General features: G+C 35.7%; 2 protein-coding genes and 1 long non-coding RNA gene across 12 annotated transcripts; 2 read left to right on the forward strand and 1 right to left on the reverse strand.

Annotated features, from left to right (window-relative positions):
• The first annotated feature begins 36,909 nt into the window (after positions 1 to 36,909).
• Positions 36,910 to 39,695, forward strand: LOC113315174 (binding partner of ACD11 1-like). The gene is made up of 5 exons (XM_026563474.1): positions 36,910 to 37,062; positions 37,166 to 37,329; positions 38,069 to 38,144; positions 38,252 to 38,368; positions 39,042 to 39,695. The coding sequence occupies exons 2-5, from the start codon at positions 37,214 to 37,216 to the stop codon at positions 39,471 to 39,473; spliced, it is 741 nt and encodes a 246-aa protein (XP_026419259.1). The 5' UTR covers positions 36,910 to 37,062; positions 37,166 to 37,213; the 3' UTR covers positions 39,474 to 39,695.
• Positions 39,696 to 40,747: 1,052 nt separating this feature from the next.
• On the reverse strand, positions 40,748 to 43,435 carry LOC113318618 (uncharacterized protein At5g39865-like). The gene has a single exon (XM_026566807.1). It carries the CDS (start codon positions 42,394 to 42,396, stop codon positions 41,059 to 41,061), a length of 1,338 nt encoding a protein of 445 aa, XP_026422592.1. The 5' UTR covers positions 42,397 to 43,435; the 3' UTR covers positions 40,748 to 41,058.
• Positions 43,436 to 48,970: 5,535 nt separating this feature from the next.
• On the forward strand, positions 48,971 to 55,516 carry LOC113317858. Of its 10 annotated transcripts, none has more exons than XR_003344054.1 (12): positions 48,972 to 49,157; positions 49,342 to 49,366; positions 49,639 to 49,695; positions 50,651 to 50,749; positions 50,835 to 51,276; positions 51,379 to 51,501; positions 51,580 to 51,878; positions 52,332 to 52,418; positions 52,990 to 53,128; positions 53,287 to 53,514; positions 53,640 to 53,749; positions 54,577 to 54,907. It is a non-coding gene; the product is annotated as an uncharacterized LOC113317858 (long non-coding RNA). The 10 variants fall into 10 exon arrangements; XR_003344055.1 differs by having other exon boundaries at positions 50,651 to 50,745; XR_003344062.1 differs by having other exon boundaries at positions 48,973 to 49,157; positions 51,205 to 51,276.
• The last annotated feature ends 16,573 nt before the right edge of the window (positions 55,517 to 72,089 follow it).

The raw sequence follows: 72,089 nt of genomic DNA on the forward strand, positions 1-72,089 counted from the left end.
ACTCAAACTATTATTATGAACCTTTCATCATATTTTTTTGGGCTATATGTACACTATATACCATCTTAAAGTTGAGTTTCTGGAAGTGAGAAGAACCAAATTTAGGTTCCTCGGAAATTTCCACAATTAAGAAATCAAAATTAAAGAATTTATTCAAGTGCTGGTACGTCTATGACGTAAATTCCTGGCTTATCATCATCGTTTGACTTGTGAAAATCAAACCTTTTTAAGAAATTAAAATTTTGAATCTACTGAATATCATTTCCTTTTAAAACAGATCTTTTAAAAAAAAAAACAATCCCATATGTTTAGTGGTGAAGTGGCCGAAATCAATGATCCACCATCCACGTACACTCATAAAATATCCCTGTATCTCGTATTTTTACTACCTTCCTTTCTCTCCTCTTATATATAACACACCATCTCAATCCATAATCTCAAAATCAAAGAACAAAGTAATCATAAGTGATTTTCTTGCGACCACACAATGGCAATCAATTCATCATCATCATGTGCAATGACCAAATATTTGGAAAAGTAAGTATACTATCACATGTTTTTTTTTTCTTTTTCTTATCAATGATTTGATTTGTTCCGTACATGGTAAGGAATTTGATTTGTTGTACTAATATATACTAGCTAAGTGGATTGTATTTAATTCGGGTTTTTTTTTTTTGATTGGTTATTGGTTCCATATTTGTTGTATTTAATTACGACTGACTCACTGCTTGGTTTTTTACTGATCAATCTTCTTCAGTAATACTCCATATATTGTGTTCCTTAATTTTGTTCGATTGGTAATTTTATTAGTTCAAGTTTGTGCTTTTGAGTTTTAATACATGATTAATTGTATTGTTGCTTGAGATTGTGGCATATGTGTGAATCGATTTAATCCGATTAATATAATTATTGGGCAGGTAAATATTGCATGTCATTGTGTGTCTGTCTTTGATATCATTATTTCAAGTCAAAAATAATTACTAATTATGTTATTTACCCGAAATCAATGACTGAATGCGAGAAGCTTGTGTCTCCAGTCCAAGGAAAAGCACCTGATATTGCTTCTGAACAAGAGACTGGCCATAATGAAGAGGAATCCCAAGAGGTTCTTGTCAGGAAGAGAAATGTCCGATTGAAGATAATGATTCAAGAACAGCAATATTTCATGTTAAGAAATGACTCCATAAGACGAGACAGAGAAATGATGATGAGAAAACTTGAATCTAAGTCTTCTCAGGATGATCACGTCAAATCCGATGTAGCAGCAGCAGCTAGTGGCATTAAGGCTTTGAGTTCGGAATAATCTCTTTAATTCCCCTAGATATTCATAGCAGCGCTCCCTGAATAATCTCTTTAATTTCTCTTTTAGGTACCTTTTGTGTTTTCTCGTGATTGATCAACACGTAATTGTGCTCTTTATTTTTTGTTTCCTGGTTTTCCAATAACATAAGCAGTTCCAAAATGTGAAGTCTTTGTTACACCTGCAAGAGTCGTGATGGCTATTAGGGTTCTGTAGTGTACTGGTAAAACCTGATGCCGCTCAAATAAAATGTTATTGATGATGTGCAATGATTTGGAGAAAATTAAATTTAATCTTCTTTTGTTGTGATGATCTGTTCGTCTAGTCACTCCGTTGATCTGATTAAGAGATGATGTCCTATGGCTATACATATGTCTTAGTAAATTTTGGACCGGAAGTACAAGCCTTCAGGCCATCATGGCCCAAACTTACGGAACTAGTCTTGGGAATTTTGGGAACTTCCAATGAACAAGTTGTAAAAAAAATTCTATAGGTTTAAGGTCTGTGCAATAGTCGGATAGCAATGAGGATACAAAAATTATATTGGCGAATGCACTCTATTTCAAAGGATGTTGGTATAGAAGAAATCAATTTAATAAGTTCCAAAAATGGTGAAGATTTCTTCTCTTCAGTTCAACAATGGTGAAGTTAACGATCTATTCAAAAAGGTGCAAGTTCATAGCTTGGATATGGTAATTTCTGAGTTGTCAAATAAACAGTCAACTAAAAATATTATCATTAATGCTGATTGGCAAAAGTTATTGCAATCTGTTTCGCGACCTCTTGATTCTCGGCGTCGTGACTTGTTCAAAAAACTTTCTGATATTGACTAAGGAAAGACAGCCGTGAGTGGCGCTGAAGAATCTAATTCAAATTCAAATTCTACCGCTTCTTTTAATGGAAAGTTTGAAGGTTTTGGCTCGGCTTCGGCTTCAAGTAACAGTACTTCGTCTTTTTCAGGACCAAATAATTTGGGGGTAATTCCATTTGTAGAAGCTGGCTCCAATCAGACGCTTAATATTGCTGCTGACTCGGATAATTCAAACTCTGACTCAGTGAATTCAAATTTAAATTTGAATCAACAATCCCCAACAACATTATTACCAACTTATTTTCTAGATGAATACGATGTTAACGAGCACTTGAAAGAAGCAGTTTTCATTCCTAAGAAAGATACTTTGGAGGAGATTAAAGACCTCAGACCAATCAGTTCAGTGCATGGTGCTTATAAGATTATCTCTAAAATTTTGGCTCAGAGATTCAAGTAATGTCTTCCTGATATTATTTCTTCAAGCCAAACAACTTTTATTAGGAAAAGACAAATTCTTGATGTTGTGTTGATAGCTAATGAGCTAATTGATTCAAGAATCAGAAGTGGCAAACCTGGTATCTTGTATAAAATTTATTTTGAGAAAGCCTTTGACCATGTCAATTAGGATTTTCTTGATGAGATTTTCATTTTAATAGGATTTGAAGATAAATGGACGTGCTAGATTAGAAGATGTGTTGAATATGCAAGGTTTTCTGTCTTGATTAATGGCAGTGTTGCTGGTTATTTCAAGAGTAAAAAAGGAATAAGACAAGGAGATCCAATTTCTCCATTTTTGTTTCTGGTGGGTGAAGCTTTGAACTTTATGATTAAGCAGGCTCAAGATCAAGGTATTCTCTCTGGTTTTGATCAGGTCAAGTCAGATAGTGTATTGGTCAGCCACTTACAGTTTGCTGATGATACTTTGAATTTTCTAGATGCAGATGTAGAGCAAGTTAAAAATCTTAGATTGGTTTTTCTTTCCTTTGAACTGCTTACAGGTATGAAGATTAACTTTGCTAAACGTCAAATTTATGGTGGTTGTTTTGATGGTGATTTATCAATTTTTTCTTCTATTCTTGGTTGCTATAATGGTGTTCTTCCTACTACTTATTTGGGTCTTCCTTTGGGTGATAGAAGTGGTGGCATTGCTAAGTGGAATAAAGTTATTGAAAGACTTTTATCTAAGCTTGTTGGTTCGAAAAAAGTGCTTCTTTCAAAAGCAGGGAAAATCACTTTTATCAACAGTGTTCTCTCTAGTCTGCTTGTCTACTATATGTCCATTTTTGAGATGCCTTTATATGTTGTGAAAAAACTTGAAAAGATAATGAGGAATTTTCTTTGGAATGGTAAGAAAGATAAAAGGAAGATTCATCCATTTAAATTGGCTGTTTTAAGTAGAAGAAAGAAATTTGGTGGCTTAGGCATTAAAAATCTTCAAAAATTTAATCAAGGTGTCTTGTCCAAATGGTCTTGGAGATATGTTGTAGAAGACAATGCTCTCTAGAAATGCATTACAACTGAAAAATATGGTGTTGGAGAAGTTTCTGGGATCTCAAAATTTCCTAAATGTTCTTATGGCACTTCTGTCTGGAAAACTATTATGAAATGCAACTCTACTTTCATCAGGTATGTGAAGTTTAAAGTTAATAACGGTTCTAAAACTAGATTTTGGATTGATAATTGGATGTATGATCATCCCATCAAAACTTGTTATCCAAACTTGTTTGCTTTAACTAGAGGCAAAACCTTATCTGTTGCTGAAATGGGTGTTGTTACTAGCAATTCTATTTCCTGCAATTTCAATCTGCCTAGAAGAACTAATGTTGTTGCAGGGGTGGAATTAAACTTGCTCAGTTCTGATCTAGCTTCTTTCAGTTTTAACAAAAGTCTTGAGGATGAGTTACAATGGTCTCTGACTAAAGACAATCAATTTTCTGTCAAGTCTTTATATGATGTTATTTCTTTGGACAATGAAGCTGATAATGTCAATCCTATCTTCAATCACATTTGGAAGTTGAGGTGCCCTCCAAAAATCAGTTTCTTTCTTTGGTTAATTTCCCATGACATGTTATCAACAAGAGATTTTCTCATTAGAAGGAGAGTAGATGTGCCAGCTACTTGTCTGTTTTGTGATGAGAATGAATTTGTTTCTCATTTATTTCTGCATCGTTCTTTTTCCAGATCTGTTTGGGTTGAGATTTTGAGTAAACATCATTGGTTCTTCTCTATGCCTGCTGATACTTCTTCTGTTCTTCATGCCTGGAATCTTCTGTAACATAATAAGGTTAGTATTGTTGTCTGGAACATGATTCCTGCAGCCATTCTTTGGAGTATTTGGAAAGAGCGCAATGGGAGAGTATTCACTGATAAAAGTCACAATCATATATTTGCAGCTAACAAAGTTGTTTATTGCTTAAATTTGAAGTTGTTAACTCCTCAAATGTCATGAGAGATTGGTGTAATATTTACTTTCATCCTAACTGAGTGTGGTAGTCTGTTAGCCACTTAGTTCCTTTGTTTTTTTCCTTCTTTGTACTTTGTTTAGGGTTGGTATAATATTTATACCCTCTCTTTTTTGATCACTATATCATCTTCTTAACCGATCAAAAAAAAAAATTGATAAGTCCCTAACCAAGAAATCCAACTTCTATCTATTGGATGATGGGGAGAAAACAGTACAAGTTCCCTTCATATGGTCCACAGGAAACAATATATTATGATAGTTTCAAACTACTTAAGCTCCCATTACAAATGTGACCATGGTCTTTTTTCTATGTATATAATATTACCTCAGCAACGAAATGTTATAGCAAAGGAAAGTCGGATCTAGCTAGCTTTCTGCAAAAATCGTAGAAATTTCCTCATAGTTTATTGAAAAAGGTTAACAATGCAGCTATTACACTGATGATGATAACAGTGCAGGTCAAAGACTTCCAATTTTGGTGCTCGGAATACCCACCATGCTTTAGGTCTTTAAGAGATTACCAACGGGTGTGAGCTGTGAAGCTTACTGAACTTACTTTCACTTAAATACCAACATCGAGAAGGAGGAATATCATAAAAGCTTGAAACTGGATCATGATAATTATCTATGACCTATTAACATGCTAATAAGTAAGAATCGAACAGAATAACTCTCCCTAGCCACTAAGTGTAAGCTTACACATTAGCCAAAACTAATAGTTCATTTTGCTTTTCGTTTTTTGTTTTTCTTGCTTTAACAACCAAAATTGGGAAAGATTATAAGAAAGCACAACAGTGTGACTTACAGAACAAGCAAGTACCAACGAAGCAAGAAAACCCCAAAGACGGGAACCCACAAACAAACAACCCTTAAACAAAGGCAAGACACGGCTACAACATAAATCAAAAGGAAACAAGCTATACAAACTCCACAAAACTTTTAGTTGTGTTGATGAGGAGATTCTAATCTCACTAAGAAAGCAGACCTGATATTATAGGCCTCACCCTTGATTGCCAGATTACTCCTCTCTTTTTTTCTGCTTGTCAGCATAAAAGTTCACCTCTCTAAAACTGTGAACAAACTATGAGTGTCCAAAGGCATACAGATTCTGGGTCTCCTGAAACTAGAGTAAGCACCAAACTGATAACATTGTGTAAATGATGAATTCATTTGGAGAAGTTCGGATAACTCGGTATAGAAAAGATATGCATGACTGCATTTATATACTCTGTTAAGATTTCTATCATGATAGAACAATAACAGAAGAAACACATGTGTGAAACACACGAGTACAAATAACAGATAACAGAAGACAGTGGATCAACTCACAAGCCAACGCAAACAAAACACCAATGTAAACCATATCACCTATGAAGACAATGGGATTAATGCTGGATCCATGGAGATATTTTCCTCCTAAGAGATTACCGATGCAGATATTATACCGATGATAATAATAATAATGCAGGTGAAAGCCTCTCAATTTTGGTACTCAGAATACCCACCATGCTTTATGAGATTACCTAATGATGTGAAGCATATGAATATCACTTCCAAAATCCAAATTAAACTTACCATTTTCGGACAGTTGCTTCGTCCACTAATCGCTGCCATATTCACTGCTATTTGTCTACTCAATTCCCTGTGACTTCATTATTTCTGCCTTTTCTTCTCCTAATTCTTTCAAGGATTATATGCAGAAGTAGGCCTGGTTTGGACCCTCACTTTCATTTATAGGCCACTTTTTTTATTTCTTGCAAAACTAGGCAAGTTAAACGGATTCCATCCACTTTAACCATCTCGGTCAATTTATCGCCAAAATATCATATAGGGAGATCTCATACATGTGGTAAGATTACTGAAATGTTCTTCACACGTGTGTGTCAGTCACACTAGATAAGATGTCCACGTGTTGCTATCTGAGAGCCTAATCTAACTAAGATGACATCTCGAGGATTAATTGAACGGCCATGATAGTGACGACATGAGTATCTGAAACCAGTCGAGATAAACTCGATCTCATTCATTCTTCTTCTTATCTTCTTCTTCTTTGTTTTCTTCTCCTTCCGTTTTCTTTCTTCTGCAATATTACTAGAGATAAATTCTTAGGTTTATTGAGTTGCTGATAGATGATGGGGTTGAGGAATTGAATAACAAGAGGGTGATTGTCCAATAGATGATGGGGTTGAGGAATTGAAGAAATTAGGGTTTACTAGAGAAGTCAGGGAAGGTGGAATCGAGGGTTTAGAAGGCTAATTGGAGGTGGGTTTGTCACTAATTAAGAGAAGGTTGAAGTTTTTATTAGAAGCTGGAAGTCGGGGTTTTGAATTTGAAGATGAGAATGATGTTCTTCCCCAAATTGGGAATTAGGGTTTCTGGATTTCAATTTGGGTTTGTGTGGAATTGATGATGATATTGAGTTGGTGATAACTGAAGAACGAAGGGGTTGATGTTGCGCTGATTATGCAAACTTGTACTGATGAAAAATCAAAATGAAATGGTAATTTGGGGTTTCTTTGATTTACACCCGACGACTTATGTGAATTTGGTTAAGAGTTGATGAATCTTATTTGGTTGTATGTGCTGGTCCTGCAAGCAAGGAACCAATGAAATGTATGAGATGAGTATTATGATTGGGATTTGAATAGTGCTTAGCTAGACACAGTTTTGGATCTGTGCAACAGGGTTGTCGAAGATTGGCAGGTGAACCTGTTATTAGATTGGCAGGACGAAGATGATGGTGATAACGCTGTTGAAATCAGAAACGAAGATTGGATCTGAGACAGAGTTTTAAGGGAATTGAATCTGGAGAATCGAAGATAAGGTGGTGTTGTAACTGCTTCATGGGTTCAAGGATTTGTATTGCAGGCTTAAAAGATGGTTGCAATGGAACTATGGGATTTGTATTTGGCAGAAAAGGGTGAAACTGGTGTTGATGAAGGAATATAGGCTTGCAGTGGCTTTGTTGCACAAGTATGGCTGGAAGAAGATTTGTTGCCGTTTGAAACAAAGATGGTTGAAATGGTTTGGTTAGATTGCAGCTGTGGGCTGAGTTGTTGCCATGATTAGATGTATGTCTAGGATACAGGGCTAGTACAGCAGGTGTTTTTGTTGAAGTTGGTTTGCAGTGGAGATTATGTTATTGTTGAAGCTGGTTTGCAGGTGTTTTTTTGGCTGTGGCAGAGTGCAGTTGGAAATGGTTGTGAAAGAAGTACAGTTAAGAGCATAACAAGGAGTTGTTGCTGCTAAAGTTAGCAGCTTTGTGCGATTAACTGGTGGTAATGAGAGGGCTCTCAACTGTAGAATCAGGTGGAGAGCAAGAGAAGTTGGTGGAAGCTGAGCTGCAAATGGTTTATGGAAATCTAAAATGGCAGCTCAGCTTAGTTGAATTTCTGGTGTAAATCTGAAATTGGGTTTTACATGGATTGATTTTGAATTGAAGGAGATTGGGCCAACTAATGGAACTGTGATTGGTGATATGTACAAATTTTTCCCGTGACATGATTCCCACGTAATCAGTCCACATGGCATATCCGAGCCCACGTAAGCAATCCACATGGCATATCCGAGCCCACGTGTACAGTTTTCATGTTGATTTAACTGAGTTAAATCAATGATATAACATTAAATCAGTGATACAAAGGACTTTTAGGTCTTTTTAGTTACACCTAACGGTGCTAACTTTCCATCCATCACTTTTGGTCAAAACTTGCCTAGTCTAGCAATAAATAAAAAAAGTGGCCTAGATTTGAAAAGCACCAAAAAAACAGGCCTATTTTTGTAAAAAGCCCTTCTTTCAACAAAACTACAGTATGCTTGTGTCGAAATACTTGACGATATATTGCCTTAAAATATTCAAAGTTTTCCCAGGTCGAAGATGATGAGTAAAACGATTTCGAATTCCTCCATAAAGGCGAACAGTTCACTTTGCTCAAGACTAGTCACTTTACTCCAACCTCATGTCTGGTGTTCTTCCTGTTCTTTCATTTCAAGATCATCAGTTCATCACTCTTCTTCATTAACAGTCATACATCATCAAAGTTACGCCCTTCAAAGGTTTGGAAAACAGCATAGTATAAAATCCCACCAGAAACCCCTAACACAATATATTCATCACTATCATCATCATCATCGGATTCATCACTATCATCATCATCGGATTCATCACTATCATCATCATTCTCCGTAAGCATAGGAGGCGGTGAAATATGGTGGCGAAACATTTTTTGGGCCAAATCAAACACCAGAACCATTCCTCCTACATAATTCCTCCAACGAAGACATCCATTCAGAAACATACCATGCATTTGCCTAGAAAATTGGGAAAATGCCCCAATATGGGGTGCAATGTTGGAATTTATGCCCCAATGTTAAAAACAGTTGGAAAAATGCCCCATTCTGTTAACTTTGCCATCCAGTTAAGTCACATGTGTGAGCCCACACACGTGAAAAAAATGACAAATACACCCTTTAAAATTCAAGGTTCAGGGTCCAAAACCCAGGTTTAAGGGTTTCGGGGTCAAGGTTTGGAATTTTGAACTGTAGACCCTGAATTCTAAAGGGTGTATTTTTCTTTTCTTTTTTCACGTGTGTGGGCTCACATATGTGACTTAACTGAATTTTTGACGAAACGCGGCATTTTTCGAAACTTTTAATTGTTGGGGCAGATTTCCAACGTTGCACCCCGTATTGGGGCATTTTCCCAATATTTTCAATCGAAAACCAAGATCAAACTTCCCAACATGTCTCCATCCTTCACCACTTCCAACAGTGTACACCTCGACCTCTTTGGATTTCCGTATGGATTTCCCTGCTTTCCGAACCTTGTAAATCCTAACAACTTTGTATTCATTAGTCGAAGTAAGGTAACCAGATCCACAAGCCTCATGAAAATGTCTAATCGGTTTTGAAATTTTTGACTTAGATTCTGGAAATGTAACAAAATCTGGAAGAAAAACGTATTCTTTTGTCACCGGGTTAAAAATAAAAGCAGTTCCTCTAGCATCATACATATCAGGTTGAGTTTCATACATACAAATCAAACCATTGAACGAGCCAATAACAATGTAAGCTTCACAATTGGTTTTGAAATTGATATTTTCGTAAATGGGTTTTGCATAATTCCAATCCTCATTATCATTAAATTCAAAATAAGAAAGAATGCTTATTACGATCACCATTATCATGATCCGTTTTCAGATAAACATATATTAACTTACTTGATTAGATCCAATCTGGATGATTGAGACGAGCTAAGTGAATTTTGGGAAATGACGGTTGTTGAATGAGATTCTTCCATGTTTTGCAGACTAACTTACATTCTAATACTGACTCAGTGGTTAAACGAGTTAGGAATTCTGAAATGATCTCTGCTGGAAAAATCTTGTTGATATTCTTCTTCATCAATCGAATGAATAATTTTTTGTAGAGAGAATGAATTTTTAGGGTTTAAAGAAGATGTAGGGGTTTTTCTTTTCGCACTTTATACAAAACCATTTCTAGGTGTTATTTCGGAATGGTAAGAATGGGAGGATATAGCGAAGTTTCAGCGGCATTATGGTGGTGGCACGGGCACCGATGATTTTGGAAAAATATTACTATAAATTACTGGTTAATCCATCATAGAGAAACCGTTTACTGTGTAGTCCACCCACCAATTAGTTTTACTCGCTCGTCCAAAAACATGTTTTTGGACGAACAAATTTATCCCCAGGTCCAGAGAACGTGCGAACCACTTAAGGTGTATTTTATAAATTTCCAAAACGCCCAAAACTCCTCTTTTCTATTAATTTCTGGATCTAAGCTTTGGCGGAGATTTTTATTCCTTTCTCTCGAATGAATTTCAGTGATGGAGTAGAAGAGGAGAAGCAAGTGATAGTGAAGAAGAAGAAGAAGGTCCGATAATGAATCGGGCGAAAAAGGTATAGATTCATCAATTTTGGGTTTTTTCTGAACTTTTTGGTCTTCCTATTCATCTGGAATTCAATATTAAATGTTAGAAGAAGAAGGTTGTTTATTCAAACAATACGATTTAGTCGATTAAAATGACGATTACTGTGATTTCTGATTTTGGATTTCAACTTTTTGTTAATTTTTCCTATTTTAGGTTTTAATTTCTCAATGTTTTTTAGTTTCATTTCTTAGTTACTAAAAAAATTCTGTTTTTTACAATCGGTGATGAATGTAAATATGTTGGTGAGGATATAATGCTTGCTTATAAGATTAATTATCACTTTTAGAAAAAATGTACCAGGGTTGAGAAAAAATGTACCACGTTTATGCTAGTCATTCGTTTAATTCATGTTTGATAATGGAAGGAAGTGAGCTAATGGTTAACTGCTTGGGAGGGTTATGCAAGAATTAGTATGCAAGGTTTCCCACCATCCATTGAAGGTGTATCAGTATATATTTTGTTTGTATTGTTTTAATTTATGTTTTTTTTTTGCATGAACAAATGATTTATCATCATTTATTAGGTTTTCACTCCTTATTTTCTCCGTACATGTGTTTATGTACTACAATATATTGTTTGGGTTTTGAAATCAGCTTCGGTAAACAAAATACGGTACGTGCCTGGTCATCCCGTCGTGATCCAAGGATAATTGTATTTGATAGAGTATATATTTTGTTATTTCAATTGAGTACACATATTGTTTTTATCAGTAGATGTGTATATGTATTGTGATTTCGTAGTGTTTTTGTGTGATAAAAATAATGGATTTGATGAAAAATGAGGCAAAAATTGGTTTCACATTGATTGTGGATGTATTCTCTTTGTAACCGCTAATTTCCAATGTTTTCTCTATCAGGGTTGAGAAAAAATATACCTCGTTTATGCTAGTCATTCGTTCAATTCATGTTTGATAATGGAAGGAAGTGAGCCAATGGTTAACAACTTGGAAGGGTTATGCAAGGCTTAGTATGCAAGGTTTCCCACCATCCCTTGAAGGTGAATCAGTACATATTTGTTTTGTACTATTTTAATCTATGTTTTTCGCATCCTCAAATGATTTATCAATATCTATTAGGTTTTCGATGCTTATTTTGTTCGGTACATGTGTACATGTACTGCAATATACTATAGATATCTTAGGTACTTATCATTATGTATTGTAATGAAAGTTTGTACTTACATTTACCTTCTTCTTATGGTTAAGTGAGATATGGCATTATGTACTGGGGTTTCACTCAGTACAAATTAATATGTACTAGCTCTAACATGTAGACTTGTGCTAGAGATTGCAATTTTTTGTATAAATATGTACAACAAAGAAACAACAGTTGGCAGGAGAAATACTGGGGTTAAGTCTTGACTTTTTGTATTTTTTTTTCCGTATTTGGTAGTTGGCAATTTTGCGGCAAGAATCAGATAAAATGAAGTAAGGTTATGGTGGAGACTGAGAAAAAGCTCAAATTCAACAAGAAATGGCCGTCGGAGATCTAGAAGACAAGTCACTGAGGTTACCAGACTTGCAAGCATCAAGGATGAAAGAGAGACTGGAAGAATTATATCATCAACTTGATGAATTTGACACTCAGTACATATTGATATACATTATGATTTCGCTCAGTACATATGCACATGTATTGGGTTTTCACCAAGATTATATAAATATGTACTAAAGTTTGTTGAGTTATAGGAAGATATGTATTGCTAGTATTTCTGGCAGGATTTTCTTTGCGCCAGGTTTTACAGTATATGAAGATATGTATTGTTAGTATTTAAGGCTGCATACTCTTTTTCTTGGTCTATTCTGCTTAGTTGATACTACTAGTATGTAGCAGTATTATAACAAGCGTTGCTTTTTCTTGGTCTATTATGCTTAGTTGATACTACTAGTATGTAGAAATACTATAACAAGCGTTGCGACATATTTAGTTTTATTGTTGCATGTCATTTTTATAATAAAAATTTATGAGTTTCAGTTTCAGTTTTCTTATATGCGCCAGATTTTACAATACATGCAGATATGTACTAACAGTACATATCAATATGTACTGTCAGTTCTGATCATAAAGCATTTCATAATGTACAAAACTAATATTCATATTGTCAGGATGTCGAATCACAACAGTACTGTACGAGAGACAACATTATCTATCATAGAATCATAACTCTACATACAATATTAACCGTCAGTTTCCACTCCCATACTGCTACGAGACAATTTATCAGTCCATACCCAACCACAATTCCCTTACAAACACTATGTACATGCTAATATCTCCATATCCACCAGCGTCATTGCATACAAAGTTAAAACCATCACCAAACCAATCACATATCTAGATCCTCATTCGGTCATCTCCCACCACAATATCAACCAACGCGTCCCAATTCACATCCTCTTGCACCATATCCATGATCACGAACGAAACTAGTTTCGCGGGTGCTTCGATAATCTTTTTTATATTCTTCACATTACCTGAATAATCAACAAGGTTATTTTTGTCTGTACAAATAGATATATGTTGTAAGATAAAGAGCACATATCACGTTTTACTATTGGATAGTAACATTTTGTACTGCCAAAAACAAATTGTTGGTATTCAAGGATCAGAAACCTAGTACATATCAATATGTACTGTAGGATCATATTCAAGCATAAACTAGGGCTAAGGGTCTATGCGATACATAATTATATGTACTGCATCAACGAATCACTTTTGGATATGTACATATTGATATATAATGATGCTTATGGGGAGCATAAAAGAGATTTTAGTACAACAAAAACATATTGATATTCACTGATGCTTACGGAGAACTAAAAAAAGTTTTACATAGTACAATAGAACGTATTGACAAATGCATACACAAAACAACAAGAAAAACAACACATATTCATATGTACAAACACAGTACAACAATACATATTGATATGTATTGATGCTTATAGAGAGCATAAAGAGGGTTTCACATAATACAACAACACATATTCATATGTACAAAGTAACACATTACAACAATACATATTGATATGTATTTATGCTTATAGAGCATAAAGAGGGTTTTACATAATACAACAATATGTATTCATATGTACTGCATCGTACACACAAAAGTAATCCAAGTATTCAACATTACATATTAATAAGTACTACCAATATGTAATATGTACTATTAGATCATGCACATAACACTAATCTAACTATCCAAAAGTACATCTTTGATATGTAGTGTTCCTTTTAGAAGCGAAATTAGAAGTGAAATTTAGATTTGTACCTTTTTTTGGTAAAATTGCTTTCTTCCATTTTGTTGATGAATGAGTAACAATGTTTTCTCTGTATTTGTTTTTGATGGTGGAGGAGTAATAATTTTTCTCTTCCTTTTTTGTTGTTGGTGAAGGAGTAACAAGAAAACGAATAACAAAATCAGATCCAAAACGAATTTCCATAAAAAAAAAAACTAGGGAAATCTTGTTTGATTCCATCGAATCTAGGGTTTTCCCGTTGATTTTCTTCTGCTTCGATGATGATTGATTTGGGTTTTGTGATCTAGATTTTCAGATAAAAATCAAAATTGTGCCCTAGATTTTCAGTTTTTAGTAAAATAAAGAAGATGAAATCAAAATCGGGAAAAATAAAGAAGCTGGAACTCAAAATCGTACCATAGATTTTCAGATTTGAGTGAAAACAAAAGAAGATGAAATTGATTTCTGCCGCCGGACTGTAGAAGATGAAAGTAAAGAAGATGATTAAAGTTTTACACTGACTGTTCTCATGGGTAGCTTTGTAATTTTACGCTTTTTGAAACTTTGTTGGACCAGCCAGCAAATGTTTTATCCCGCTGGACTACACATTAACCCGGATCGGGTTTTGTGGACTAAACAACAAATCTCTCAAAATATTATGCAACTTCAATTTTTGTCCTCCTAAGATTTTATGTTGCTTTTCTTCTTCTTTTTTTGTCTACTTTTTTTCAGTACAAAATTACAAGAATATAATTTTGCAGTTACTGATTTGACTCATTCCAGGAGGATGAAGCAAAGGTGTGAATGGGAAAAATGGGAGAACTGGTTGGATTTGTATTGGGTTTGGTACAATATAGGACGGGCCTTAGAGTTGATTGCATCATGAAGAGACAGGAGACCAAAAACCATTAGCTGAAAAGTGTGATGCATGGTGAAAAAAAAATCCGTGGCTACACCTTCAAAGTGAACAGGTTATCTAGATCATATGGATCAAGAATTTTTTTTTATAGAAAAACTTAGGCCGCGAGTGCCTAAGAGGAATACATGCTATAGTATAGTGGTAAGTGAAATGCCACTACTCCTAGGAATAGAATTCTTATAGGCTATAACCAGATCAAAGGAGTTCAGGTTTTATAGTCTGTGAATAACTTTGACACCAACTAGAACAAAAGATATGACATTGATATTACTATCATTGTTAAAGATAACTTGACAGGTTTAGAGTTTATGTATCAAGCTGATCAGCTAGAAATGGTATAGCCAACTTGATCGATTTCCATTCCAACAATATTGCGATTTAGGAAAAATGAGTGTAGTTGCAGGAAATCCTACAACCGAGTAATATTATTCAACAAATCTTAGATATAATAGAAAATTTCTAAATTCTTTTATTAAAGTATGAGCAAATGTAAACACAATGTGAGAAAATCCTAACTTGGAGAAAAAAACAACTTTCTCTCTCCTAAATTCCTCTCACGAACTCTCAAAAAAGGTCTCTCTCTACAATGACTTTTGGTCCCTTTTATATGGAGGTTACATAGTGGAGGACAGATAATAAAGCGCCTAAAATCGGATCTGGAAGGGCGATAAGATCACCAAATCTTCTAATTTTCGCGCTGACCTTCAGATGTTTGGTGTGACTTGGTGACGTCATCGCGTTCGTCATTAGTGACGTAGTAGATTTGTTATTTTCCCTTATGAATAATTGTTGTACAAACGATCTCCTCGCGTTCCTATTGTTTGAGCGGTATTTTGTATCCAAATTTTGCCTCTTCTCGCATTGGTCTTTCAAAGGAAAGGGCGATGAGAGAAATCTAAATCCATCGCATCAACCCTGTCTTTTCGTATTCTCCAGATCTATCGAAACTTTTCTGAATTTTCTGCGTGACCGTCTACACGTGTTGATCATGTTTCTTATCGGCTGACACGTCTTTGATTATCCCCCTTTTTATTGGAAACTGCCTCTACCTGTTGATCTCCTAATAAATGCACCTGATAGATAAGATGTCTTGGGGATATGCGTGATATCTTTTATCTCTTTTATCACGCCTCTGTTTACCTCTTTTACTGTCTTCTTTTTCTTCTCTGTAACTGTTAGAGCATTGCTCGGTTGAACCCACCAAGCGTTGGTATGTCAAGTTTGGTTGTCATATTTTAGTGAATCAAAACTCATGTTAAGAATCGCTTGATTATGTACTAGAGTCAACTTCGTATAGGTTAGCTTGAAAGTATTAGGATATGAGACATTATAAGTATTGCGAAGTCTTGACGATTTGAAGAAGCAAGGAGATACAACGACAACAATCATCCTTCCACTTGAGGTTAGTGATATTTGACTTGAACTGTTTCATTCCCTAACGTATCTTTCAAGTCGTGCATATTGAAAACATAACTGCGAAGCATATTTAAACTCTAGATAGACATAGTATTAAGGAATACAATACGAGGTTTATTTCTTAACCGTTAAACTTTGTAGATAAGACATCGCCATAATCATTTGAATGCTATTGTGATTATGTATGAGTATGAGGTGAGGATTTCATCATAGGGAACAATGTTTACATGTGTTCTAAGGAAGTAAGTTGATAAACTTGTTTGTGGACCGAAAAGGAAATTTCCAGGTGTTATTGGTTTTGTTATTCATTGCACATCTTATGAACAACCAATATGTGTGATAGATTATAACCGCTCACAACTTGTTGTGTTCTTGGTAGAACTATTCACAAAGGCCTGACTTATGTATTAGTATAACTTTTATTAGTAAAATCGATCTTAAGTAATCACTTGTGGTATGATCGGATTTTGTATGTCTGACCAATTAAAAGGAAAAGGGAACCGATCCTTGTAAGGGGTGCAGTACATCAAAGGGAACTGATCCTTGTATGGGGTGCATCAAGGTTTATAGCACAAAGGGGAACCGATCCTATGGACATGTGCAACACGTTTTTAGGAAAAGGGGAACCGATCCTATGGACATACGCAACACATATAATTTAGATAACATATATATGTTGGGAACCTATCCTAGTACCTACTAGTCAACCGAATTTTTGGAAAGCTAGTGTGACTATGCACAGTACTCACATAGAGGTAGAACCGAAACTTGTTTTGGTAGAACCGAAACTTGTTTTGGTAGAACCGCAAACCCATGATTCTGATTGAATGTTGGTTTAATCAATCACATAGTTCTTGAAAAGTCAGATGAACCAATTCTAAACTTTTTTGGAAGTGTGGCAAATCGGTTTCAAGGTTGTAAGTGTGAAAGAGAACTTACAAAGTAAAGATGTCGACAAACTTTGAACACGTGTTGTGAATGTTTATTTATTTAATTGTTCAAAGATATTCCTTAACGGCTAAGGGAAGAGAATCCCAGGATCAAAACATAAGTAAGTTAAGAATCTTTTAATTAAGGTTATTAATTTCATTTCGTAGGGAAATTACAGAATTAGTAATGTGCATTTACTAATTAGATTTTCCGAGAGATTTCGATCGTTATTTTTGTACAGAGCATTTCCAGGAATTATGAAAACCGAATATGTGCTTTAATGCATATTTTGAGAATATTTTCGGTTTTGGAAATTCCTTGGTGTCCATACTTCCTTGTCTATAAATACTCGAAGTTTGCCTTTCTAGCAAACTAATCCTTCGTAACAACAGATTTACTCTTTTGTTGTTGTTACTGGTGTAGCCGCCTATTCGGAGAGGAGAGTAACCTAATTAGGCGAAATCTCTTACGGCCGCTCAGTTTAAAGTATTCTTTGGGATTGAGAAGATCTAGCGTGTACCGTTGGTGGGAAACTAGATAATTGCGGTTTATCTTTTGTTTTCGATTGATTTGATTGACTAACGGTGGTTAAAATCTGATTGCACCTAGTTTGTTTATTTTTGAGAATCTTCTCTTCTGATATAAGATTCACTCAAACTAGTTCAGATTTTCGACATGGATCTTTAGATTGTTGTTAGTTCTAAAGACGATCTTGTGATAATCCATTGTTAACAGACTTCGTTCTGTGTGTGATTGATCACAAGAGATTCAAGTGATTGTGTGCAGGTTTTTATTGAAGATTTAAGAAGATATTGAAGATCTGACTTGGGTTTTATAATCTTTGGTGTGCACAATACTTGTTTCGGTAAAAGAGGATCCAATTAATAATCGGTTTATCCTTGTGGTAGATTGGATTGATTAATTGAGTAGATCGGCATCAACACGATTCTTCGGATTCAAGGTGTTGTTGGCTTAATCTTAAACGATTACCTTTGGGTGATTGAATATAAGATAGATCTAAGGACCTGACGAAGGAGTTTATGTTGAGATAAACGGAAGAGCCTTTGTCCGACTCATATCACTTGGTTGAATAGAGTTGATACCAAACATATTTGTTGTTACTTTACTGTTTGGAATACGAACCAAAGGAATTGTTCCAAGTTCGTGACTTATTTATAATTTGAAGGCATGGGAATACAGAAGGAACTAGGTGAACTATAGAGTTAGTTACTAGGTCTCAAATATACGAAGTTAGTGTAATTTTGTGTAGCGGCTTAATCCTGAGAGTATTCAATTCTGGACTAGGTCCCGGGGTTTTTCTGCATTTGCGGTTTCCTCGTTAACAAAATCTTGCTATGTCATTTACTTTTATGTTCCGCATTATAATTGTTTTGTTATAATTAAAGTAAATTACACAAACGTTAATTCCTATTTACTTGATAAGCAATCCTATTGTGTTTGGGTAAGTCCGAACCTTTGTATCAAGTAAACATACTTCGTTGTTGTATTGTCTCGATCTAGTATCCATATACGATCACACGAAGTGTTAACCGATTAGTTGTATTTTCTCGACTCAGTCCATAGACAAACACTTTCGGAGAAAGAACTTATAGGTAGGAAAAGTTTTAGCTTGAGGTATATTTGGGTACCCTCGCCTTTTAAGTAACTTTCTTCTTTTGCTGTTGTTACTGATTTTCTCTTCTTTCACTGTCATTCTTTTGTCTCGATTTCATCAACTTTCTTTTTTTTATTTTCTTTCTGATATTTTGCTTCTCACCATTCTAATGAGAATCTTGATCATCTTGATTTCGAAACCTTTCTATATTTCTCATACTTAGATGGCTCCACAAGCGGGTAAGAAACAACTACAGAAACTCGAAAGGCTTAAAGGTGAACTTAAACTAAAAGGAATCGATCGGATAAAGGGTCATTGTTTCGCTTGGGAAACTTTGCTGGTCTCCCTATTTCCTTGTTTAATTCAGAGATTCCGTTGTTTTATGAGATCGTATCAAAGTTTGAAAATCCTCGCGCGATCTATCAATTGAGTGGTGATGCTATCCGGATTATAGTGGAGTATTATTGTCGTGCTGGTCTAGAATCTCTCTATAATAAATATGTCGATACAACTATCAACAAGGAGGATTACACAGTTAGGAACTTCTTCGAGCATTACGATATTAATTTTGTTGCTGACATGAGTAAACGGTGAGGTACTCCATCTCAGGCGGGCAGATGGTATTGCCGAGAAGGATAGGATTATGCGAGATGTTGACTTTCATAACTACTGTAATGATTCTGCTCGCTTTTCAAAAGATCCCCATTGGGAAAAATATCCCCTCATCATTGAAGGTCCGAATATTTGGGGTAGAAATGTTGATGGATCTAATCGCGTAGGTCCCTTCGAATTTCTTGGCTACAAACCTTGGGCTTTTAGTTGGCCTGAAGAAGCTAAAGAGGTATTTTTTTCATATCTTTGCATTTCATAATTTAATCTTTTCCACGCTTTACTTATTTCTACTATTAATCTTAGAAGAAGAAGAAGATGAACAAAGGATTGTGAAAGGCGAAGTCCTTGCGCTCCAAGAGAATAAGAAATAATTTTCCTGTGTTTTCAAACAATGTTGTTTCCATATTTCTTATCTTTCTTAGTGTGTTTAGGGCGAGTCTGAGGATGATACTTCTGATGCTGAGGATAGATCTGCTCAATCTAAGAATGCTCACTTTTCTCTAAAGGAGAAGGGCAAGGATAAGGACGCACATTCAATGCTTGTGCGAAAGAATGTTTATAAGAAGAGAAAAAAGGGTCCAATTTCCTGCCCGAATACTTCTTCCTTGGATGACGTTCTACTTCAGTTTGAAGGTTATGTATCTGAATTTTCCTTGAGTCTCCTTTCAGAAATCTTTAGGTCTTCCTTATCAACTTTCACCTGTCCCGCACTCTCACAAGCGTATGATATAATGGTTAATCTCTGCGCGTCTTCTTCTCCCGATCATAGTTCTTTACGTGGGATTACCTCTGCTTTGAGTCCAGATTTTAGGTCTACTCTTGAAATCTTGGTAAGTTTCCTTCGGTGGTCTATCTATATCTAGTATTTGTTCTAGCCCTCTTTTAATAATTACTTGCTTCGGGTTGATGTAAAACTCTCGATTGTCAGAAGCCTTGCTTTATGATCAATGCGAGAAAATCCGTCGTCTTGAAGAAGAAAATTCCAAAGCATGCGAGAAGATTCGTCATCTTGAAAAAGAAAATTCCAAATTTAAAGGCGAGCTATCTGTTTATTCTAGGGACTTGATTGAGCTTCGTGATAGGAATACTCAGCTCATTGGTAAGTTATGGAATCTTCTCTTATTTGAATATTATCGCGTAGTCGTTCACCTTTATTAAATATTGCACGTTTGCAGAGGTTTACAGTCTAACCAACCAGGCAATCAGCTATCCTGTTGAAGATTTTATTCTTTTAGAACGCCTCAACTCCGCATTGGATCATCCTCATGCTGATGATCTAGAAAATTGTAGCTTGGATGAATTAAAGTTGAAATATGAGGCTCTTAAATTCGATCATAGATCAATGCTATCTGTTAATAATAGGTTAAAGGTGCGCGTTCATGATCAGAGAAAGAGATTAAGGGTTTAAGGGAGAAGAGAGATGCTTTGATTATTGAAAAAGATCAGGCAATTCTTAAAGGCGCTCAGGCTTTAGAGAAGTTCCAAAGACTGTTCTTCTAGCTAAGACTGAGAGGGATCGAGATATAAGCGAGAATAACGCTCTTGTTGCTCGGGAGAAAATGATCCGTTCTCGCTTGCTTATTAAAAGTGATGACGATTTTGAGTGGTCTTTCAGTGTTATTGAGAATTCTAGGGTAGGACTGGCCACACGCGATAGCTTAGAAATTGATCATGCTGAAACAGTTAAGGCGATTATTTCGGGAAAAAAAGGTTGTCCTAGATGGCTCCTCCTTCAATCTAATGTTGCTCCTTTACTTGTCATGCTCCCATGCGATGCTAACTCTTCTTTCCTTCTTTTGTAGCTGCTGAGAAAAATCAACTTCAACAAATCGAGGATTTATCTAAGGAGTCGGAAGAAGTCGATATTGGGGTCTGTGGATTCAAGGCTTTCTGCCAGGGACTCTAAGGTCCTGTTTGGTATAGTTTTCAAAAACAGTTTTCTGTTTTTAAAAACAGAGAAAACAGAAAACAGGAGAAAACGCGTTTGTTAAGAACATTTTCAGAAAATGTTTTCTATCTGTTTTCTGTTTTTAAAAACAAAAAAATGAAAACAACAAATTATTGTTTTCTGTGTTTTCTCTTTTTTTCTTTTCTTTATTCTTTTCTTCTTTTCAAAACAAAGTAAGAGATGGGGAATGACTGCAAGTGAGTCATGGCTAATATCACTATCTCTTAGACGAATCTTTACATTTGATCCGATTTAGTTGGTTTTCCTTGTTTTCAAAAACAGTTTACCAAACAATTTTTAGAAAATGAAAACAAGGAAAAAAGGGTATGTTTTTAAAACAGTGGAAAACTATTTTTGAAAACTGTTTTTCAAAACTGTACCAAACAGGCCCTAAGTATCTCAGTCTCAAGGAGAAGCTGGTGGTTTCTGTTTCCAATACCACGAAGGATACAATTCGCGAACGAAATGAACAAGTTCGATCAAATGCTGATGCGATCTGCACAGAGTATAAACTCCCTCTTCTTAATTTCAATTTTCCTGTTGTTCCTCCTAACGAGGAAGATATATATATTTCTAGTAGCGAAGATGAATATGAAGAGGAAGAAGATGAACAAGAGTTGGGAGGTGGATCAGGCAGTTACTCTGCCAGTGGAGGATCTGAAGGTGATAAAGAGACTTTTAGGGGGAGGCTCGATAAAAATGCTTCTAATAATGATGGCTAAAAATTAATAAGTAATATATTATTATTAGGGTTTCGAAAGAAACCGATGAGTGGGTAGTGGAACGACGTGTATAGTTAAAGGATGATTTATTGAAAATAATCCTACATTTATTGGGTCATGCAGATAATCTAAAGTCAATCTCGAACCAACCAAATTATATTTATTTGTACCGTTATATTTTGTGAGGAAATCAATTTTAGAAAATCAAAATTAAAATTTTTATTCAAGTGAAGTGCTGGTCCAGATCGTCTGTACCTAAAGTCCTGGCTTATCACCGTTGGACTTGGGAGAATATCGAAGATTATATCGTCGTTCAAGAATAATAAAAAATATAAAAAAAGAAATGAACATCATGAAAATCAAACTTTTTATAGGAGACTAAAATTTTGAATCTACTGGTTGCTCTGTGAATGGAGAGATCCTTTTAAAATAAAATTTTCAAAAATAAAAATCTACCCCATTTGTTTAGTGATGAAGTGGTCGAAATCAATGATTCACGTACACCCATAAAATATCCCATAATCTTGTATTTTTACTAACTTCCCTTATCTTCTCTCATTGGGCCGACCGATCGGAGGGCCCGAAGGGAGGGAGTCCCTTTTACGGCCACTTTTTTGTAAATTGAAACTTAACACAAATGCGCAATTTGATAAAAAGATTGAATTTGGTGATGCTTTTTTTGGTGAAGCCTTTTCATATAATTCCCTATGTATCATTAATTCCTTATGTATCCTATCCTTTTAGGGATATAATTGGAAAGCAAACTTTAATATAACATATCTAAAAATCCGTGCCTTGGAATTTTACAAATTTTATCTCGTTGGAAAGGTTATAAAAAAATATGCGCAACGAGTACAAACAACAGTATCAAATTTAGAGCATTTACGAAAAATCCGGAGGTGTTTATCATTTTAGGCACTATTTTAGAAAATTAAATGCATATCCATTATGCAAAGCACCACAAAACAATCTTTCAACACTTTCCAGAATCATCTGTTGGAAAGTAAAGATCTTTGATCATGAACAACATGTTGAGGACGGAAAAGACATTGCTTTCAAAACCCTGAAAAACATCAGCGTACTTGATAAAAGTGAAAATATTAGTGCTTCTGAGAAATGTCATGTTGATGAATGCGATTGTTAGATGAAGATCTTGATAATTCTATGTCTCTTATCACAAAACAGTTTAGAAATCTTATATTGAAGGGGAATAAACATTTCCAGATTACCTTTGTCATGCGTGTTCTGCTCATGCATGAGGGCTCTAGCAACATTGTGGGTCGTGTGTAAACATTTCTAGAGTGACCAGGATGGAAATCCACGCGTGAGAAGCTAAATCAGGGAAGAAAATATTCCCAGAATATTTTTTCATCAAACCGAGTTAAGAGAGAATTATCTCGAGTTATAGCGAGACTTCTTGATCCTGTGCAGTATATGTAGAGTGATGGGGACTCATAGAAGAGGTGTCGAGAGTATGGGGGGCTGAGGAGAGCCAGAGAAGAAGAAATTCGAGTTTTCCCAAACTCGGTTTCTGCTGCTGCTGCTGCTGATGAACATGAAGAACACGAAGAACGGACCTTCACCAGCAGTCGTTTTTCTACAGTAATAACGACTCACACCTGTGGGTCGTACATCAGGCAGTCTTATTTTCCACAGCGTTTGCGACACAGCTGCAGCAGTCTTATTTTGTCACTGAGGGTCGTAGTTCTCTGGTTTTATTGTATTTCTCATATTCTCATCATTTGTAAACCATTTTTGAGCATCAATGAAATTCTTTGAGAGGTTTTCCAACATGATGAGCGGCTAATTCTCTCGTAACCAAGGCAATGGATGAAGCTATTCACACATGAACAATGGGTAACTATTTCATTTTCTCTAATATTTAATTATAATTCACTCAATCACTGCTTTTGCAGAGTTCTTAAAAGTTTACATAATTTTCTTCATTAGTTGTGATTCAATTAGATAGGTTATGCTTTGGTTAGATAATCTATGCTTAAGGAATACAATTAATTTTTGAGAATATGTTTGATTATTTGTGGATTAAGAAATAAAGGATTAAAAGGATAATTAGAATTATGAAATATTTGACATCATTCATGTGTAATAGTGGATTCTAGTGCCTTGGTTACCTCTCGCCCACTTTGTTAATATTTTTGTATATAGTTTTATTAAATCTTTAAATTTAATCTTCACAAGTCCGAGAGTTTGAACCTCATTACTACAACAACAATCAAACATATTAGAAATATATGTTTGATTGTACTTTTGAAACTTTTTAGTTGATAACAACTAAAAGATAGAAACTTTTTAGTTGCACTTTTGAAACTTCTAGCGTCACATGGTATCCGGTTAGCTAAGTTTACATACTGTTTCTCACCGAAAAGATAGAAATTGGAATGCTAGAGATAACAACTTATTGAGACATTAGAGAAAAAGACATTGAGATCCTTGAAATTCAGGAGAGAACTTGTTCCTTTTAGAGGGTAACCGTGATGGACCTAACCATACATGATGGAAAGGCAAGTAGGTCGGGAAATGCCAGAAAGACAAAGCAACCTAACAATGTAGTCTTAGTTACTGGATTGCGACTCTCTCTCAGTAGAAACTTATCATCATCAACAAGCGGAGCGACATCAAAATCTATGAAGAAAGTTGAAGACGTTTTAGGTTTAGAAGCAACAATAGAAGAGAATAATTCAAAAATCAAAGTTGAAGTTATAAGAGCAAATGATATAAGTTGTTAGAATCCATGATACCAAGACATCACAAGTTGCGAAGATCCAAGTTTTGAAAGTCCTTCTCTCATGGCCATGTAAATTTTTGTCTTGTAATTTTTTTGTTTTCCAAAAAAAAAAATGAAACATCATTACGTTCTTTTTGTTCAATAAGGCCATAGGGAAGAAGAAATTTATAAGTCAAGCAAGAAATCGAAGAGAAGAATTAATTGTCAAGGTTCTATGAGGTTCGAGAGTTTATCATTAACAGTTGAAGACCAAAGAAGGCGTTGTTTCTACTGAGCACTGTGAGAGAGTCGAAGAAAGATGCATTTTGGTTGCTTTGTTAGTCTGCTTTCAATCTGGCACAAAATCTTTCTAGCACTGGTTCAACTCATCACACGTAATTAGTCCAGCTGTGTAGCAGATGTCCCTCTCATTTTTATCTCTCTCCTAATCTTATCCAGTTGTAAAGCAGCGGACGCATCTTACAATGTTTATCTAGCTGTGTAGCGGATATCTCTTTATCTAGCAGTCGTGTGGATGTGTCTCCCCTTTTCTTCAGTCAGCTTTAGAGCTGACACCATTAATTTCTCTGGCATTCTACTTACTTGGAGATAGGTTGAGAATATGTATGTCCTCATAGCTCTTTGGATACTTGTGACCAATTAGGAGTAAAGGTTTTGTGGGTACACCTCTGGTAAACCCTCCGGAGACAACACTTCGCCGCTATGGCCACCTAGCGGTTTAACGGCCTACTGCACGTGCTATCTGTAGTCTTTTTATCTTTTCAAAAATAAATTTTGCTCGAGGACTAGCAAATAATAAGTTTGGGGGTATTTGATAGACACATTTTTATGTCTAATTTGTCCTCAATGTCCGTATTGTTAGAACTCTATTTTTGTACTAATATTGTGTTTTTATGTATTTTTAGGAAATAAACATTTTTGGAAAATTCGGCTCGAAAAGTTGATTTTGGCACCCGGAGGACACGTGTTATTCGGACTCTCGCTTTTGGATAAGGGGTAACCTAATTACTAAAGGGCACCCCCAAGGCAGCTGATATTCGCACCGTACTCTGGATAGGGGGCTACCAGTTTCTTCCCCATTTGAACCGAGTTTTGGCGGGAAAAATAGTTCTTCACCTGCGTAATTGTTGACGCAAATTTTGGACGTGATATAGGGAGATTCAATGGCTGACTTTTGGTAGAAAGTTGTGATATGCCCTAGCAAACACGTTTTGGGATTTGGTTCGATCAAATTTGGCCAGAATTAGCTGGATAATTCACGGAATGCAAAACAGGGAAACACGGGTTGAACATGGGAATGGAGAAGATTTGAGCGTGTTCTGCTCATGCATGAGGTCTCTAGCAACATTGTGGGTCGTGTGTAAACATTTCTAGAGTGACCAAGATGGAAATCTACGCATGAGAAGCTAAATCAGGGAAGAAAATATTCCCATAATATTTTTTCATCAAACCGAGTTAAGAGAGAATTATCTCGAGTTATAGCGAGACTTCTTGATCCTATGGAGTATATATAGAGTGATGGGGACTCATAGAAGAGGTGTCGAGAGTCTGGGGGGCTGAGGAGAGCCAGAGAAGAAGAAATTCGAGTTTTCCCAAACTCGGTTTCTGCTGTCGCTGCTGCTGATGAACATGAAGAACACGAAGAACGGACCTGCACCAACAGTCGTTTTTCTACAGTAATAACGACTCACACCTGTGGGTCGTACATCAGGAAGTCTTATATGCCACAGCGTTTGCGACACAGCTGCAGCAGTCTTATTTTGTCACTGAGGGTCGTAGTTCTCTGGTTTTATTACATTTCTCATATTCTCATCATTTGTAAACCATTTTTGAGCATCAATGAAATTCTTTGAGAGGTTTTCCAACATGATGAGCGGCTAATTCTCTCGTAACCAAGGCAATGGATGAAGCTATTCACACATGAACAATGGGTAACTATTTCATTTTCTCTAATATTTAATTATAATTCACTCAATCACTGCTTTTGCAGAGTTCTTAAAAGTTTACATAATTTTCTTCATTAGTTGTGATTCAATTAGATAGGTTATGCTTTTGTTATATAATCTATGCTTAAGGGATACAATTAATTTTTGAGAATATGTTTGATTATTTGTGGATTAAGAAATAAAGGATTAAAAGGATAATTAGAGTTATGAAATATTTGACATCATTCATGTGTAATAGTGGATTATAGTGTCTTGGTTACCTCTCGCCCACTTTGTTAATATTTTTGTATATAATTTTATTAAATATTTAAATTTAATCTTCACAAGTCCGAGAGTTTGAACCTCATTACTATAACATCATCAAAAATTATAATCATTTTGGCGCCGCGGCCGGGGATTTGTGCTTAGGTAGAACTTTTAGGTTTTTTTTATTTCATTTGTTCTTTTTACGTTTCTTTGGGTGTGTCTTTGTATTACAGGTTTGAAGTTGGATACTAAAGACTTGGAATCAAAGCTTAAAGCTAAAAGAGAAGGAAAAAGACAAAGCAAAAAAAAAGAGCGAAAGAAAAAATTAAAAAAAAAGAGAGATAATTTATTTATTTATTATTTTTTTTAGAGACCTTCCATTTTTTGTAATTATTATTTATTTTTTTTGTATTTCTTTTCTTTTGCACTTTATTTGGACTTTGGACTTGGACAATTATTATTTTTATTTTTTAAACCCTAAGGAAGGGTACATTAAATATAAAACTGTTTGCAGGGAAGGACGACGATTACAATATCGTCTCGGCCCCTCGGGTTCGCACATGACATAGGAGTCGTGGCCCGAGTCGACTTCAGCGGTTCTTCGCCCGTCTGGTACTGGAGTTAAGCTTTCGAAACACCCGCGAATCCCCTTTCAGCGGGTTTATTGTATGCCTTAAGGTGAATATATGCTGAGGATTTGAATACGGTTGTTTTAATTTCCTAGTAAAGGGCAAGGCCTGGCCAAATTAAGATAAAAACTCGGATTTCATCACCGTTTCCTTCTTGCCCGCCTTAGGAAAACGAAACCAAACGCGAACCTAAGCTTAAAATTTTGACTAGAACGAGACCTATAGGGTAACGAGCTTAATAGGAAAGTCGTTCGAAAAATATTGGTTACTCTTTTAGCATACTTCGAAGTTCATGATGGTTTATGTGAGTTGAATGCGTGACTGCGCCGCCTTGTGATAGCGGTGAGGCCTTGGGTATCAAAGATCCACTGAGCTTCCCTCGCCTCAATTCAACTTACTTTGACTCGGATTGATTCCAGAGGGGTTTGCTTAAATTGTAACGAATTCCCTTTCGAAGGATTAGAAGCTGGTCTAGAAACAATCTAAGTGGAGCCATCATGCTTGTTGTTTGCTAGATTTTATAGGTTTGATTTGGTCGAGTCAGCCTTTTTGTGATTGTGTAGAATTCCCTTGCAATTAAGAATGTCGAACTGGTATGATAGAAGCCAATACAATGATTATCGACCTGAATTTGAATATGGACATCATCCTTTCTATGACCATGTTGGGAATAGTGGTTGGGAACGCCATCATTTGGAAGGATATGGGTCATACCTTGGTGAGCCCAATTACTATCCACACATGCATCAGTCTTACGAGCAAGAATATTATAGTACTAGTTCTTCGTCTCTAGAGGATACAATCAAACTATTGAAAAGTAGTCCGTTTTATGATCCCTCTGTTCCTATCCCTCCTTTAGAAGAGTCCCTCAGGGAGTTAGCTGAGTCGACGCGTAAGTTAGCTGTGATGAATAGTGTAATTCTAGACGAAAGAACTACAATAATGAGTGAACTTTCTATATAGGAATCCCTCAAGCTGATGGATGAGACGAACGAAAGACTTGCTCGAAATAATCTTACTTTCCAATATAGTGTTTCCAATAATACCCTTAAAAATGAGGATAGTTATTTTCATAATCAAGATGACAAGGTTAGAATTAGTAGCACTACTTGTTTTGATGAGGTTCGATCTTTTTCATGTTCTTATGATGAGGATAGTGTTGATGGAGAATCATACTTATGTAGGAATAGTGATCAGGAAATGGTTACTCCAATTGAGCTTTACAATGATATAATATTATTTCTAGTTCAAATCCAAATAATTTTAATAATTATTCACCTATTCAAAAGGACGAGGATTTGACTAGAGATACCCTCGTTTTAGACGATGTAGTATTTCCTGTTTACAAAGCCGATAATGATTTAGAGGAACGAGTTTATTCTGAGAATAATGTTTGAGAGTCTAGCGATTTAGAAACAATAGTCTTAGACGAAGGAGATGAACTCGTAGAGATGAGTGAGGATAAACCTGACTTAGAAGAATCAATTGACCATTTCCAGGAATCTGATAACCTAGAAATTAGGGAAGTTGTGACTAGTCTTTCTAGAGACGCAGAAAACTCTAAGTTTGGGGGTGATTATCATTCTCCATGTGCTTTAACTCTTAGAAAGTTCCCTCGTGTAGGAATTGACATTTATGCCTCAACCATATTACAAGATTATCTTCATACATGTTTTCCCGAACCTAATGATGTCCATAGAGAAGCTCAGTTGTTAGAAACCCATCCTCTGGTTGATATGGTTAACCCAGGCTATGATACCAAGATTGACTTTGTTTTCCCACAAAAAACTTTTCTTCCAATTGTGGGAACATATGATTTTCAGATGTGTCGGATATTAAGTTTTGAGACTAAACCTAATTACTTTAGGATATTAGGGTCGACACATTTTCTTAAGAATGACCATTATTATGGTCAACTTTGTGAGTCTAATCTAATTGACTCAGAGGATCCCCAATTATTCAGGTTGTTGTTATGTGCTTCTAAGTTCTTAGTTGAGTTTTTCCAGACTCTAATACCTGAACCGGATCTTAGCTTTGAGGAAATCCAACCTATGAAAACCTTTTATTTAGACCCTTTTATAGAGCCTGAACCTGAACCACAACTAGATGTAGTTGTCTTAAGCAAGGGTATGTTCGATATCTTCTTGGTCTGTTGCAGTTTCCTCTTCTTGTGGGTAACACTTTTTGATCCAGATGACCCACAGTTATTCCGGCTACTACTATATGATTATACGTGGTGACTAATCCTTGCTTATTCTGGCTGAAGACTTTAAACTTAGCACTTATTGGGAGGTAACCCATGCTCATGCAACATGGTAATATCTTTCCTTAACTCTTTTTCTTCAAGTGGTAACTGTTTCTCCTTGTTCATGCTTTTAATTTTATCTTTAGAACATCGAGGACAATGTTAGATTTAAGTTTGGGGATATGGGAGAAACTTTTTAGTTTCACTTTTGAAACTTCTAGCGTCACATGGTATCCGGTTAGCTAAGTTTACATATTGTTTCTCACCGAAAAGATAGAAATTGGAATGCTAGAGATAACAACTTATTGAGACATTAGAGAAAAAGACATTGAGATCCTTGAAATTCAGGAGAGAACTTGTTCCTTTTAGAGGGTAACCGTGATGGACCTAACCATACATGATGGAAAGGCAAGTAGGTCAGGAAATGCCAGAAAGACAAAGCAACCTAACAATGTAGTCTTAGTTACTAGATTGCGACTCTCTCTCAGTAGAAACTTATCATCATCAACAAGCGGAGCGACATCAAAATCTATGAAGAAAGTTGAAGACGTTTTAGGTTTAGAAGCAACAATAGAAGAGAATAATTCAAAAATCAAAGTTGAAGTTATAAGAGCAAATGATATAAGTTGTTAGAATCCATGATACCAAGACATCACAAGTTACGAAGATCCAAGTTTTGAAAGTCCTTCTCTCATGGCCATGTAAATTTTTATGTAGTAATTTTTTTGTTTTCCAAAAAAAAATGAAACATCATTACGTTCTTTTTGTTCAATAAGGCCATAGGGAAGAATAAATTTATAAGTCAAGCAAGAAATCGAAGAGAAGAGTTAATTGTCAAGGTTCTATGAGGTTCGAGAGTTTATCATCAACAGTTGAAGACCGAAGAAGGCGTTGTTTCTACTGAGAACTGTGAGAGAGTCGAAGAAAGATGCATTTTGGTTGCTTTGTTAGTCTGCTTTCAATCTGGCACAAAATATTTCTAGCACTGGTTTAACTCATCACACGTAATTAGTCCAGCTGTGTAGCAGATGTCCCTATCATTTTTATCTCTCTCCTAATCTTATCCAGCTGTAAAGCAGCGGACGCATCTTACAATGTTTATCTAGCAGTCGTGTGGATGTGTCTCCCCTTTTCTTCAGTCAGCTTTAGAGCTGACACCACTAATTTCTCTGGCATTCTACTTACTTGGAGATAGGTTGAGAATATGTGTGTCCTCATAGCTCTTTGGATACTTGTGACCAATTAGGAGTAAAGGTTTTGTGGGTACACCTCTGGTAAACCCTCCGGAGACAACACTTCGCCGCTATGGCCACCTAGCGGTTTAACGGCCTACTGCACGTGCTATCTGTAGTCTTTTTATCTTTTCAAAAATAAATTTTGCTCGAGGACTAGCAAATAATAAGTTTGGGGGTATTTGATAGACACATTTTTGTGTCTAATTTGTCCTCAATGTCCGTATTGTTAGAACTCTATTTTTGTACTAATATTGTGTTTTTATGTATTTTTAGGAAATAAACATTTTTGGAAAATTCGGCTCGAAAAGTTGATTTTGGCACCCGGAGGACACGTGTTATTCGGACTCTCGCTTTTGGATAAGGGGTAACCTAATTACTAAGGGGGCCCCCAGGTCACCCCCAAGGCAGCTGTTATTCGCACCCCTACTCTGGATATGGGGCTACCAGTTTCTTCCCCATTTGAACCGAGTTTTTGCGGGAAAAATATTTCTTCACCTGCGTAATTGTTGAAGCAAATTTTGGACGTGATATAGGGAGATTCAATGGCTGATTTTTGGTAGGAAGTTGTGATATGTCCTATCAAACACTTTTTGGGCTTTTGGTTCGATCAAATTTGGTCAGAATTAGCTGGATAATTCACAGAATGCAAAACAGAGAAACACGGGTTGAACAAGGGATTGGAGAATATTTGAGCGTGTTCTGCCCATGCATGAGGGCTCTAGCAACATTGTGGGTCGTGTGTAAACATTTCTAGAGTGACCAGGATGGAAATCTACGCGTGAGAAGCTAAATCAGGGAAGAAAATATTCCCAGAATATTGTTTCATCAAACCGAGTTAAGAGAGAATTATCTCGAGTTATAGCGAGACTTCTTGATCATGTGGAGTATATATAGAGTGTTGGGGACTCATAGAAGAGGTGTCGAGAGTCTGGGGGGCTGAGGAGAGCCAGAGAAGAAGAAATTCGAGTTTTCCCAAACTTGGTTTCTGCTGCTGATGAAGAACATGAAGAACACGAAGAACGGACCTGCACCAGCAGTCATTTTTTTACAGTAGTAACGACTCACACCTGTGGGTCGTAGATCAGGCAGTCTTATTTGCCACAGCGTTTGCGACACAGCTGCAGCAGTCTTATTTTGTCAATGAGGGTCGTAGTTCTCTGGTTTTATTGTATTTCTCATATTCTCATCATTTGTAAACCATTTTTGAGCATCAATGAAATTCTTTGAGAGGTTTTCCAACATGATGAGCGGCTAATTCTCTCGTAACCAAGGCAATGGATGAAGCTATTTACACATGAACAATGGGTAACTATTTCATTTTCTCTAATATTTAATTATAATTCACTCAATCACTGCTTTTGCAGAGTTCTTAAAAGTTTACATAATTTTCTTCATTAGTTGTGATTCAGTTAGATAGGTTATGCTTTGGTTAGATAATCTATGCTTAAGGGATACAATTAATTTTTGAGAATATGTTTGATTATTTGTGGATTAAGAAATAAAGGATTAAAAGGATAATTAGAGTTATGAAATATTTGACATCATTCATGTGTAATAGTGGATTCTAGTGTCTTGGTTACCTCTCGCCCACTTTGTTAATATTTTTGTATATAATTTTATTAAATCTTTAAATTTAATCTTCACAAGTCCGAGAGTTTGAACCTCATTACTATAACATCCCCAAAAAGTATAATCAGTCTTGCTGCAACACTTAATGATACATCTGATCAGCATGACTCAGAAGGGGAAGAAATTTCCAGTGTTTCTTTCTTGGTCAATAAATACACCCGCACTTCTTGCTGGGGGCTTACTCGGTGTGCCCCAAATTCCCGAAAGGTAAATATCCATTATCATCCATAAAATTCGACTGAGAAAAGCCATGGATCCTAAATAGATGAACATTTATGGTCTAACTAACTAGTACATAATTTCTGGGAATTCAATCTGATGAATGTTACGACTAGATTTAATTAATCCATTGCTCTATACTAGCATATAATATGTCTAGGAGCGTTCAGATATGATGTGATCAACATCATATATTATTCTGGGTTAATCCAGACACCGGTAATGAATTCCGAATTCAAATAAAATGTGTTGAATCTTTCAGCTTTTAATAATGAAATGCATGGAATATTAAAAGCTCTGCCTCAGAAACCTCAATATTGCTATTATACGTTATTACCGCCATGATATTACAAAACTGCTATTCACTCCTTATGAAGATTCAAATTTTTTATGATTCTAATATTGATCAGAGGTACATGATTTCTGATGTGATTTTACGAATATGACCTTCATCAAAAATCCACCATCATAATAAGCTAGAAGAGAAATCGTTACAATTGATAAAAATCGCTCTGAAACATAGATTTTGCTCCATGTGTTATTTCTCCCTTCCAATACTTGCAAACTTATGCTCAAGATATCTTATTAATGTGAAGGAGGTTTTCTTATACAATCCTCACGAGTTAGGTCTTCAAAATCTCTCTAAGCGGGTGTTTTCCTTAACTAGTAACCCACATACGTGCCTAATAACCTTAGTTACTGTTGGCTTTGTCTGAACCACAATTATGACAATAAACTATTGCCAAAATCCTTAGATTTATGGTTAGCTTTATCCGAACTGTAACTATGACAAGAAAAACTTGCTAAAATACGCAGAGTTACAAATTGGTCCCGAGTTCCTGAAAGCTAGCCTTAGTTCCTCATGGATACTTTTTTATACTTCTCATTTTCGGCCACAACTTCTTCATCCGATGTACGATTGACCTTATTCTTTTTGGGTTGCATTCATTTCATCATCATCTACAAGACAACAATTATTGAATCTTTATAGATCTTCAATTTCATTTATGGTTGGCTTGGAATCAACCCGTAACTCCTCATGAAATTTTAATGGAAATTCAACTTGTTTTACGGTTAGCTCTGGGATACTTCTTACCAACCATAAATTCTCCTGGAACTTATTTCTGAGAGTAGTGTTTGCACCTTCCAACTTCTTCTTGTTATGCCGAAATGAACTCTTTTCCTCTCCTTAGCTCTTTCTAACATAACTTCTAATGATTTCGGATGATTCACCTAAAGAAATAAATAAAACAGAAAAAAAGAGTAATATAAAGATAATATGCAATAAATCTAATTGAAACAAGCATGATCAATGTTTTGAAAATCGGACCAAACCGGTCGGTTGGACCAGTAAATCGGTGAACCAGTAAGAAAAACGGTCTGGTTCAATATTGACCCACTAACATGTCAAAAAAACCAGTAAACCGGACGGTTGAACCAGTAACCAGTGAGACCCAGTCCGGTCTAAAACTGGGTTGACCTGGGCATGTTTAATAACATTGAAAAAAAAAAAGAATTTGTACATGACATTCTAAAGAATCGAAACATTGTATCTATTCATAAATCACCCATTCCATTGAAATCAGTGGAAGCTTCATAAAACATTGGCCCAATCTAAAAACCCCATTTATTTATCTCCTGAATCTTCTCAAAAACTTTGAGAATCTCTTAAGAGTTTTAAAAACATCGGTGTCACTCCATCAGAAACCAGTACTTCAGCACAAGATTAGATCTTATTATGGAATAGTAATTTTGATGATAAATTTTGGATGCAATTTTGACTTTTCTACACAAACAACAAAGAAGAAACGCTCAATTAAACGGAAAAGAGATAAAATCACAAAGTTGTGCAATTGGTGATAGTTTAAAAGTAACCAAAGAAAATTGGTCACAGAGTGTGAAAGAGGAACAAAAAAAGACAGTGAAGGAGGAAGAGAAACGGAAGGAAAAGGGATGGGGACTAAAAATGAGATTAGGTATTAAAGTTTTTCTTCTGAGAATTGTTTTATCCATACGTGACACAACTACCCTTTGACACTTCCTATCATCTTGTTTGCTTACTAACCCAACTTGATGTTTCACATTCGACATGTGTACTATAAACTAACAACCATCAAATATAGTTCCAGACATTCAAATCTAGAATGAAGAAAGGTTATTAACTTCCGACCAGTGACCCCCGGTTGAACCATTGGTTGACCCAGTTAACCCTGACCCAGTGATTTTATTGGATCAATGTCCGGTACGGTTTTTAAAACATTGGTATGGATTTGACATTAAAATCACATAAATTGCGCACTTATCAGATTTCACTTGAGTGAGATGCAAAAAGTTAGGAAAGGCATGATGTTTGACATGAGTACTTTGGGACATTCCAGTAAAGGTGGTACATGTCCAAGTCTTGTTGTTGGTGGTGTTATAGATACGAGTCATGGTATAAGGTCAACTCATGGAGGTGGAAGTCAACGAAGTTCGAGAAGTCGCTCAAGTCATGGCAGTCTAAGAAGTTTGAGAATTCGTTCTATGCAAAATGTCGTGGTAGATAATTATACTCTAAATATAGTGTTAGATACTCAAGTACGTGGTGGTGATGAAGTCATTGACATGGAAACAGTTCCTGGAAGTTTGTTTAACCAATTAACGACTGACACTATGATTCCTAGTGGTGGCTTGAATATTAAAGAAGTTAGGTAATACTCTTTGTACCCCAATTTCCATAATCACATCAGAATTTCAACCATTTTAAGGTCACCAATTTGCGGATTTCTATCGTGTTCCCCTCTGCACGAGTGATCCCATTAGTTTTCAATGTTTTGACGATTCTGAGGAGGCTCAACCCCCAAGTGAGTCCCAAACAAGTGAGATCTCTGCTATGTTGCACAACACTCTTGATCCACAAAACATGACCAATTTGATATTTATTGGTCAGGAAAATCAATGGTTTACGGATGTAATTTAATTTCATTATTTCCTATTTAATCGATTTATTTTTATTAATAAAAATTATCTTAAAATAAATGTTCAAATCTAAACTAGTTTTACATTTCATTAAGTTCTAACATTTAATTAAAAAAAAACGCCAATCGCATTACATAATACTTAATCAGAATTATATCCTTACACATGAATCTTATAGAGTTCATAGCATTTATCATGCTTAAACTGTCTTCTGTTGTCTTCAAAATAATTGGAATGAGCTCAAATTTTCTGAAAAAACAAATAAACTGAGTTGGGAGTAATAAGTTAACATGATTTCAATCAAATAAAACTAAGTTGTTAAAAAAATAAATAAGTTATTAAGATATAAGATACTCACTAGTTCTTCGATGGATGACCCAGAATGATCCCCTTTATCATCCACAAAATTTGCGCATATGCTCTTTCATCGTCATTGATAAACAAAAATCTTTGTTCAATGCTCGTATTTGTTTTTCTTGAATTTTTATCACCGGCTGCGCGATAACTTTTCGAATACACTGTCTCATAAATTAAAATTGGTTAAGTTGAAATCTCCATTGGTTGGACCTGATATCGAACATCGAATTAGAGAAACATTTTTTTCTTCAGTGAAGCGAGCACTAACCATGTTGAAATTAATTTAAAGTTAATAAGGTGCGACGTGAAATGCATTTAGGGTGAAGTATTTATGGAGGGAGGATTTCTGACCGTTGGATAGGGAACGACTTAGCGATGAACATGGCCTCGACCAATAGTCTTTATATCGTTGCTATTGTGCTGACCATCGAACGCTTCATTGATCATCGAGCCGACTCTATTGCTCGTTGGTCAGCCTCTCACACCATCTAAGTGGTATGTTTGACACTTAAACGATTACGTTCGCCACTTTTCTATATCCATTGTTGGTGCAAAAGTGGGAAACTACATCATGTATCCTGTGCATAGGAGGAACCGGCCTAATAAGTCGGTAATCGTTCTTGTTGACTGTATGCTGGTCCGTTGGTGTTTGTGATGCAGTGTTGTCTGAGAGGCCTGCTAGGCCCACCAAATTACGTTTGGGCCCTTTGATGAAATTTCCTTCTAGAGAAAGCAACTAATGGGGGCAGTTGGGGGTATTTCCGTAGTTTGAGAAAGAGTTTCGCCTCTTAGAAATGATTCACCATTTCACTGGAGGAGGGATTTTGAATTCCAAACTCAGTTTCTCTAATTATTGAAGGTTCTCTCTATTTCTCTAGTAACTGTTCATCTCTTTCTCCGATTAAGAATCAATTTAACCAGGTACTTTTGTTTCTTTCTCACCTTCATTTCATGACCTAATTTTCTTGCATAATCAAGCAATCAATTTCTCACCTGTTGTATCTGTTCTTAACTGTGCTTTCAGTTTCCAAGGACTCAAGTTGGGAGTTTTTGATCGATAAATTTCAAAGCAATGAACCCAAGTGGCTATACAGTAGAGGTTACCAGTCTTTCTCCTAGTGCTACAGAAAAAGATGTTTATGATTTCTTTGCTTTTTCTGGCACCATTGAACATGTCGAAATAATAAGGTATTAACTTGTTCCGAAACATCAAATAGATTGTTCTTTACTTAGATTATTATCTCATATCAGCTCCAACTTCATGGTATAGACAATTTATTATGCATCTGTCTTTTCTTTTTACAGTAGGTCAGTAGCAATGTTCTCTAATATGAACCCAAATTCAGTCCATATTTAGATTATTCAGTTTCAGTCTGTCCAATTAGTATTATACCGGTTGGGAAATAATATGTAAACTTAAGGTGCGAGTTCTAAAAGATGAACGATGGAATAGAGATCCTTCATTTGTTAGTGATTAATAGTATGATTTCACAAGCTACTCATAGTACTGGATTGTTGTGATGATGGGGTCACTAAAGGTATGGGATAACAAATGTCAAATGCAGTGAAATTGCTACCTCAATTGATCTCTTGCCCAGTTACCATAGTTTTAACTGATTTAGCGTTCTGATTAGAATTTATTCTTTTATTTTGAATTAAAGTGAAGAGGCTCTATCCTTTGAGGAAGTACTCTCTTCTTTCTTTGCTAATTATTAGTTATCTCAAAATCTGAGTTCTCATTGTGGATTATCAAAAACCTCATACATGGGCATGACAGTGTGAACCTACTACCAACCACTTCCATGAAACCATTTATCATTCAACTTTTCTTTTTGATACGCGCAGTTATACTTTTAAAACCTAATCAATTGGAAATGCCTTCCTCATTTCCCTTTTACTTTTATTTACTTATGTATGTCTGCAACAGATATGGTGAATATGCTTGCACTGCTTATGTAACATTCAAGGATGCCCATGCCCTGGAAACTGCTGTATTGCTCAGTGTGAGTTTTTCGTTTGTAAACTCTTTTATCATCCTCCTCTGCTCTCCCCCCACAACTCTACTCAGGGAAGTTTATTTTTTTAATAACTTCGAATTTTGATTATTCAGGGAGCTGTGATTGGGGACCAACGTGTCTGCATAACTCGCTGGGGGCAGAGTGGAGATGAATCTGATTTCTGGAATAGGCCATCATGGAAGATTGAAGAAGAAGATGGCGGATCAACAGTAAGTATCTTTCTTTTGCTTTAGAGTTTTTTGCATTAATGAGTCTGTAAGTTTGCTGAGTGCTGACTGCTTCCAAAACCCAGAGTTCAATTGAAATGGTTCCCCAAGAGTTTTTCTGAGTTTGATGAGTGAGATATTCAAATCCATTCACAAACTGACCATCACAAGTCTAGTACATTGTAGAAGCTAATGCATCTTATGGGCACGCCTTATGGCGAAAACATACATATGGAAAAACAAATTGATGCCTCATCCATAAACACTATCCCTGGGAAACCAACTTTTATGGTTCACATCTCATTGAGATTCCTGGGGTATTCCTAATTACAAGATTTGTACATCTCCCTTTAGGAATATCACTACACCCAATACTTGATGCTTCATCTTGTGAGTTTGTTTTCCATCTTTGGGTGCGAGTTTGTTTTCCATCTTTGAGTGCAGCCATCTGGTGACCCAAAGCTGGAGACAATGATTTCCAAGGAAATTTGGGTACCATAAGACTTGGTTTTTTTGTAAGATTACCTTGGATGTGGAAAAGAAAACAACCCACCATAAGGCTTGCCCTCAGAACTTGAGGTTGTGGCTCAGTACTTTCATGAAGAATTAGTAGAAACTGCAATAGCACAATTTTCTATAAAGCTGGTAATTGATTTTGAAATTTTCATCATCTTAGAGTACCCATAGAGATGCCCAGTATGTTCCTACTACTGGGGAAGCAGTAATGATGGCTCAGGATGTAGTTAGAACCATGTTGTCTAAGGGATATGTACTGGGAAGAGAAGCATTGAGCAAGGCCAAAGAAATTGATGAATCTCATCAAGTCTCAGCTACTGCAGCAGCCAAAGTTGCTGAAATGAGCAACAAATTTGGCCTGACTGATAAAATATCTGTGGGATTGGAGACCGTTAAATCTGTTGACAATAGATGCGGAGTATCGGAGACCACAAAGTCAGCCTTCTCTGCAGCGGGAAGAACAGCAGCAGCAGCAGCCACCACTGTTGTCAACAGCAGCTACTTTTCATGGGGAGCGCTGTGTGTTTCTGATGCTCTTGCTAAAGCAGCCAAAGCCGCAGCTGATTTAGGTAATCAGGCCAGTGGAAAGTGAAAGAATTTAGATAATTTGGGCCAGGTATAACTTGTGTGTTTCAATGTTGCAATATTTTAAATAGTTCGATACGTACTCGTATAAGCAGTTCTGCTATTATTAGATGTATATATTGATGCTATGTTTGTGTAGTAAACCTATTTGGGGTGCTGAAAACATTGCACCTTCTCACAGTTAATGCTTCATACAAATATATATAAGAATGACACTGTTATTAAGAAATTTAGGGCACCATCCTTATTCTGACACATTGTTGCCATCTTTGATTTCTGTTAAAATTCCCACAACTTTCTGACCAAAATCTGCCTTCATGTATAATGATGGGCCATTCCACCTTTCCGTTCCTTCATTTAACTTATTTTTATAGATCTGAAACATACTGCATTGCTCCCTTGCACTACATAGGGCCAATGGGGTAACTCTGTGCCATATGGCGCCACTACACCACCATCATAATCTGTTGGTTGAGATATTAGGCTCAACATAAATCTCAGATTTAAATTCAAACCCTGGTCCATCAGATGATTTGGTGGAAAGATATAGATATTATCCATTGTGGATGATAAATGCCTCCAAACCTTGCTAGTTTAATGTGTAGATTCTAATATCTTCTTTCCTTTAAGATGGTACGAATGATGGACCATTATGCATTGTACATTCTCACTTTAGCTTTCACATAGAAGTGTCCATCATCACTAATAATAAGACTCAAAAGACTTAAAGTTCTTACCTTTTACCTTTACTCAGAATTCTGCTGGTTCACATGGTGTTGGATCTGGGGAGTCTTTCTCTAAAATGATGACACATTATAAAAGCATGGTTATGCTGTTTTACTAGTCTTTCGGTACATGCTGATATAATCTTCTGCTTTTCTCTTAATTTTGTTAAAAGAAAGCTATGGGAAAAGACTCTATTGATTGTTACATCTTTGCACTTATTCGGGGCAGTTAGGAATCAAGACAAAATGAACCCACCAAAAATTCCTAGTAATGGAGAAGTTATTGTTTGAACAACTCTTGTTTGATTTGGTATTTAGAGGGGGGGTTTGAACATCAACTTCTTAGTCATTCTCAATCATAAACAATTCTCTTGATAAACAAAACAACAAAAGAATTGATACCGAAAAGCCAAACTTTCGGACCACGCTGAACGTCTTGCAATTGGCGTCACTCTCTCAGAGAGACCCAGTTCAGACTCATTTTAGCACCATATGCAGAAATGTAAACATGTGAAAATTGATTCATGTCAAACACTTGAAAAACAAAAAGATTATATATCATATAAACAAGAAACAAGTCTCATTTCCACTGAACAATTACAAATTACATATTCATGAATGAGTAATTCAACATTTCTCTCAAGAAAATAGAGAGAAATGAAACGTATATACTGCTTATTACCCAGAAATTGGGATATTTAAAAATAAAAAAACAAACAAACAAACTTATTAGTCCTTTTTCCTGAATCAATCTCACTCAAATCACTTCCTATGTTCATCTGAAAGATCTTCAACTATACAACAATTAATAAGAAAAATCACTTGAAAAACCAAAACCACATAGCTGAGCAGCTTCTCTTCCCTTTGCTAGTAACAACATACAGGACATCTGACAATTCCATTTTCATTACAATCAGGACATCTTTGAAATCCACCACCATCTTCTTCACATTCTTCTCTGTCTTCGCTTTCAAATTCATCATCATAGTCAGTGGCGCATTCTTCTTCATAATAGATCTTACAACTACCTGAACATCTTTCACATGGTACAAACCTTACATCTCCACAAGCTTCACAGACTCCATCATCAATATCACAACCTCGTAGTAACTTCTCCAATTCTCCGTCTTCATGTAATTGTTTTACTTCCTCATTTCCGCCAATGTAGTCTCCTTTTACGAAAACTCTAGGTAACACACCTCTGTATTCACTTCCCAATAGTTCTTTCAATTCATCTCTGAAACCACTATGCATCGATACGTCTCTCTCGTCAAGTCGATATCCAAATCCTTTCAGTATGACTCTTACATTGCAGCAGTCCTCGTACGTTTTTCTTACCCCTCGAAGACTTGTGAAGTATATCACCACCTTATTCTCACCATCTGGTGGGCATTTTGCTGGTGCAACTGCATTGCTTACCTTTTTTGAGAACAAAGAGTTGGCCACTTTCTCATTTTCCGGAGGTGTCTTTGGATTAATCACTGTATTATTCGGAGATAGTTCTTCCAGTGCATTTCTTAATGTAGAGATCATTTCTGGATCAAAATCTTCAGCGACTATCTTAGAATTTGAGTTTGCATCAATATCTTCATGCTCTAGCCATATTGGTTTCGGTGAGGCAGACTCATTTTCTTGTAGTGATGGTGTGGTGGGTTCATATACTTCTTGTGGTTTTTGTAAATGTTGTTCCTCTTGATCCACCATCTTAGAACTGTAATTTGTGGACCCATGATAAGACACACACCTATTCAGAAGATTCGGAGGAAGACGAAGTGGACTATGTTCATCTTCTAAACCTTCCATTAACTCCCAAGAATTGATAGTTTCAGGTTCACCAGGAGGTGTTCTGATCGGTGTTCTTGAAATAGCTTTAGGTATCTTCTCTTCTATCATATTAGACCAAGTCTTCGCCTGAATTACCTCCGTGGAGAACTCATTAATCTTGCCCTCACCATTCTCATAGTTCCTGTTGTCATACTCATCTTGATAGCTTCCACTAAATGTAATACCATCTAAATGATGATGATCAATAGAATCGAGTTTAAGAGAACCCAATGTAGTAGAGGTAAGAGCTACAAGATGATAGCTATCACCTTTACGTTGAGCCGGATGGTGAATTGGCATTGAATGACTACGAGAAAGAGGATTTTGACAGTGTTGGCATCGCGACGAAGATTTCTTCGTACTTGAACTTGCACAACCCATTTTTTCAGAATTTGATTGGGAAAAAAAAATGATAGGGGAGGATTATAAAGCCTAATAGAGATGAATTTAGGAAAGACAGACAAACTCAGATGGCTGACTGACACAGTCTTTAACTGTTATTATTGATGGGCAAAGGTACTTACTTTATATGAAACAAAGGGGGTTTGGATTTGGTTTTCTTTTTTGATGAATTTATTATGAGGATTTAGATCTGATAACAGCTAAATTGGAAACTGATTGAGCTTTAAATGAAACTTCAAATCAGAAAAAAAAAGTATATCACTAACAATTGAAAATATGTTAGCAATTTTAATAAACTGGGAAATGAATGAGAAATACCTTGATGAAACAAACCCCCCCCCTGGAAATTATCTGATCTTTCAACCCACGATTAAGAAACTCAAACAGATATGTTTCTGATCTTGGAATTTGTGCAGAAATCCAGAATTAAATACATCTAAAACCCATAATTACCTTGATGATGATGGTATTTGTTTAATTCAACTGATTCCATAATCTCTCTGACAGAAGAAGAATAAGAGGAAGAAACAGAGACCCTTTTTTTCTTAGTTCATCAATTCCTCAAAAAACCAATCTTTATGTGAAAATGGTTTTTCTTTAAAACCTCTCTCTGCTGGGGAAAGAGGAGAGAATGAAGAAGGAAGGAATGGGAAAGTCAGGGGCTTTGCATTTAGAAATTCAACAAGTCCACCATTGTATGCCAAAAGTGAAAAAAAAAAACCTCAAGATAAAAATTCAAATTCGGTTACCAACTAATCAGTTTCTCTGTCGAAAAGAAATTCTCTGAAGAGAATAGGTTTAAAAACAAAAGTGGGGTTGGTGGAATTGTTGGTTAAGAAATAGTTGAAGAAATCAAAACACAAGTCTTTATCACTTCTGTATATTCTAATCCATCTAATATTTAAGACAATCTAAGTGGCGATGAAATTCTGGGAACAGTACCCTTTGAATCTTCAAAGAAGTGTTCTTATTTAATCTAGTTATATATAAGTATCTTTCTCTCTGTCACTCACTCCAATTTAGACTTCTAGAATCTAGAAAGAGAAAGTAAACTTTAAGAAGAAAGTATTGGGTGTACTTGTGCAACTGGTATTTTTTCTACTCGGTTTTTGCTGTTATTTTCATCATGACCTGGTAAAATGTAGGCTAAATGGAATCTTCTGTCTTGTAGGAAATGTCCGATAAGGCGGGTGAGTGATACTGTGACAGGTGCGCGGCCGTGTTTCTTTTTTGTTTTCTCTCTATAAATATTTTCCTGTTACCGTTATCGCTTTATCCAGGCGAAACCTAGCAGTTTCTTGTCATCTGGATCGGTTTCCAATCCATGTTAAAAAAATCCATTTGCCATGCTTGGTGGTATGGTAAACCAGTCCGCCACTATGGTAGAACAGTTGGGCGATTGAATCCCTATCGATCGATGTATTGTTATTATCGCCAACATTCGACTTAGTATTGCTAATAATCGACTGTATAGAGCTTATAGATATCACACCTCCCTTTTTTACATCTTCTCTTCCTTTTTCCTGGGAAAGAAGTTGAATGGAGTGAATAGAAATCCTCGTTTTTTTAATCGTCATTCGGGGTGATGACCTAAACAGATAGTTATACGAGTGAAACAAAACATCTTCTAGATTAGCAGTAAAAAGGTTGAGACTCATTTCCTATGTACAAGAGTTTCTTTAGTTACTTCCTTCTAAATATAAGTGAGAAAAGAAAAAGAAACAGAAAAATCAAAGCATCGCGCCCTAGCCAGTGGATTAAATTATGAGCATGATAAAGACTATGAGTTTTAACATGTTAGATAACTAGTTGGTGATGGTGTACTCCCTGTGCACATATCTGGCAATCCAGGACGAGTAAATTCAGTTGCTCAAAGAGGTGGGTGGTCTGAGTTTCATCTGGTGTTCAGGTTACTACTCCCTTATGTTCAAGAAAGAGTCTGAAGATATTCTTGGTGGCGTTTATATGATATACAACATAGAGACCATAGCATTCAAATAATTCAAATTATATTGGAACGATGGTAGATAATAAAAATGCGTATTTTTTCAAAGATTTTTAATGTGGTAAGTTTGTTTTTTCTTGTAATTAAACTTTAAGATTTTGTTTTTAGTTTTATAAACTTCAACGAACTTTAAATTTGAATATGTTGTTAAATATGGTTACATCGTTAGATTCGTACATATCGATGGGAATTCCATGTGAAGGAAGTTTACTCCATTTAACAGAATAAATTGGGAGTCGGAAGATAGATGGAAATACCAACTTTGTTGTACTCAAATGATCTAGAAGAAAATCAGGTATATAGAAAAATAAAAGCATATGGATTAAAGGTTGCTGGGTTGAAAATGAAACAAAACAGGATAAAAACTATACAAGATGAATACTCTGAAGATTATGAGGAACTCAAACGTGTGTTTGTGTTGTGGATAACAAGAATATTTGGCACGTGCATATGCACGTGCTTGCAACGTATTGAAACACACTACATGTCTATACAAAATTTAGAGGGACATGAAGCACTATAGCATTTCACGGATGATTCAGAATTAGACTTAATATTCCGATCGATCTCATCCGTAAGATTGCGGTAGACTTACTTGACTCTGCCTTTGAAGGCATGAAGTCACTTAAGTGCGAGATCTGGGCAAAAAGATCCCATTATTTCCCATTATCTCCTCTCTCTTTCTTCTCCTCTCTCTGTAAAACGAACATAACCACCAATTTCCTTTGACTTCAATTTCCACCACACCTTGTTTGTTTGTTCCTACTTCTCCTTCACGAAGACCACCACCATATTCGTGTGTTATTTGCGTAATACGCTAATTAATAAATCCAATTTTTGCAATTAGCTTAAATTTCTTTTTTGTGTTCTCTGGAGGATTAAAGGTGCTTCTTTGATTGGGTTAATGTTTCAAGGATACGGGTCAGATTTATTTACTACTTTGATTTGATTATGGAGAACATTTTTCCTTTTTGGATGAAATCCGAGTTTCGATAGTTATAATTTCGATTTTATTTTCAAATTACGTTTGTACCCATATCTAGTTTATGTAATTGTTTAGATAAAAAATGAAACTGAGGATAAATTTGGGAAACCCAAATTTGCAGCTTCAAACACTGTTGCTAAGTAGAGTTCTCTTTATATAATAGATAGATAAGACAATGTATATTTTCAAATGCTAGCTCACTGGTATTAATTGGTTTTTTCGAATCATTAGAAGATTTGGGGCAATTACTGAGATATGACTGGGGGTCTCCAGAGGTAAAATATTGGAGGTAAAAATCAATATTTTTCTCGAATCATTGGAATATTACGTAGCCCTAGGTAGTTGCTCGACGTGTGGCAAAGAAAGCTTTAACGGTTTTTGGGGAGTATTGGAGGTAAGAACTAATAATTTTCACACTATTTATTTATTATTTTGATATGATAAATATCTAACCAACAGTGTTATTATTTTCAGTATTGGTGGTACACATATTTCCGTGTTTGTGAACCTTTTCTTCACAATCACATCAGTGTTTTTCCAGTCATATAGAAGTATAATGCCTATAATTGGCCAAAAGATCATATTGAAGATGGTTAACATGATGCCATTGTTTAAGGGACTCAACAGATATGTTGAATAATCCTTAATGTTGTTTCCACGTCGTATGCAACAATCCCATAGTTTGAAGATGTGAAAGCCTGAGAATGCTAGACCTAAGCCTTAAGAAGATCGTGTTTTACACTCCTATTTATGAAAAGAGTGTTTGGTATGCGAAAGACTACTTCTTTAATTGCAGAGAAGAATGTTGATATCGATCAACCCCTATTCAAGTGAATAGAGGTTTTTCAAGATGACTGGGAGAAATTGATACGGGATGGTCCACATCGGGAAGAAGCTGAAAATTTGATCTAGGAGCCGAGATATAAAAATATCTTTATTGCTTAAACACTAATATTAATCCCAATATTGTTATGCAATCACAAATTTTGGGCCGGATGGATTACCCAACTATAGGTAGTATGTCACTTACTGATGATTATTTTCCTTCCCAACCTCCACCAGAGACGAGCGACACATTTTCATATCCTAGTCAAGCGGGTTCATCGTCGACTATACCACGATTTTCTTGGGACGTAGAGATTCTATCTATGTCTGGAGATATTGTTACTGTTTCGATTGTTCCTAGTGCAATCGAACGGACTTATCCATACCGTGGATAAATGTTATTCGGAAGCAATATAAGAACCAGTTGAACGATTATTATGATCTACTACATGGATTTCAGAGATTCCACTTCACTGATGTGCAAAGAGTGAGGGAAAGCATGATATTTGACATGAGTACTCTGTGATTCCAGTCATTGGTGGTACGGGTACTGCTCATGGTGGTACAGGTCCAAGTCATGGTGGTAGAGTTATGAGACACAGTGTATGCTCAAGTCCTAGTGGTAGACGTACGAGTCCTGCAGGTTCAAATCAAAGAAGTTTGAGAAGTTGTAGAAGTCAAAGAAATTTGAGAAGTCGTTCGAGGCAGAATGTAGTGGTAGATAGTTCTACTCCAAATATAGTATTAGGTACTCAAGTACATGGAGGTGATGAAGTCATTGACATGGAACCGAATCCTAGAGGTTTGTTTAACCAATTGGATTTTAATAAAAAAATTGATATTGTTAAATAAATTATATCTAAGAGACATGATTGGAGATATAATAAAGGAAAAAATAGTTCTAATAAACAAGAGGTAAGAGAGAAATTATGAATAAAAATAACTCAAAAACAGAAAACTGAATACAAATGCTTAGTTTCTTTCAAAAACCACATGAAAACTGAGTTTCTGTAAAAATAAATAAAAATAAATCTGTACAATGAGGAACAAATATGTTATATTCATTAACCAAGCCAAGCGTTTTCACCACATTTGAACTTAGTGATGCCCCCATAGTGGTTGACTTAAACACCACCGTAATGCTTGGCCTTGGAATAACAAAGTTAAACATGATAAAGGAAAGGAGGTTGTGAATACAAACATTCTCCACAAATTTTATTTCACCAACAATATTTTAGTTGCAACATCCGGTAATGATAGGAACTCAAAGTTTCTACTCGCATATTCAACTCTATGAAAACTAAAACTGTTTAAAATTTGAGTATTGTCATTTAAGATTGAGTTGCTAAACCAGAATGTCGGGTTATTTTTCTTTTTAAAATAGGAGATTGGATTCATAACATACTATTGATGCAAATTACCCCGAGATTCATGTTCTTTTCCCACTCTACAATTGTAAGGATAACAAATTTTTTTCTGAATTTCTTGTTAAGCCAGAGATTGTTTTGTAACCTCCGCAATTCCCTGATAAGTCATTCAAGTAAATACCACTAGCAATTTCGTTAGATTCTTGAACATATGAAGCATCGAGCAGATACTAGATATGTTCACAGTAGTTGGTGGTATTACAATAGCAGGTGCAGATCTGATACTCTTTTAGTTGACTAGGCTAAACTAGTTTTCTCTGCAATTTTTCTAACATAAGTTTTCGTAAAATGCGAAATCAACGTCTTCCCCAGAAACATCTCAAAACATTTATCCCAAAGGATCTTAGAGAGGGCCAGTATTACTATGACACCGTTGCATGGCATTTGTTTTCTTTTACTTATTTTTTATGTTTTGCTAGATTGTGTTTTTGTTTCTTTATCTTCTGCTCAGTGTTTGTATTAAATTGACTAATTCTCGGTTTTTACCTATTTTTGTTTGTAACTCTTTAACTCTTTTATTCACTATAATTCTATTTTTTTTCCATTTACATATCCAACTTCATATTAAATATTATTTAATCCATAACAAATATTTATTAGAATCCACTTTAATATATTTTGGATAAATCTCCCATTTTAAGGTTAATTAATTTTTATGATCTATAAAACATGGGACTTACTCTCTTGACTCTAGGATAATAGTTCCAGAATTCTTATACAATCGTTATCATGGGAAGACCATAAAAACTCAAACAAAACAATCACGGGTCCAGAAAAATTTTGCCATCGGTTTGATGTAATAATAGCTATTTGTGCCCATATATTTTAGTTGTGGATATTTCACGCACGGATTCTAGTTGTGTGTGGATGTTTTGTGCACAACGTCATATTAATATGTTTGTTCATCTTTGAAAAATGGTTTTCGAAACTCATTTTCTTGAATTTAGTGATTGTACATATTTTTTTGCACATATTTGTTTGTGTAAATATGTTGTACAAATTACGGGATCAAAAGAGAGGCTTTTTTAGTTCCTATAATGATGTACATATTGTATAAACTTTTACAGAAGATTAATTAACATTGTGGATAATCAATAGCTGCAAACTAGAAAAACATGATGGATAATCGTTGGACACTAAAAAAATTATGGATAATATCTGCACACTAAAAAAATATCATGGACAAACAATTGTACTCAAAAAAATTATGTGGATAATACATCAAAAATACATGACACGTTTTGGATAACTTTGCCTATATAAAGAGTGGTTAGGATTTGTCATCCCATGAGATAAATCTACGACTGATTGTGTTGCACACGGTTTAATTGTCCGGGCCTGTGTGTGTAAAAGAAAACGAGTCTCTCAGACCCTCATTAGCCTCTGTCGATTCATTTTTCTCTTCCTCTTCCTCTTCCCTTCTCTCACTTCGTTTTCCCTTTTTGCTTGAAGTTGAACAGGGTTTCATCCTTTTAGGGTTCGTGTAAAATCATCCAAGGTAAAAATATCCGAAGAAATTTTTTTTGATGTAATTTGGTGAGAATTTATGGAAGGCATGATTTGAGATTCCAATCGAGAGTTTCAATATCGGTTAAGAATATATTTTTTAATGTGCAATTTTATTTAATCTAGAGTTTCTTAGTTCGCTGACTCTGTATTTGTGATCCGTTTTATGGTTTCAGATTCCATTGAGAGTTTAAATATCAGGTAAGAATAAAAAAATTTAATGTGCAATTTTCTTTAATCTAGGGTTTCTTAGTTCTCTGATTCTGTATTTGTGATCCCAATTCTAGGTTTTATTATTTAAATGGTTCAATTCCGCGATGAATCTTATGAATCGTTTGATTTAATTTAAAGTGCTTCATGAAATGTCTGTAGAAATGCTTGAGCGGACAGAATTAATTAATAAAATAATTTTCTTCATTTTTCAGCTGAATTTGATTTGGATACTTTTTTAATTTCTCTGGTTTGGATTACAGGAAAACAACGAAATCAATTGAGGAACAAGTAAAAGATAAACATTTTTTAGAACTTGGGTATGCGAAAGAATAAGTAATTTTCATGGTATTAATGTATCTAAGTAATTTGTATGAAATTTGGGGTTTGGGTTTTCCTTTATTTGTTTGAAATCACTCTATGAAATTGGAGAACTAACAAGGAATGAGAATGATAAGATAGCTGCATAACATATATGATACATCTTTAGTAACTCGGCTGTTAGAGATAACGATATTTCACTATATTGGTGGAAGAGTTAGGATTATTTGGTGTAAACATGTTTTTTCTTTTATTAGGGTGTGTGTTGTCGTTTGGTCAGTACTTGCCAGTTACAAGGTTCTGAATCATTAAAAAAACATTGTACCTAGGTAGGTTTCTATATGGCTTTTTATTAGGGGTTTGTAATCATCTTTAAGATTAACAGTAAGGACCAAAGTATTGAGTTAATGAAGGTTGTCATTTCCATGATACTCAAATATTTGTGAGATACCATGTTTCTTTTGATGCTGACACACATTCAAGGTTCGTCGTCAGAAATCAGAAGAAGTCTCTCAAAAATTCATAAGAGATACTTATGAGATGCGTGAGATATTAAGTAGGAAATATCTGGAGCAATCAATCACACTATTTATCTTTAGCCTTCTGTAGTTCGTCTTCGTCTTCTTTTGTGATATTTACAATAAGGGCTTAAACTTTTAATTCGATGATGCCTACAGTAGCTGCTCTCTTAAGTTAACTGAAGGTTCATTTGAGTTATTGGGGGGTTTGATGTATTTTTTGGTTGGTCTATTTTGTTACAATTTACCTATTATTGCTGCCATCAAAATTAAGTGCTGATTAATTGGGTTTATCAGTTATCTTTAATTCTTCAGCAGTATTACTCGACTTTGAGTGGAGTTTTGATGTAATTTCTTCTGTTGTGCATATTATAATAGATTTATTATCACAAATTTAACGTTATAGTAATTTGAAGTATGTTCATTCTCATTGCAGGTGAACCGACTGGCCTAGCTACCAAAATTATCAAAGCTATGTTTGCGAAAGTGGATCTACAAGTCTCTAACCTCAGTTTCAGCATGGTCACTACAGTGCGTGAGTTAGCTAAGCGTTTTCTTGATTTATTTATTTTCGCTTAAAGGCAACATCTGTCCATATTATACCTATTTTCTTCATACAGATAGGGGAGATCGTGGTGCCACGACAAATTCAGTAGTGTTTAAGCTTAGAAAATTGAAGTCCAAGCAAGCCTCCATTATCTTAAAATATAAAGGATGAAACCATTATAAGAACTGTAAATATAATTCCTCACAAGAACACTGTGTTGTATTCTAGGCATTAATATACAATACTCTCAAGTACTTATCCCACTATCTTCCATATAACACCGTTGTCATTTTGTTTTTGTTTATACTTGACACTCGGTAATTAACACTGCTATTTTTTAAGACTCCACAAGTTTTGTTAAATGACCTTTCTTTTCAATATCTTTAGCATGTTTCAAGTTATCTGTGTTGAGAAACTTATTCTGTAATTCTTCCTGATATAAGAGCACCTACTTCTGATTTTCATGAAAACTCTCCACCAACCAATGCACAAAGTCCAACAACAACCCTTTAAAGGTAATTGTTAATACATTGCTGATAGAATTTAAATGCTGGCATAGTGTTTTTTGATTTAATTTGGAAAATGGTAGGTATATTAAAGTTGGCTTAATGTTCCAGGTTCGCAAGATTCTATAATGAGAACCCCTCCTATCCTACAGAACGATGAATGGGCAATTGTATGAATTCCGTTGAATCCTTCACAAATACAGCCAATACAAAATTCAGCACCTCCACTACTTGGTAGAAAATTGTGTGCCTCCATAAATGGTTTTAATACAAATTCAGATCTTCCACTAATGTTGACGATACAAATTTCAGCACCTTCAATGACGTCTGGAGCTTCCACCTATGTTTCCAGTGAAAAGTTCAAGACACACAACCGCCTCCAATGACGTTGCAGCCAGTACAAAATTCAATACCTCCTCAAACTTTCCTAGAACTCATCACGACCCTTTGTATTGCCGATACAAAATTTACCAGTGCCTCCACCAATGTTTATGATACAAAATTCATCACTGTCACTGACGTCGCCAGCATGCATTCAAGCACCACCACCAATGCCCCATTAAGTGTTTTTACCCTTCGAACCAGCAGTACCTATCATACATTAACGTTGTGTATGTTTTTCTCCCCCTGCCATTTTTGTACATTTGTGCTCAACTGTTTTTATATATACTCTTGACGTTCAAGGTCGAGGCACTCAGCAAGTTGCACACTTTCTAACTCAAATACCTTTGTTGTTTGGTAGAGTGGTAGACTCCTGTTATTACTCCCATATCAGCACCTCCTTCCATAATCGGTTAGCAGAACATGAGTCTATGGGACATAATAATGTCCTTGCATCAATCATCTAGCCAGTACTCTTTAATGATCAATTAAAATGTTGTCCTAACGATTGATTGTTAATATTACAAGAAAAAAAAGCTGAATTATTTTGCATAATATGTTTATTTTAAATCAATGGCTATGGTTATCCCCTAAAACACAATCTCATTAACTCTACCTTAATGAAATTTAATTTATTATCGCATGCCGTTCTCTTATTCTCGACGATGGTTTTGACTTTTCAGTGTTCCAAACTCAAATACGATCTTACAGTAAGGAAACCAAAAGGAAGATGCATTCTTCTATCTTCTCCAAGTCGGTGCAGCTTCCTGGTAAGAATAATAAAAGTGTAATCTCATTCCTTTGATTTCTTTTCAAGTCTTAGCAAACAAAAAAACTCAAAAGAATTGAGGAATCGATTCAATCGAACCCCATTAATAAGGAGATGGTTATTCACCCTTTTATGTTGTTTTGCTTTGAATTTTAAGTTGATTGAATAAATTAGAATGATCGAGTTTTGTTTGTTTGGTGCTGTGTGTATTTATGAAATAGTGATGTTCATTATAATTAAAAACTTCTGAATTTAGTACACCAAATCAAGTTCGCTCTTTCCTATTCTAATATTGAAATTTGCAATTGCAAGGAATCAATCGGGAGATCATTATTCCCCTTTATGTTGTCTAGCTTTGAAGTATCTAATGGATTGAATTGATTAGGATGGGTGGATTTTTTTTTTGATGGGTGTCGTGACTTACTTGAGTTTTGATGAAATAGTGATGGTTCGAATTAAGCTGTACAAATAATAATTTCTTGACTTGGATTCTCTTTTTGGGTAAGATTTTTTGGAAACTTATGAACTTTGATTTATTTGGTTTTGATTTTGTTGGTATCTAAATGTAACAGAGTATCTAAATTGGATCAAGGATGAGTAAACTGAGGGGGCATGTGAATGTGTCAAAATAAGGCAAACTCCGAGACTTCACCTCCAAAAATGACTCCAGGCGCATAAAACCGATTTTGCAATGCGCTTGCTCCAATTCAGGTGATTGTTACTATCTCGGTATACTAATGATGGGTTTGAGTCTTTGATCTAATCAGAGAAGAAAACAAAGGATGACTTAGATACATTCACATTCAAATGTTTATATCAAAGACCAGTGATAGTACATTGATACCGTAAGGACTATGCTATTTTTACAGGAATAAATCCAGGGCTGAAGTGAAGCACAACGCCTCCTTGATATGCACGTATGTCGTTTCATTGTTGTGGTGATGAATGCTATAAACGCTTCATTCATTCAATGCATTTTTCAGACGATAACAGGGGAGATGGAATCCATTTGTTTCTCATACCATTGGAAGAAATCTATGCCGCCTTACTCTATGGGGATTAGAGAGATCCGAGCCTAGGAATTTTTTTCTGGTGTGGTGAGTATTCAGGAAGATTATTTCTATCGAAAAACTTACTGATACAATGATACTATATAGCCAAGGATTTGTTCTTTTAAAGAAAATTAGGGTTTTTATCGAATATAATTTGCTTTTATTCTCAGCTAAAAACTTAAAGTTTATATTTCTCCTGAATCTGAATTGAGAACAACGTGGAGAGATGTAGATGTAATGTTGGAACTTCTCACAGTAGGAGACGGAAGTCCTACGACAGGTAAACCAAACACTTTGTATCTTTCAAATATTTTCATAGGTTACTCGAGGGGAGCCTTTTCTCGGTGACATGAGAAATACTTTCTCATTTCAATAAAAGCATAATAGGTGACAGACAGACAGCTTGCACATCGTATAAATAGTTATTTTAGATTGAGAAAAGACGATGCTAACACAGATATGCAGCTTGAAATATCCAAGCAAAACTGATCTTTTACCTCATTTTTGTTCTTGAGTTTAAAAAATACGGAAAAGAACCAAAGTCCATACAAGCAAATCTAGAAAATGTCGGCTTTCTTCTCTAGATCTATTTCTAGAAGGCTATGCTACGTATCTAATTAAATATATAATTGGATTATCTGAATGTGAAAATAGAATTCATTTTTTGGAAATAAAAGTTAATTTTAAAGTCTTACACAGTATCGGTTACGCTACACTCAATTCAATTAATTCAATTTAGTTATACTATATATCTCTTTGGCACGTAGTTGATCTTTTGCTGCCATGTTATGTTCTATCCTGCCTAATTTTGTGACTCACCTTCAACCTTATTTTTCGTCTGAAGTGCTTTTTGATTTTCAAGATTCTTTTCATTTTTTCCTGTGATGATTAATACAATTCTTATTTTTCATAGTTTCATGGGTCATTTAAATTAGTTGAGATATAATTCCTTAATTAAATTCATGAAATTGTTTCTTTACAGACAGGACTGTCTCCTCGCCCACTAAATTCATCAGTAATTTAACTTAATAACCCCAGCAGTGCCTCCGGCTTTTGAAGTGTTTTTGTTATATCATGGACTTACATTTGAGTTCAATTTTTCTACAGGATCAAGGCCAAGCCAGAGCTCAGGGGGCATTCATATCATGAATTAAGGGATGAGATTCCAACGTTGAATGTGTTTAATACAAAGAAACAACTGACAACTGACCCCCTAGATTCGCAGTTAACAGATCAACCACCATGTTCTTAGTCACGTCTGGGTCTGATATCCCGGTCGATACGTACGTAAAGAAATATGTATACAATTGTCTTACCCTATGACTATAAACAAGTGACAGGGATAGTCGGTTAAGTATATCAGTTGTAGGATAATGGTTTCCAACCATGGCCATCTTTAGATACACAACAGCCCGAATAATGAGGTTGCTGAAGCCAAGAAACAAAATCCAAGAAATGACCCTAAATGTGGTATATCCTGAAGTACTATTACGAGGTAAGTTGGAATTGGGAAATAACTACTCCCTCCGTTACTTTTTAATAGGCTGATTTGGTTTTTAGAGAAAATTAAGGAAATTAAGTGAAGTAATCATTGAAAGTGGTCCTCACGACACTTGTCAATAAAAGAAGTGAAGTGAAGTGGTCCTCATGACACTTGTCAATAAAAGAAGTGAAGTGGAATGGTCCCCCATGACACTTGTCATCAAAAGAAGTGAACTGCAAGTGGTCCCAAAAAATTAAAGTAACATTTGACTTTCCCAATTTAGAAACTGGCCTATTTTTTTGAAATTTTTATTTATAGAAACTGGCCTATTAAAAAGTAACGGAGGGAGTACATTATAGTGCACTAACACCAAAATGTATACTTTAATGAATCTAATCAGCAGTGTGATGGGAGAATCAAAAAGGTAACCCAGACGGCACTAAAGACTATGAATATGCATTTTCGTGAACAAACTATTTGTTATTCTGTATGTAGCAGGTTGCTTAGGCTAAAGCTTCAGCTAAACCAATAATTAATTTTCACTATATTTGTTGTCTTTGGAGATTTCTTTACTTGAAATACAACAAGAAGTGCAGTACCAAATTTACCGATATACTTTTAACCATTTCCTATTAAGGTTTTTGACTAAAATGAATAGTTACATTCGATACCACACAAACAGGAAAAAAACTCATATATACCTGCTGAGTGGCACTATCTGATGTTAAACAATTTTCTAACTAAGTTTAAAAAATCTTCACTATTTTCAATTTCAAAACACAGTCCATTCTTTGAAACCACCTGTGTTAAAGGAGGTCTGGCCGCAGTTCATCGACAATACACCAACCATGATGACATAAAAAATAGAAGAAAACTAATTGGATTGGTGGAGGTCGTTTAAGCTTATTTTTTAGGCATGAACTTTTTTTTAAGATTTTGATTTTTTCTTACAAGCCCAAATTAACCTTGCGTTTTTAGGGGCCACTCAAAAGGATTAGGGGCCAACAATAAAACAAAAAAAGGTCATCCAAAAGGAAAATGTAGCCAGCCCTTATCTCGCGTAATTCGTAATGGCGAAATTACCCTTATATATTCGGAGGATATGATAACATTGTTATCCTCCGATTGTAATCGGAAGCCAAAATATTATCCAGACTCCCGGTTGTAGTCGGTGCAGTATTAGAATGATTTCTGTTTCATTTTTTCCATTTCTTTTTCATTTTTGAGTTGTTAGAGTTATAGAGAAGAATGTGAAGGAAAAAAGGGAAAACCCATTTTATCACTACAAAAATGGATGGATATGAAGAAGAAGGTGAGAATCATGGCGAATAACAAAATGTTGAGGGTTCACGACCGTTTAGAGAAGACGATTTGGGGTATATATTGAATGATCCAAACTTTTGTGGAGAGGAAAACCTAGACGACGCTTTCATGGAAGAAAATGGAGAATCGCCTGATATTGAAACACATGTATTGTGTTAAGAAACTCAAATACTCGATTTTCATGCGTTTGTGTGCTTTTGTAAACAAGAAAAACCGATTATTGCATGCATTGAATGCCATGAACTACCCAGATTCGGTAGATAATTTCTCGAATAAACTTACGAATATAACACACTGAGTACCAAATATGTATATTCGGTAGTTCCAAGATAGTAGTTTACTGCCGAATATGAGAAAAAACCCCAAACTGGTTTTCCAAAAAAATCTACATTCGGTAGTTATGTAGAGTTATTTACCCCCGAATGGCCCCAAAAACGAATTCCTCAAAAATTTTCAAAACTCAGTATTCTTATCCTTTACAATCGGTAATAGTTTAACATTATTTGACTGCCGAATATAACAGTGGCCTCCAAATAAAATTTCCGAAAACTTGAAAATCAGATGTTTATCGATTAAAGTTATCTCCCGGTTATTTATATTCGGCTGTTTTACTATATATTTTAGCTTCCGATTATATCATTTTTTGCACTCAGTAAACTGTGTACATTCATTTGCATAAATCGGGTGTTTTGGATAACCGATAGGATTCCGAATATAGTATATTCGGCAGTTTGACTTATTTAATAACCTCCGATTATTGTATAATAATTTGTTGCTTTCATATGCAGGCCATTGAAGAGTTTGTTGATGATTTCTATTTGAGGCCCGACACTTCCCTATACTATGCAAACGATTTGGTATACTCATTACTACTTTTTTTTCTTCAAAATTTATATGTTAAATGGTTATGCTTATTAGATTTGTTTTGTTTTATGCACGTTTAGACATTTGGAAGTAAGAAGGAGGCAAAGGAATGGCTTATGAACAAGGCAAAAGATAACATGTGCGTGGTAGTTCAAAATAATCATGTTAGTGACACTCGATTTGAAATGATTTGCGAGCGAGGTGGGACGCGAAAGAGTCACGAGGGAAAGAATAGTAAGTACGTACGGAAGACGAATAGGAAATACCGAAGCAATACCAAGAAGATAGGATGCCCATTTAAGATTGTCTTCTATAAGCCCGATGATATTAAAGGTAAAGAGTATAAAATGTATAAAGTTGATAACGGTTGTCACAACCATGATGATCCGTTGGATTTAATTGGACATGTAATGGTTGCCAAGTTAAAACCACATCAAATGCAGACGGTGAGGTCTATGCGGATCCAAAAAGCGAGTGCGATCTTAAGTAAAATAAAGGCGGACGACCCCGATAACTTGTCTTCTTTGTCTACAATTAAGTCGGCCCTAGCTACGATCAAAAGGACTGAATGGGATGGTAGAACGGTCATGCAACAATCGGAGTGGTTAGCGGAGTTATACGGCTACACCTTGAGAAGGGAAGAAAAGGATGGTATAGTGGTTCGTATTTTCTTGGCACATACCGAAATGATCCAATTGGCTCAATGCTTTCATCAAATTTTGTTGATAGATGCTACTTATAAGACAAACAAGTATAACATGCCGTTGTTGAACATTGCTTGCCATACTTCGGACAAAAACACGTTTACGATTGCATGGGGTTTAATGGATCATGAGAACAATGTGAGTTTCATTTGGATGTTGGAGACGTTGAGGTCCATTTATAACGATGATAATTTTCCAAGGGTTATTGTAACGGATAACGATCAAGCCTTAATGCATGCAATAGCGGTAGTGTTTCCGGAAGCCCAAAACTTGCAATGTACGTGGCACATTCAATGCAATCTTTAAACCAATTGCCATCATCATTTCCAAGCTAAAAGACCAAGGAAGGGTACCAAGAGGTCAAAGGAAGAGGATGAGCGCATTAGTAAATTAACCGTGGAAGAACGTAAGGAAGAGGATATGCTATTTGAAGAAAAGTGGAAGGAGGATGGAATTATTTGGAAAATGTTCATGAAAGCATGGGACAAAATCGGTTTCGTACCAATGATGCACTACAATCGGTTGCTAACGATACACGTATTCCCTCCGAATAAAACATTCGGAGGATAATTTTTTTTGTAAAGTTCCGAATGAACGATGGCCCAAAAATCAGAATTTGGGAAAAACTGATACTTTTCAAATTTTGAACTTCAAATAATCGGAAGTTAACTCAGTTATTAGAACTTCCGAATATGGGGTGTCTAACCTTCTATATTGGCCCTTGGAACCACCTAGAGCCATGGCATGGTTTGTTTTGAACTTGTAATATTCTGAGGATAATTTTTTTTGTAAAGTTCCGAATGAACGATGGCCCAAAAATCAGAATTTGGGAAAAACTGATACTTTTCAAATTTTGAACTTCAAATAATCGGAAGTTAACTCAGTTACCAGAACTTCTGAATATGGGGTTTCTAACCTTCTATATTGGCCCTTGGAACCACCTAGAGCCATGGCATGGTTTGTTTTGAACTTGTAATATTCGGAGGATAATTTTTTTTGTAAAGTTCCGAATGAACGATGACCCAAAAATCATAATTTGGGAAAAACTGATACTTTTCAAATTTTGAACTTCAAATAATCGGAAGTTAACTCAGTTACCAAAATTTTCGAATGTACCACACAAATCATTGTCATTTGAACTTGTCTAACTTAGTTACCAAAATTTTCGAATGTACCACACAAATCATTGTCATTTGAACTTGTTTAACTTAGTTACCAAAATTTTCAAATGTACCACACAAATCATTGTCATTTATCTTCTCTTCTTACTTTACGACCGTGACTACCTCCCAGTCCTGCACGACCACGGGTTTGAGCACCTTCAGTTGGAGCAGCTTCAGCGCTCGATGAAGCTCGAGTTCTTTTACCCGTCTTTGATACTGCCACCTTGGGCTGATGCCTCTTCGTGACTTTCTCCCCAAACTGGGCAGCATAATCTTCGTTATCCATATTATCAACTAGATCTCTAGCCTCTTTGATCTTCTCAGCTGGCATGGGATCTCCGCTCTTCAGGCATGCAGTTAACATTTTGGAAACACGCTTGAACCTATTCACCTGTTTTTTATACGTAATGACATAACATCAAACGGTAATTACCTAAGATTTATAGGAATAATATAAAATGAACAAAAATATAAGAACACGCACCAGTCTATCATAACCAGCTGGTTTGTCTTTGATGATACAATTATAACTTGAACCCGCCGCAGTAGTGTTGGATTTGATTTCACGGATAACCAAAGGATGTGATACCTTGTTATACCAACTCATATAGTCTGGAGAATTTTCATCACCTCGGGTGGTTCGTCTACCAGTGTCGATAATGAAGTCATTCCTCTTATCCCAGTTATCAAGAACAGTAGGTGGGCCTGTGTGAACAATCGTGAGATTATCACCACTAGAAGAGCACAACTCCAACTCCAATTTGTAGTAATCCCCCATTTTCTCCACAGGTTGTTGTTGTATATACCCGTGTTGTCGCATCACCCTAGAGGGGTTATACATCACATATCCTGTGGGGTGCCACAATGGTCCAAAATAAAGGGACAAGTCCGACCGAACATTTATATGCCCACTGGCTCGATCTTCCTTGTATGGATCAAAGCATACGTCCGAGGCCTTCAATTGGTCCAAAATCTCCCTCATGCGAATCAACTGCTGCTCTTTTGTCCTAGAACGGTTGTCTTCAAATATATACTTTGTTCCTCTAGGAGTACCTTTGCACCACCCCGGGTTCTCTCCGGCCAACTTCAGGATAGGGAAGTGGTCATAGATCCATGCCTATATACATAAGAAACCAAGTTTTAGTAAATAGATTGTGTATATTCGGTAGTAATTTCCAAACTTATTTCCGATATATAATCGGAAATAAAACTGAGTACCTATCCACCGAATAAAACATTCGGAAATAGAGATTGGATCATTTCCTACCGAATATGCGTCATTTGGAGTTCAGTAACCTATAGTTTTTCTGGCCTGTATATTCGGTTCTAATATCAAAAGAATATTTCCGATTGTATATAATCGGAAAACAAATAAGTACCTACCACCGAATAACCAACATTCGGAAAAGAGATGGATAATTTCCTACCGAATATGCGTCATTTGGAGTTATGATATGCATCATATGTATTGTCTACGAATAACTATAGAGTGAGTTATAGAGTTAAAGAAAAAACCTGCAATAGAGCCACATTCCCGGCAACTTGGCAGGTTCCTAGCCTCGAAGCCTTTCTCAACTCTTCCATCAAGAATGCTAGGCATGCCGTGCCCCAAGAATAGTCACCGACTTCATGGAGAGGATCCAAAAGTTGTATAAGGTTGGCGTCGATCCGGTTGCCAGAAGTATTGGGGAATATGACACATCCCAATACACAAAGGAGATATGCGGTGGCAGCGTGGTTCACTTGCTCATCAGTTAACGTTCCATTCTTTTCCTTCTCCAAGGTGCCTCGAACATATTCATCAAAGCTGTAATGTTGATCTGTCTTGTTCTGTAACTTGCATGCCTCCTAAACTCTGTGTTGTTGTCTCTTCATCCCAACCTAAGCACTTTTTAGTTAGAGCATAAAGTTGTGCCCAACTTAACTGCTTTGTGTAGTTAAACTTCACAGCTGTGCCTTGGTCGGGAAGGTTAAGAATCTGCACAACATCATCCGGGTAATCGTCATCTCCCCAAACGGCATATGGAAAGTATCGGTCTCAGGATACATTCTCTCCACGAACGCCGATATGGCCACACGATCATGTTCCAACAATGAATTCTCGGCGGCATTAGCTAACCCCGAGTTGGCAACAATTGACTTGAACCTTTCACATTCACCGGATAAAGGCCACGCAAGCATTTTTGTTGGTGCGGCGGTAGGTTTGAGTAGACGGACCGCATCTTGATGATCCTATTAAAGTACATAAAAAAATCCTTAATACAAATATTACGATATAACACATAGACAATACATTAAAAAAAATAGTAATTTTATTACCTCGGTTTCGTATATTTCTCTGGCCCATGAGTCTTTGTATCCAAATAGCAATTTTCCTCCATCCGCGGTAGCCCAAGGATTGTGCCTGCTGGAATACCCTTCTTCTTCAAGTGCTGAGGGACAAGATGTGATGCTTTCTTAGCAATATCCTTTTTACACCATTTTCCTTTTTTGGCTTTTTGGGTACCACTTGGTTGTCCTTCTTCTTCTACTCTTGGCACTGGATCAACTGGTTCAATTTCATGTGGGGTGTAACTTGTGGAGCAGTTGGTTCTGCACTTTGTTGAGCGGCTTGTTCAACACTTGGTTGCACCCCTTGTTCACTGCCTTGTTGTTCTACACTTTGTTCAGCACTTGGTTGCACTCCTTGTTGACTGCTTTGTTCTTGTAAGCTTTGTTGAGCACTTGAATTATCTTTGGCACTCCTTTCCCTCCTAGCACTAGCTGTCACTTTCTTCCTCCTTTCTCGACTTTGTCTAAACAACAAAGAAAGGAACAATATTTACAAACTATACAATCGGAAGACAAAGTATGGAAATATAACCCGAATGTACACATTCGGACGTAAAAGACACATACTGTTCCCGAATACAAAACAATCGAAAGCTAACTAAACATTTACAACCGAATATGCATCAATTGGAGTTCAGAAGCTGTAAATTTTTCATCCTACACAATCGGAAGACAAAGTGCACATCTATAACCCGAATGTACAAATTCGGAAGTAAGAAGACACATATTTTTTCCGAATGAAAAACAATCGGAATATAACTAAACATGTTTACAACCGAATATTCATCAACTGGAGTTCAGAAACTCTAAAATTTTATCCTACACAATCGGAGGTATAAAACATTATATTGTCTTCCGAATAAATACTGGCCCCAAAATGGGATTTTTCCTATATCAGAAATTTTGAGATTTTTTCAATATATACATTCGGTAGTGAGTGTCTTCCGAATACTGTGTCTACTTAAATATATTCGGTAGCCAAAAAATTCATTAAACTACCGATTATTAGCAGTTTGTATCCAGGAAGATATGGCCACCAATATTCGGCAGATAATCATCAAATCTTTCTCCCGAATACTGTCGATGTTCTTGAGAAATGAAGAACACGACTACATTCGGAAGTAAATGAGCATGAATATCGTCCGAATCTGGATAAATAACCGAAAACCCTAGAATTTTTTTTCTCGATTCGACGAATTAAAGCGAAACAAACCCCAAAAATGATAGATTCTTACCTAATTGGGGCCATTTGAAGTTGACGAAGTGTTTGACTATCGGAATCGCCACCACCGACTACATTGCCGGGTACTTGTTCTTCGCGTTCTTCGCATTCTTCTTCATTTGCAGCAAGAATTTCTTTATTTCTTGCTAAAATCCCAATCTTTGGATCGATACCCCGAGCAACATTTTTGGTTCTAGGTCTGTGGGTTTCATTTCCATTATCCATTGTTTTATAAACGAATCGACGATGTTTTGATTTTAAGATTTGCGGCGATGTTTCGGTTGAACGAGGAAAGTTGTTTTTCTTCCACAATCGGAAGATATGAAACTGGAAGAAGAAGAGTTGAAATGAGTAGAATTTTTTTTGATTTGGTTTTTATACGGTTTTACCATAAGGGCATTTATGTAACTTCAATATCATATAGGGTACCCCTTAACTAGAATCTTTGGATGGGTATAAATTGATGACCCCTAAATCCTTTTGAGTGGCCCCTAAAAACGCGAGGCAAATTAATATGTAGTTCTGCCTATGATTACACCTCAAACATTAGGAGCATTATCCTTAAAATACAAAAAAGCATTATCCTTAAAATAAAATAAAAAATCATATGGGGGTTTTCGCCATGGAAAGAACCCACATTCATACAAAATCAAGGCCCGTGCCATCACGGCACGGGTTAAGTCCTAGTGCACATTACAAAATAAGAAGAAATTTTTTTAAATCATTAAAGGAATGAAAAATTCTTGAAAAATGAATATTTGATATTGTATTTATGCTTATTGTGTAGGTCTTTTAAAAAACTTTCTAATGAATAAAATTTGTCAAATTCTTACGTATGATTGGCGAGATATATTATGTTGAAGTTGATTTGCAAATTAACCCCTTAAAGAATGGAGCTTACGCCCAATTTTATTAGTATATTTTTGTACAAGGATATTCATGTTATTAAAATATTTTATTTAACGACATCACCAAATCTTTCTTTTTTTAGGGGTTATTTAACGACATCTACAATTCATTTTTTCTTTAGGTTTTTGATTTTTTATATGCCTTTCAAACCCGAAAAAGTTAAAGTATGAGAGTGAGAGTGAGCAGAGGGCCAAACAATTAATTTTCATTTTTTTTTTACGAAAATCCTGTTTTTGGTTATATAAAAGCTACTATGAAATACAACCCTTTTACAGCGGAATCAATTTTATTGACTCATGATTTGACCGTATATAAGAACACGCAATCAGGCGTATTAATCTGGGATATGAAAAACCATTCCGATCCATAATATCTTTCTAAGGGATGTCTTCAAAGTGTAAAAAGTCTAAATTACCCTTTTTAATTATTATTAAATATTTTTTTTTATTTCTTTTAAATTCTTTTAACTTTTTTATTTTATCTTTTAATGTTTTCTATTTTTTTTGTAATTTGTTTTTCGTATTTCTAAAAAGTTACATTTTCTTTAAAAAAAGGTTAATACGTAATAAATTTTTTGATTAAAGATATTTAGAAAAATAATACAGTATATTTTAAAAACACAAAGGTAGTATAGAAATTATAAAAAGTATATGAACAGGGGTTTTGAAAATTACTTCAAAATATTCTTATTTTATTTTAATTCTCATATCCTAAATTAAAACTGGTATTTCCTGATTACGCAATCATATATTGAAGCTACAGCCAAACAAAATGGACGACTAGATTGCGCGTTCATATATTGAAGCTACAACCAAACAAAATGGACAACTACACGGTGCTTGGCTCAAATAAAACAGACTACCCAAACCACCCGGCGGGAATGGTTAACAAATGATCTTCCAGGAATTAAGGTAGCAGTTAAGTTCACCTTAGGTTTCATAGTGTGAATCATTTACACATTCTTAGAATAGAATGGGTGAATCCTCCTAGGAAAAGCTTGAGGCTTAGTTAGGGTAGTGAAATAGGGGATGGGATTGAGTTTTATACTTGCCACACTTACTCTCTGCTATCAGATATTTAGTTAGGACTGTCGGAGAAGATTTTTATTAGGGTAAAGGGCAGATCCAAGTGATAAGTAAAGGTTTGTTTATCATATTTTTCGTTTTGAATGTCTTCTTGTTTCTGATGGGTTTGTAATTTCTCCGTTGAGGGAGCTAAACCCATTGCTTTAATTTTCGTCTATATTTGTTTTTCTATGATGAGTTCTTAGATCTCTTGAGAGAGATAACTCCATCAAATTTTTTTTTTTTTTGTTTTAGCATTGAATTTTGGATGCTCCGGTAGCTCTTTGTAGATTGATTTAAACATTCATCGAACCCATTCCTCTTCTCTGAAAATGGAGTAAATCCTCATAGGATAAGCTTGGGGCTTAGTTAGGGTAGTGAAATAGGGGACGTGATTGAGGTTTTCACTTGCCACACTTACTCTCTGCTATCAGAGATTTAGTTAGGACTGTCGGAGAATATTTCTATTAGGGTAAAGGGCAGATCCAAGTGATAAGTAAAGGTTTGTTTATCATATTTTTCGTTTTGAATGTATTCTTGTTTTTGATGGGTTTGTAATTTCTCCGTTGAGGGAGCTAAACCCATTGCTTTAATTTTCGTATATATTTATTTTTCTATGATGGGTTGTTAGATCTCTTGAGAGAGATAACTCCATTAGTTTCTATCTTCTTTTTTTTTGTTTTAGCATTGAATTTTGGATGCTCCGGTATCTCTTTGTAGATTGAGCTAAATATTTATGTCTTATTGATTTAATTGACTTCAAATCTCGTTTCTAATTGTTTCCAAAATCAGTGGATTTTGGAAGAAACCCGTTTCATAAAAAAAATAAAAAATAAAAAGTAAAAAATAATAATAAATTCTTGACTTTTAATCCCAAAATTCTCTCTGCCCCTCTAAAATTAGGGATTGGTTTCTGAGATAATTCCCTTTGTTTTGGAAAAATGAAAATTGTAGCACTATAAGGGATGAATTTGGGTCCTGACCTAATTTCCGTTGCTAGACCTAAGCCATATAGTAACTCTAAAAGGGATAAAATTAACTTCTGAGCTAACTCCCATTGTTGAAAGATGAAATTGTGACTCGTTTCGGGATGAATTTGGGTACTGACCTAATTTCCCTGGTTTAGACCTAAGCCATATAACAATTATAAAAGGGATGAAATTGGCTTCTGAGCTAACTCTCATTGTTTAGAAAGAAGTTTTTGTAATATTAAAAGGAATAAAATGTCTTGTTTGTTTTAGTCTCGAAGGGATATTAATATTACATTTTTTTTGGTAGTAATCAATCGGAACAAGTAATTAATCTTGTTTCCTGAGTCTGTAACTGGGTAAATAAAGTAAACCCTTTCTTCAATCTCGCACTAAGTTTTAAATAGCACGACGAATACCTTCTTAACTGAGTGGTGTTTCTCAAATAGATTTTAAATTGAAAACATTTTGGTTTTATGTTTTTTGGAAATTAGTTCTCTTTTGGTGATGGTTTTTAGGGTGGAGAGTTGAATTTGTGGGTGTGAATTGTCTTAGTAAATCTTAAAAAAATCCTTTCTTCTATATATAGTTGCTAGGTAGATGCGTGCTAATCCATTTGGTTTTGCCATCGGAAGGTTTTAAAACAATTTTTGGAAACTATCGATTTGAAGAAAATTATCTTCATTTGGTTTAAGAATATCTTTATTTTTCCTTTCTGCTTGGTCCTCTTATCTGCCTTTCCCCTGATATTGTCGTGTACTTTCTGGTAAGTTTAGTAAAAGAACAATTTAATATAGTTCTGTGTGGCCAGAGAATGACGAATTTGATCACCTCAATCCCTGATCCTAGATAAACTAACCCGAAACAACCCCAGGATAGTCATATTTCAATCTTTCTGTCAAGTAATACAATAAAATTAATAGTACTGTCTTTGTTTCTCTGCTACTTTGAATCTTCAAGAAATATAGACCTTGTCTTCGGCTTCCTGCTTAGTAAGTGCTCAGTTTATCCTTGTTCTGTCTTCAACAAGGTATTGCTGATTTCGCCTTTCCTTATTTTGTTTCTTTTGGAAGAAACTCCAAGTATTCCTCTATGGTCTCTCCTCAGCTTGATTTATATCTACAAACTTCCCTCATTTACGTTTAGTGCATATGCTTATTATTACTGTATACGGTTCTCTATATCTTTGCCTGCCCATACCACTCCTGTTTAGTCATTTTTAGCTTTAATTACAATTAGAATACTCTTGTAAGTGCATAACAGAACTCTTGAACCTAAGAGACACAAACAACCAAAATCACATTTTGCTTCCTACACCATTTACAATCTTTGATCTTAGAACTTTTACAGCTTCCTACAATCTTCTTTTAAATTTGTTGTCTATGCATCTTATTTTTCTTACATACTTCTGTGGACTGAGATTGCACATAGACTCAGGTTATGTGATAATTTCCGGGGCTTTGTTTCTGTGGAATTACATTACTGATTTCCTATTGATTTGGGACATGAAAATTCTTGCATGGAACACACATGGGTGTGGACAGAAAAAAACACAACAACATTTACATTCCTTACTTGATTTAGAAAAACCTGACATCCTTTTTATTTTTGAAACCAAGTCTCAAAGGAGCTTGATGAAAAAAAATCCTTAACTATTTCCCAAACACCCACATTGTAGATCCAGACGGAATAGCTGGAGGCCTAGCATTTGCTTGGGTGGATGGTTTTCACTTTGAAGTGGTTCAATGGAACCTTAACATGATCAATATCATTGTTAAAAATAACTTCAATTCTAAGGAATGTTTATTAACATGCTTTTATGGTTCACCTAAACATGATAACAAGTTAGAAATTATAGGCTATCTAGAAGATATAGCACATAGAGTCAACTTAAATACAATGCCATGGCTTGTAGTAGGTGATCTTAACATAATTTTCAATAGTGAAGAAAAACAAGGGGGTCTTCCCTTTGATAGGAAAAAAGTAGAGCCAATACTAAACTTATTACAGAGAACAAGATTAGAAGACTTAGGCTTCACTAGAAATATATTCACTTGGAGTAATAAAAGAGAAGGAACTGCAAATATTAAACAAAGGTTAGATAGAGCTATAGCTAATGCAGAACGGAATGATGAACTCTGGTGGCTCTCTAAAAGAGTCACAGAAATGATTCCTGCAAGTGCACAGGGTCTAGTGTATAGAACAGGGCAAGCAGGGTTTGTCCACAGGGACAAGGTGGGCAAATATTTGCTATTTTTAGTTTCTTGATTCTTTTGCTAACTTGTTCTTAGGGGCAGTGAACAATGAGGTTGTGTGGTGTTATTAACACCACAGTGGACAATTGATGGGCTGTAAAGACAGCAATGGAACAAGAGAAAAAAAATTTAAGGAAAACAGAAAAATAAAAGTGGACAGTGAAGGTGGATGAGTGAAGATGTTATGGATGGAATAGGTGAGAACTAGGGGTTTGAATTCACCTTGGCTTAGCTATGCAGTCTTCTATTAGGATGTTAAACACAACTATGGTCTTTTCCAAAGTACTAGTTGTCTTTCTAAGGCACAACTAGTCAAAAGCTTATCTATCTAGCATGAGTTGCAATTTATCAACAGCTTATGCATCTAACTACAATGCATACATGGCATGCAATGTGAAAGTAAGGTGATGACGAACCAAGTTCAAGTAATTCCTAAACTGGTTTAACATTCAAGAGCAATATGACAATGTACTACACAGCAGAGATTAAAGATTCATCCATTCCCTAGCAAGTAAAGCTAGAACATGTTAGACATTGATATTGAAATTGAAACACTAAACATTAAAGAACAACTTATACTAACAGTGGATTGAAAATTATAATTGCAAAACAAAAGGAAACCTAAAATTATTCTACTGATGCTCTGGTTAATCCAGGCATACCCCTCCATACACACACCTCACTCTCTATTTATAGCAGAAACTACCCAATTTTTATGAACCCTAATTTTGAAATTAGGGTTTTGAAAATCCTAAAATTACTCACCTAATCTTCAAATTGACGTCGACCCATCCTTCTTTGCCTTCTCTCAGTCCTTCTCCTGCTCCAATTCAGTCTTATAGCCTCACCTATTTTACTAATTTCCCACCTAGGGTTTCAAGGGAAAATTAGAGGGGAAATGGGTAAAATAGGTGGCTAGAGATGTATGTAGGGTATGGGGGGTGATGTGGGTAGATACGGTTTGGTGGAGAGAGTTGTTGGAGGCGTTTGGTGGAGATGACAGGGGAGAAGGTGGTGGTGATGGCGGACATGGTGATGGTACGGTTGAAGAAGAAGGAACAAGATGGAAGAGTTAAGTTTTGTTTCTTTTCTGTTTGGGTATAAGGTTCTGTCGATTCGGTGTGAGGTGGATCATCAAGTTTTGATGTCCGCGTATGAAGAGTGTTGGATGATGTGATATGAGTTGCATCGGACGGCTAAGAGAGAAGAATCTGGTATCGACCGTTGGATTGTGAGATGCAACGAAGCTAACGGCTCTAGATGGGGTTAGGTACTGTAGTGTTAAGCGGAAGTATCGAGATTTGATGCACAGGCATAGGAGAGACCGTAGGATTCAACTGCAATCTAATCTGAAGGTTTGGAATTTAGGCATTATGGTGTTTGACAAGAACCTCGGATCTTGATGCACTCTACTGAAGCGACCATTGGATTTCGATGTAATCCCATCTAACGGCTGAGAATGGAGGCGGGTATGGATATAGAAAATGGGTTTGGGTAAGGGTTTTGGGCCTTGGGTATGCCAAGCCCATATCTTCTTTAAGAAATTCTTCCTTCTTGAGCCCATTCCTAGCTTTTTGGTCTTGTGCGCACCATTCTTCGCGGCTTCCTTGCGTAATTCCTCCCGGCTTTTCACTACTTTTCTGCTCTTTCCGCTCCGCAATTCATCCAACTTTATTTATTACCTAAAAATGCAAAATTAAGTAAGAAAAATATTTATTCTTGAAAACAATGAAAATACAGAATATGGGATAAAATGTAGAATTAATGCACAAAAGATGAGTTAAATGCCAACAAAAAGGGATAAATATATACATTTTGGCACTCATCAAATACCCCCAAACCTGAATTTTACTTGTCCTCAAGTAAAACAAAACTAAGGAAATCCTACTATACCACTGTCGCTGGTCTCTCGAATGCATTTAGCGTATGCACTAAGCCTTTTAAACCACTAAGTGTCCCTAGTGGACGAGTTGAAGTCTCGTGAAGGTTTGCTTAGAACGTACCTACAAAGTTCTAGGTCAAAATATAAGCTCAGATTCCATCAAATGTGACATGTGCAAGTCAGTTTAAGCTCACAGCAAAATGGAGATGTCAATCTAGCTATCAAAGGCACAATCCTAGCACTGATAACAAAAAAGACATGTGATAAGAGTGTAAAGTGTATCTACACATGTGTAAAGAAAGATCTGAAGTTATGACTACTAATCACCAAGAGATAGTTTCTCAGGCTAAGAACCAAGGTCGAAATCTAGCTAGCTGTCCGGACTTTACGAGAATTGTGAATGAGTTGGAGGTATTTCACAATTACTCGCGTTGTACATCAATGGCATACACCCTCCTTGCTTATTACAATGAAACAACAAAATGACTATTTACATGACTCTTATTTACATTGACTACTCTCTTTTATTTTTGGAACAAGAGAGATGGAATTGATAAATACTTGATTTTTTTGTATTTTTTTTTTTTTTTTTTTTTTTTTTTTTTGTAGAACAAGGAAACACTTTTGATACATATACAAAAGGAAACAAAAGATTACATGACACTTTGCAAGAGGTAGCCCTTTTTGATGCACCCAGTTAAATTCGATGGTTGTCTTTCTTAATGTAACCTCCACCTTCTATCCCAACCAACCAAAGAACAAGCTAGTCAAGTTTCGTTCAGTATTCTAAAGTGATTGGCAATCGTAACTTCCTATCAAACACCTTGAAGATCGAGGCCATACATGTATTGGTAGATCGTGCGCGTGCAAATTTCTTATCACTATGTGAATTGTGCTAGAATCAGGGTGCCTAAATATCTAGACTAAGACTCCTAATAATACATATTTGCACAAGAGTCAACATTTCAAGGTAAATGAGCTCCATTTTTATGTTTTTATCATTTTTTAATTTTTATTTTTTTAATTTTTTTTTTTTTTTTTCAATTTTTTCAAAAAGAAGGAGTTCGTTTTCAATTATGGCATATTATCATGGTATCTACTCTATACCCCCAAACCTAAACTAAACATTGTCCTCAATGTTTCAAAATATGGAAAGAATTAAAATGCAACATAGATGAAAACATGCTGAGTAGAGTAAAAGGAGAGAGAATACCCGATTTCGGCGAAAGCAGAAGAACTCCGTTATTCAAGGCAAAATCCAACATTTTCAGCCGAGATCATATTGGATTAGCAAAAATATACAAAAGGAAAAAAGGGTTTTAAGAAATTTTATCTACTGGTTATATACAAAAAATTCACCATACACTACAATCTAAAGAGTTGAGGATCAACCCAAAAGACAAAGTGTAGCGGTTTCAACACTTCAACATGAAAGAAAAGCAAGTGAAGCTGTGAAACAAATGAGCTACCCCCAAACCTGGATTTTACAGAAGATATAATTTTGAAAACAAAATCGCGCAGTTTGGGGGTTCATCATGCACAAGTCTACTCAAAGTGAACTTTGCTAGGGACGGGCAAACATGCAATTTCCAACTGTGGTTCCTCAAAGTATTATATAAATGCAAAAGTCCAAGAGGACTTGGGAAGCACACAGTTCCAAACCTAGATTAGGCATTCTCAGAAAAATTGGTTTTACAATATTGGTACAAACCAAATCTAGGTTGGGTGGAAGGCCATCAGATTGTGACTCATGTAGGAGAATAGGTGCGTCATTATCAATCAAATCAAAATCTCTAAATCATCTACACATGTCACATCATGCTCACAATCATCAATCAAATTAGCAAGTTCACACTCAGAATCATCAACATCATCAACAGATTTTCCTCATGCATCGGCAATCATGGAAATATCACAATGTGACCTAGGTAGAGAATCAGACACATCACTTATTTTCATGCATAATAACATTAGTGTCTACAGAAGATTCAACTATTCCTATGTCATGCTCATCTTCACAGAATAATTGTACGAATCCCATGTCAATATCAAAATCATATGAATTACAATGAGTATTAGAAAAAACAACATTCATGAAGGTCGAGGGCGAGAAGCCATATGTTATTGAACCAACAGGTTCCACAATATTTTCATGTTCTTCTAACATATCATCATAATCATCATCATGGTAGCATGCATATTGGTCCTCATTAAAATGGTGGTGTCATTAGTCGATTCATGTTCCTCTAAATAGGTTCATATTCAACATCATTTACATGAATGGGACTAGACACTTCATTAGGGACAACATACATTCCTCATGAATTTCCTCCTTTTGTAGGTGAAGCAAAATCTGATCTAAATATGCCTAAATTCGTGATGTAGATCTATCGAAGTTTTGCTCACTGAGTCTGAAAGCTTCTGTGGTGGAGTCTAAATTCATGGGAGTACA

Source organism: Papaver somniferum, chromosome 10 (genome assembly GCF_003573695.1).
Source record: "Papaver somniferum cultivar HN1 chromosome 10, ASM357369v1, whole genome shotgun sequence".
Taxonomy (NCBI): Eukaryota; Viridiplantae; Streptophyta; class Magnoliopsida; order Ranunculales; family Papaveraceae; genus Papaver; species Papaver somniferum.

Excerpts from the sequence above, each read along its gene's own strand:
- LOC113315174 (XM_026563474.1), top strand. The coding sequence starts at position 37,214 with ATGAACCCAAGTGGCTATACAGTAGAGGTTACCAGTCTTTCTCCTAGT. Across the intron at positions 38,145-38,251 it reads AAACTGCTGTATTGCTCAGT|GGAGCTGTGATTGGGGACCA; the intron begins GTGAGTTTTTCG and ends TTGATTATTCAG. Across the intron at positions 38,369-39,041 it reads AAGAAGATGGCGGATCAACA|AGTACCCATAGAGATGCCCA; the intron begins GTAAGTATCTTT and ends TCATCATCTTAG.
- LOC113318618 (XM_026566807.1), bottom strand. The coding sequence starts at position 42,396 with ATGGGTTGTGCAAGTTCAAGTACGAAGAAATCTTCGTCGCGATGCCAA.